The sequence below is a fragment of the Mytilus trossulus genome, unplaced genomic scaffold (genome assembly GCF_036588685.1).
Source record: "Mytilus trossulus isolate FHL-02 unplaced genomic scaffold, PNRI_Mtr1.1.1.hap1 h1tg000233l__unscaffolded, whole genome shotgun sequence".
NCBI lineage: Eukaryota > Metazoa > Mollusca > Bivalvia > Mytilida > Mytilidae > Mytilus > Mytilus trossulus.
In genome coordinates this window covers 1096344-1168432 of record NW_026963314.1, presented here as the reverse complement: position 1 = coordinate 1168432, position 72089 = coordinate 1096344, and the positions used below count along the sequence as shown (strand labels likewise).

Here is a 72089-nt window from a genome sequence, read left to right as displayed (position 1 = left end):
GTCACATATAACAAATTTAGAGCCTAAAACTTGAGTAAGTGCTATTTTTAGCTTTTCTCATCCGGACAATATGCTTTTATAAAAAAAATGTCCTAAAAATGCTAGATAATGTTATAAATCCACAGAAAGTAATTATGTGGTGTTAAACATTAAAACATAGGTTGTTTACTACCCCCAAAATTTTTTTATTATGCAGATGTAATGCAATTATTTGATTTTTACCCCTTATATCATTTGCGTCATACTATGTACTTGGAAGATAACATAGTCTTATGTAAGCACTGTAGAAACTCACAAAAGTACCATTTAGTATTCCAAATGAAATTTGCTTATCTCAAATTTTATTAACAGATGTAAATGAATCAGTTAAATGACCATGACTGCACTTTTGATCGCTATATTATGACATTCTCTCACAACTCTGTTATTAGTGTGAACATCCTTACCACACAAACGTAGATAATGTTTGATAAGGAGAACATTTATATCTATACAATATATTCGAAATCTGAGACATACTCTTGTAGATAATGGCTCCAGGAACAACATATGATAACATTACCCCTTGCATGGAATCTATGAAAAAGCTAATCTCAATTGAAAGAAAAAATTCTCGTAAAACTTTGTAGACATAGTTAACATTATAATTGATTACATTATTGTTGTATAATACCAACATTGCTTTAATTTGAAGAGTAATCTGGTAGCTATCTATAAATACCACTTTTATAAATGTTCAGGCATTACAAAGAAAGTTACAGCAAACTGGGGAATTAGAGGTGCAACATATAAATAGTTTTAGAAATAATTCATAGTTTTATAATTCTTCCCTGTTATGTATACATATTCAAAGTATCTAAATTGGTCTCATACTTTTATTTATTGAACAATGTTGTTATATTTCAGAGTATGTTGATTTTTGGTTTGATTCTATACATTGCCATCAAACAACCAACGAAAAAACTAGTAATGGACACATCGATCCTCCGATTGTATTGGTGTTCACTGGAAAGGATAAATATAAAGAGGTAATACAATAGAAAGTTGTCCCTCTCTTTGGAAATACCATAAAACATGACTAATTATCGACTATTTCTGATCGGAACGTCATCTATAATACTAAAATAACGAGGTCCAATTTGTCAGCCGTCATCACGTAAAAACGATGAATCAAAGAATCTACTTTATATATAACTAATATAGTACAATAGTGTTGATTAAAAATTACACCACTCCAGGCCCCTTTGTTTTCCACGTAATTAATATTGCCTATAATTTAGATTTTCCGGATCAAGTCCGAAACCGATACCAATAGTATATTTACCCGTTACCTATTACCTTAACTGTACGTTCCACATCTGACAGGTGCACCACCAAACGGTGTATTTGGAATTTTGCTGTATACTGTTGAGTAAAAAATACTCCGTTCCAGACCATTTTGTTTTCCAAATTATTAATATTACCAATAATTGATAGGTACCAGGTCGACGGTTTCAAACAGAAAGAATTTGGAAAGCAGAGAAAACTGTGCATCTTATAATCCGCATGACTTTATCAGATGCCAATACAATACTAAGATAGTAAGACCAAAATCGGTATCCATAATTTGAATTAGTCTTCATCTAAAAACATTAGATATTATTGTTAAACGCTTAAAATGAATGAACGAATTAAATGGGATAACTTACCTTTACACTGGGCTCAAATTCAGACTAAACTTTGGCCTTACATGCAGTTGTACGATGTAACTAAGTGACGTTCTGAATGGAACCGCACATGTCAATCATTTTTTTTTAGTTCACAGTGTCCTTATATTATATAGAATAAACGTGTTTTGTTGCAAGTAATGCTTAATAAATTGGAACACTACACATTGCATTATGAACAAATATACTCATATGTTATCTTCTTCTGCTATACTATTAAATGAGAAGACCTCATTTTGTGTGTCGCTTCTCTTCTTTCCACAATAAATTAATCATCACGCCTCTGTTTCCAGGTACAGTGCATAGTCGCATTTGTCATCCATTCATAAAATAATTCAGATTGAGTTATTTTAGGGGGAAAACAAGAATAAAGGCATCCGTATATTGTCCCGTCATTGGACGAAACTTTAAGTTAGATTATACTTCCGGTTTGCGTTTTTGTGTATACTTCGAACATGCATATATTACGAATAAAGTGTATTTTCAAAATTTCATCTGCTATCATTTTCAAGTTAACTATTATCTGCTATTATTTTCAAGTTTACTATCCATGGCAGTCACAGAGTTTATTAAATAGAGAGGCTATGTATACTATACCAATGATCACCACATATCGATTAGTAAACTTAGAATTGAAAGTAAATGCGCTTTATTTATATAGTAATGAATGCTCATAATATACGGATGAGCGCTAAAATTATTCATGTGAACTTTTGATACCTTTTCTGAAATTCTCCAGTCATTAATTTTTTTAACAAAATTCATTGATTACAAAAAAAAAAGATGTGGTATGATGACCATGTTGAGACAACTCTCCACAAGAGACCAAAATGACACAGAAATTAACAACTATAGGTCAACGTACGTCCTTCAACAAAGCCCATACCGCAATACTCAGCTTCAAAAGGCCCCGAAATTACAATATAAAACTAGCAGCCTTATTTATGTACAAAACACGAATAAAAATATGTAACACATAAACAAACGACAACCACTGGATTACAGGCTCCTTACTTAAATGTTCATAACATACTAAATGTATGTTCATATTGAAATTGATAGAAAACCAAAAAATTGGGAACTTTGGAAGTAAAGATGGAGGGTAAAAAAAAACATTTTCCGGTCCCCAATAACCTATGTATGACTTTTGATACTTTTGCTGAAATTCTCCAGTCATTCTGTATTTTACAAAATTCTTCCAACATCACTTTACATAATTTAAACTACGCTCTGAATGCCTGCAATTTCGTGGATGTGTTCCAGTATTATACATTTTTGCCAATGGGACCTTCGTCCATAGATGATACAAAAACATAGTAATGGCAAAAAACAACCTTAAAACATAGAAAAATAATTCAATATTGTAACATTTATATAAGTACGGAAAAACAACATGCATAATTACTTAAAAGAGAAAGCCAGAATGTTTATTTAATATACAACAATAATGTTAAACAATAATGTCAGACAGCAATACCGACAACAACGGGAATTCTTTTGATCAAACACATTTATAATTTGCGAACCTCAACGTGGTTGTGAGCGATCAACCAAAACTTGCTCACAAGCTGAACAAAACTAAACTCCATTGAATAAATTGATTAATTGTAGATCATCGCACCACCTCAAAACATAGAAAAATCATTCGACATTGTAACCTTTACAAAAGTGCGGAATAACATGCAAAATTACTAAAAAGAGAAAGCCAGAATGTTTATTTAATATACAACAATTACGTTAAACAATAATGTCAGACAACAATACCGACAACAACGGAAATTCTTTTGATCGAACACATTTATAATTTGCGAACCCCAACGTGGTTGTGAGCGATCAACCAAAACTTGCTCACAAGCTGAACAAAACTAAACTCCATTGAATAAATTGATTATTTGTAGATTTGTTATGGCAAATAAAGTATAAAATTAATGTTCTGTTCTATTGACATTGGAACATAAAATCTATTTTTGTTAAAACGGGATATACATTTTTCATCGTCGCAGGCCACCCAAGGACCAATTTGAGAGTTTGATATACAATAGCATGTATGTGTTATTGTTTTGGTCTTAATCATGATAATAAGATCACAGTGGGCCCTTAAAAGTTCTTAATAAAAATATTGCCATTTTTTTCTTTTCTCTATTGAATTATTTCATACTTTACTTTTTCGGTGAATTTTATAGCCGACAATACGTTATGGATAGTTGTGTCATTGGTAATAAAACATCTCCTTATTTGTATATTGAAAGCCCACACAGTTTCTGTATAATTTGCATGAGAGCTGGGAAAAAGATACAAATCATAATATATATATAGAAGTTCATACAGTAAATTCCCTGATATTTTTAGTACAAACAGTATTTTTTTAACTAGAGGCTCTCAAGAGCATGTGTCGCTCACCTTGGTTTTTCTGCATATTTAACAATGGACACATAAATAAATTCATGATAAAATTGTGTTTTGGTGATCGTAATGTGTTTGTATATCTTACTTTACTGAACATTTCTGTTGCTACATTTATCTTTATCTAAAATGAATCGGCCTAGTAATTACAGTGGAAAATATTTTCTAAAAATTTACAAAATTTTATGAAAATTGTTAAAAAAAAATGACTATACAGGACAATAACTCCTTAAGGGTAAACTGACTATTATGGTCATGTTGACTTATTTGTAGATCTTACTTTGCTGAACAGTATGCTGTTAACAGTTTATCTCAATCTATAATAATATTCAAAATAATAACAAAAAAAATGCAAAATTTATTTTAAATAACTAATTCTGGTGCAGCAACCAAACAACGGGTTGTCTGATTTGTCTTGACATTTCAGAGCAGATGGATCTTGACGTGATCAACAAATTTATCCCTTGTCAGATTTGCTCAAAATGCTTTTGTTTCCGAGTTATAAGCCAAAATCTACATTTTACTCCTATGTTCTATTTTAAGCCATGGCGGCCATCGTGGTTGGTTGGCAGGGTCGCGCCACAAATTTTAAAACTAGATACCCCAATGATAATTGTAGCTAGGTTTTATTAAATTCGTTTCAGCGGAGAAGAATTTTGTAAATGTCTACGTCCCCGAGGGTATCACCAGCCAAGTAGTCAGCACTTCGGTGTCGACATGAATATCAATTATATGGTCATTTTTATAAATTTTCTGTTTACAAAACTTTGAAAAACTACTGATTTTCTTAGCCAAGGAGTAGATTACCTTAACCATATTTGGCACAACATTTAGGAATGTTAGATCCTCATGCTCTTCAACTTTGTATTTATTTGGCTTTTTAACTATTTTGATCCGAGCGTCATTGATGAGTCTTATGTAGACGAAACGCACGCCTGGCGTAAACAATTATAATCCTGGTACTTTTGAAAACTTTTTACGGACGACGGTAGACAGACAACGGACGCCCAGTGATGCGAAAAGCGCACTTGACCTTTCAGATCAGGTGAGCTTTAAGTGACTATTTAAATGATAGTCATGTCAACACGTAAGTGCCGGCTACTGGGATGGTGAAATCCCCGGGGACGAAACGTGCACCGGCAGTGGCATCGACTTAAATTTTTAAATAAGACTAATTAGTGACGCTAAGATGAAAAAGTTATAAAACCAAACAAGTACAAAATTGAAAAGCAGTTAGGACTCATAATTTATAAAAACACAAAGTTCATGTGTATCAAAACGTTTAACCACTAGGTTAGGCAGACTAACATCAGGTCTTAATATTTTCAAAAGTTCAAGTTTATGAAAAACTATAGTGCCACGGTATTGACCAAAAGACATGTAATGTAAATCTACAGCTGCTAAAAATTGTGCTCTGGTGGTTGTACATGTAGTTAAGGATACTAGAGGGAAAGTTTAAAAGTCAAATTATTTACATCCCAAGAGGAAGGTGTCTTGCTCTTAGTCGATTCAGGTAAAAGCAACCTTTCAACATAAAAAAAAACAAATTTAGGATCACCTACAAAATGATACTGTCTGTGTCAAATTTTACCGAGTGATATTAAACACTAAATACGGAAAGTTTCTGTGTTTTGTTTTCAATCAAACAATTAGTATCATCCTTTTCTGGTGATCGAAAGCAAAATTTTGCATTTGAACACATACTTACTTCCCACTAATATGTGATTCCCGGTTGTATGTGGTATAGTTCCTATATCTTCGTGTTGAGGATATATAATTGGCAAAGAAATTAACATTGTTATTAGTTCTGAGTAGGCAACACAATGAATAATAAAAATAGCCCTTTTTATGTTGGCACTGTAAATTTTTAGTACAATTTACCCCACCTAGGAAAATGGTGGGAAAACGATATGGTCCAAGTTCAGACCATGACAAACTGAAAGTATCTACAAAAATAGCATGTGAATGAACAGTCCACAAATCAAATTTGGGATTTAAAAATCAAAACGTGAAGCAAATAAATCTATGGTTGTATGTTGTGATGGGACACTATTGTTTCAGCTAAGGACGAAGTTGGTACCTATCAAAACGTTTAACCCCACTGCAATTGTTTGCACCTGTCTAAATTCTGGAATCTGATGTGCAGTAGGTTTCGTGATATATAAGTCTTTCTCGTTCTTGTTTTTTGTATATAGATAAGACCAATGTCTCTCCCGTTAGTAGTTTTTTAGGCTAGTAATTTTTGGGGCCCTTTGTATCTTGCTGTAAAGTGTGAGCCATGGCAATATGACAAGTAATGTATATTACACAAGCGTTCTGACAGGGTCCATCCAGCTAATTTTCCTTCAAATATGAATCCCCACCCTCTATCGAGGCAACTGTTTCAATCAAAATCTGTATTTGTATGGGTCTAATCAGTTTTCCATTAATTTTGCTGATTAAATTGTTAATCATCCACACAGTTTTATCTTTGGATTCCTGTATACACGTGTGATAATATAATCCTCATGACATTAGTGCTTTTACTTTATAGCTCTCCATGTTTTTTGTAAGGTAATGATCCAAATTAAAAGCACAGTAGCATACCACTGTTCAAAAGTCATACATCGATTGAGAGAAAACAACACGAGTTACGTACAGATATTCCTTAAAAAGCATTAAAGTTCAGCCTTTTTCAACTTAATTTTATAGTTAGTTCTTATGTTGTATTGGTATACCACTGTCTCAGGTAAGGGTATGTATGTATGTGCCTGTAGTTCAGTGTTTGTCGTCGGTTTATGTGTAACATATGTGTTTTTCGTTCATTTTTATTTAAATAAGGCCATTTATTATCTCGTTTGAATTGTTTTACATTGTCATGTTGCGGCCTTTTACAGCTGACTATGCGTTATGGGCTTTGCACATTGTTGAAAGCCGTTGGTAACTTGTAGTTATAAATTTCATTTTTTTTAGAATTGTCTCATTGGCAATCAAACCCCATCTTCTCTTTTTATACATCAATGGTACAAAGCTTTTTGTTTTCTATGTTGCGTATTCGTTACTTTTATTTGTTTATTTGTCTTTTTATATTTAGCCACTGTTTTTCAGTTTATTTTCTATCTATAAGTTTGACTCTCCATCCGATATGTGTCGTCCCTCTTTTACAGTTACACACTTCTGTGCAAAAGTCATTTTCCAAAAGGATATCAGTCAGCAAAATTTGAGTGAAGAAACAATGACGGGCTTTCTATAATTTATTCGGAAACAGTTCATCAGGCTTTTGCACCATTTTTTTTAACACTACTTTCTTCTTTAGAGTGGAATCAAGAGGTTTTGCAGATGAACTACCCTTCCATATGAACTTCCTTTTCACAGGTGTTGGTGATTTTTTGACTGTTTAAGAAGAGGGTTTTATTCAAACTACCTCTTGTTTTTCAATTACATTTCTCATCTCCAACTTTATCAGGAACAAATAGATAACGAAATGCTTAGCCATCACCTCATTAGTTTCAAACCCCAAGGGTGAGTTACTGGGGATGCGACCTTTTATCACCTGGTCTTCTTTCAACAGACAGTAAAACGCTTGCCTAAGTGGGTGTCCGTTTGGATTTGCGGAATGTATCACGTTCACCGCCATATCCGATCATAATGAGGACGTTTAGTCCGATGCATCGTGTAAAGAATGTGCTACGCTTTAAGCACATCAAAATAACCCGACCTTAATCCCGGATGGCTTCTTATATTATATGACCTTCGTATTGTATTTATTGTTTACTTGTTCTTGTCCTGAACATGCATGTAATATTTGCTACTGGAAGTAAAGCAACCAACAATCAACCAATCATTAATTTCATCTTCATTTTTGTCATCTTGACAAAACAAAACATTTGTATTGTCAAAATCAGTCATCGTAATAAAACATGTGTACCTGAACAGGTAAGACACGTGCTAATTCGGAAGAATAAAAACGACCTTCAGGTAAAAAAATAACCACCTATATGTTTCTACCTGTTCAACAATCTTAAATAGAAGTAAATGACTACAGTAACAAATTTGCCGTACAGCGAACAAACTTGTCATACATCATGTACATCGTAGCCAGACATTCTTTTATAAACTTTTCATCAACACTTGTTGTACATCGTCATGATCATAGACAATATAAATATAATCTTAATAATTTTAAAAACTCTCGAATCTTAACATGAACAATCAATTAACTATAAACTTCATACTCTCAGGAACAAATACCAACTGTTTATAAACTAGGGTTAAGGTCACTGGTCATTTTTAGTTTGTTTCTGTAAACATTAATATTACTTGTTGATTTCAACCGTCACAGAAAAAATGTGTCGCTAACTCATCACTTGAGACAGGGAGTCGAAATATGAACAAGATAACGTTGATATTGAAAACGGAGAACGTGTCAAATAGACAACAACCCGACCAACGAGCAGACACTAGCCGAAGTTTATCAAAAACTAATTAGATTGTCTGCCTAAATAAAGGCAACAGTAGTATACCGCTGTCCAAAACTCATAAATCCATGGTCAAAAAACTAAATCGGGGTAACAAACCAAAACCGAGGGAAACGCATTAAATACAAGAGGAGAACAACGACACAACACCAAAACGGACCAAGCAACAGACAAAACACCACGAGAACAACAAACACAACACCAAAACCAAATACAAAAATTTGGGACAGACAAGCACCGTGCCACGTCTCATCTCAATATATTACAAAACAGTAAGTTTTATCGTTGGACAAATGTTTGCATTAGTTAACATTTCTCATTTTGTGGCCTTTTATAGCTGACTATGTACAATGTTAGAAATAGATAGATAAAAGCAATGAGCAAACCGATTTGAACCTTATCAATATGTGGTATGGGTTTTGCTCATTGTTGAGAACCGTACATATAACTATAGTTGTTAGGTTATGGGTTGTTTGGTCTCTTGAGTTGTCTCACACCTTCCTCTTATATCATCAGTATTAAACATGATAAGTGTTAATGCTTTGGTTTATTTTCTATAGGCAGATTTAAAGAAAAGAGAAAATGAACTTGATGATCAAATGAACTCTATTTTTGGATTAAAAAGCAAATATTATCACTTGCATAGCACATTTTATCTGTCAAATACGAATGACAGTGATGAAGAATTTGAGAAGTTGCGATACGCGATTTACAAGGCAGCACGGAAAATGGATAATTGGGGTAAAGAGTTTCCGTTAAAATGGATTCTTTTAGAACATTTGATTGAAATCAATAAGAACGCTGGTAAAAATTTCATAAATTTTACTGACATGTTCAAACTGGCTAAACATCCTGATGTCAATATTCTAGAAAAGGAGGATTTGTTGTTGTTTCTTCGATTTCAGCATAATGTAGGGAACATTATTTTCTTTGAAAATATACTGGACTTGATCATATTAAGACCTCAGTGGTTAGCAGATGCTTATCGATGTTTAGTTTCAGATAGAGTTGGTAGCAGAAGATTGTACAACCTTGAGGACTGGACACTATTTACACGACAAGGCAAAATAAGTGAATCATTAATAACAGAACTCTTCGAATTAAAAGGAGGACGTCAGTTTTCAGGACAGAATATCAATTTACATAAAGTTATGGAAAAGCTAGATATATTGGTAAAATTTGAGAACTCAGGTTACTCTTTGATGCCAAGCCAAATGCCGTCTACCACGTTCGAGGATGTATGTGACAAATTTGGCATTCTTAAGGAAAAATGCAAAAGAACTTCCTGGCTTTGTTTTAAATTTGAATTCCTTCCACCTTCGTTCTTCAACCATATATCTGCCTGGTTTATCAGAAAATACGACCCTAGCAAATTAGATAGTGGTATTGCTTTATACCGTGGCATCTGTATGTTTGACATTGATAGATCAGGTGGTACAAAGATTATGGTTACTATGTCTACTGATACAATTGCTCTTCAAGTTATGACATTTTCCGGACAACTTGCGGGATTAGAAAGTACATGTAGCGGTATATACAATGATGTAACACAACTATTTAAAGATATTAAAGAGAGGTATAAGGTGAAACTATCTTTTAAACTCCATTTCAAATGCAGTGACGGCTATTATTTTAAAGACACCTTTGAATATGAGATTTTGATAATTGAGAAGAAGTGTTTCTGCATTCAGCATAAACAAGTGCATCGATCTGACCAGATACTTTCGCCTTGGATGAATAATGAGGTATGTTTTTTAAAAACGGCATCATTATAAGTTGGTTATATTATCATATGGAATCCTCAGCAGTCTTTTCATAGTTCGATATAATCTGGACCCATTGTATCTAGTCTTAACTCTGTCTCGGTACCGTTATTCTCAACTGTCTAAATGTTTTCTGAAGAACACAACTCAAAATCTCAGACTTTCAAAAGTTAATTTTCAGATGTTAAGTCCAAGTAACTAAACTTTACTAGCTTGATCTGTTGTAAATAGTATTTGTAATGATAATGAAAATGATTATGGTTTTGGTAAAAATAATTTTAAAATCCATTTGTCTTAATATTCTTTTGACGGGCTCGGCTTTTATACATCCCGCCGTTGTGACATTGTGCTACGGTCATTTCTTTGTATCCCTGTCTTTCATTTTTGCTTATGTAGTCACTAGTTTGGCTTTCTAACTATTTTGATCAGAGCGTCACTGAAGAGTCTTATGTAGACGAAACGCGCGTCTGGCGTATGAAATTATAAGCCTGGTACCTTAGTTAACTATTAAGACATACGAAGAAAAATCACAATGGAAAGAATATGTCGAGACAAATTAAAAATGGTATAATTTGTTATGAAAATTCAGGATTTTAAGAATAAATTAATACTAAAGCAGAAATGGTAAGGATATATCAATACAAATTATATGAGGATTGATTCAGAATGTATTCAGGTATTTGTAGAGACAGAATTCATACTTTTAGAATAATAACACACAATTCATAAAAACTCAGATACAAATTGGTAACTTTGGATCAGGATCAGTGAATGTATAATTTATTCTCATTCATAGTTTCCTCGACAAGATTTTTTAATGGAAGATAACAATAATAACGTAATGAACTACATGTTACTTAATTTTAAATTTTATTTCTCTGCTACCATGAGTGTGTAATACTTGTTTCTTGACGTTTAATATAAACTTATCATTCTGCGAATAAAACATTACAATCAATGTATTTTCATATATGATTTAAATGTGTTTTGCAATAACATGATACAAATACCGTTCATTTACCCACAATGTTACAACATCCTTAATTTTCGGAAATATTTTGTAAACTTTTTTCAAGTATGAAGCTTTCAATATTCACAAATAATTTTTTTAATCAAACAGAATGATTCGCAAACTTACATGTCAATGATATATTGACAAAGCCATGGCATAAAACTAAAAACAACCAAAACATATACAGTAAGAAACTAAACATAGAAAACTTAAAACTGAGCAACACAATCCAAACCCATATACATGGGTGATCGCAGATGCTCTGGACGTAATAATTATTTAAATGTATATCAAAAAAAGAAGCTGTGGTACACAGGCAAAATTGCAACGCATGTTTACCAGGTGTTCTTGAAAACGTATTGTAAACATGCGTTTCACCATATGTTTACCATGTGTTTTGAGTAACAGGTGGTAAACATGTGTTTGAAACCATGCGTTTCCCATATGTTTGAAAAACATGTGGTAAACATGCGTTGATGAACGCATGTGAAACACATGTTTACAAAACACATGAGAAACATACGTTTGACCATATGTTTACCATATGTTTTAAGAAACACCTGGTAAACATGCGTTTGAAAACATGTGGTTTACATATGTTTGTAAAAACACCTGGTAAACGCATGTTTTGAGTAACACCTGGTAAACATATGTTTAAAAAACAGGTTGTTAAGGTATGTTTTGAGTAATACCCTATAAACATATTGATGTTTAAAAACATATGTTTTCAGATTTTATATGATTACTTTTTCTGTCTTGTTCAATGAGGCTCTTTAGAATTAGTGGAAAAAAGCATTTTATCATGTTAAAATCATGACAAACAATAGTCGCCCCCCCCCTCCCTAAAATTTGCAAAGCATGGGTTGACTTCAACATATTTAAGTATCAGAAGAGACCATTCCATGTTTTTTAACATTCAAAGTATATAAAACAGTCAGTTTAACAGAATCAACATGATTACTAATCAACTGACCTACGCTTTATTAAAGTTAATATTATTTCAAACGGGAAGGTGTCACACGCGTAGCTGCATTTGATGACAAATATAATAGGTTTTAGTAGTTAAAGTAAATACAAATGTTATATTGTATTTCCGGTTTTTATAATCAATTTCTTTGATAAATCGTAGTTCCAAAACATCCCTTACTCACTTTGAAAATTTCATCATGATGCGATCAAGAAAACAGTTGGCAGGTGAGATTCTTTCATAATATCCGTAATGAAAGATAGTGTTTCAAGCGGAAGCTTAGTTTATTAATTTGTATCTCTGTGTCTATATTTGTTTCTCACTTGCAAACCTAAAAATTTAGTCGAATTCTGTACCGTATTACATGCTTGGCATCCCAAGAAAATAAAGATATCTGCGTAAATGCATCTCATTCTGATTTTAATTGTTTTTAGCGAACACAGTAAAGTCTGGCACAAACTGCGAAAATCAAAAGAGTAAAAAAAAAAACAGATATTATGGAAGGACATTTAAAAAATAAAAAATCTCTGGTAAAAGTAGAAATTTTCGTTTGCAAAATATATTGGTCAGGTGAGCAATTGTGAACTGTCTCGTCTCACTTTGCGTCCGTCTATCTGTAGATTGTTGTCAGACCTGTGTGGATTATGGCCGTTTCATTTTGAAACTTTAATTTCTTGCTCATTTTACTGCACAATAGTTCGAAATATCTACATTTCACCCCTTTGGAAGAATATTTTAATAATTTTACCTAAAAAAAACTCCAAATTTTTAAAACTTTGCCCCCCCCCCCCCCCCCCCCCCCCCCCTAACTGAAAATCCTGGATCCGCCCCTGAATGTAACAAACTAATTGAATAATAATAAATACAAGGTTCTGGATGAGGGTCCTTTATATCTTTAATTTTCAGACCATTAACATTTTCTCTGTTTCTTCATTTATAATGTGTCCTTTACTTTCAATAATTTTCAATATTCAGTCTAATTATAATTTAGAAGTTGAACCCCATGATTCTCAAATGTTCTTTGTTCTATTTTTTGCATTTTTACTCTCCTCTTTCCTTTCTTTATTTTTTCTCATTATTCTGCACTTTAATTTGTCCATCATTCTTTATTCTTTCCTCCCGAAACCGTTTCCAGACCCTCACTTTAGCAAATGTACCTGAGTACGCAAACCCGGAATTCTCACCGTTACCATTTTGTATACTATGATGCAATACTATGGACGCTCACGAGCTGCGGATGGAGGTTTCAATTTTTTTAAACTAACTGCAAGAATGGACAGATTCAGAGATATATGGTATAAACAACTCTGGTTGTTCAAACTGATGGCCAAACCGATTAACAAATAAATGGAAATAGATAACTTGTAGATTCACTGGAAAAAAACAGGGAACGATTGAAATGAAAGTCAACGCAACGGAAAGTGTTTTTGTTTTGATTGGTGACTTGCCACTTGGAAAGCACAAAGAAAGGTAAAAATAAATTTATCATTCACATTTTTTAAAATGGATTTTTAAAGCAGAAAGATGTAAGCATTAAATTCTCTCTGTTTCGACCATGTACTGCCACACCGTGCACATCGCCCATAGTCCATACTCTGTAAATAATTTAAGGCATCTTCCATACTTCATGTACTTCAACTTTCAGTTCCATTGAGCATGATGAGTTTATATCATAAAACATAATAATACAACACTATCCGAGATATGAATGGTATGTTTGTATCTGGGAAAAAGGGGGGGTACTTCCTATATTACTTTTATATTACAAATATGCCAAAAATTAGGGTTGCTGTTTCATGCCCTGCTGGGAATCTGGGTCCGTCCGCCCTGATTCCGGTTCGCCCTAGTTTCTGTTCGCCCTAATACCTGTTCGCCCAGAGTCCGTTCGCCCTGATTTCAATTTTTAGTAAATAGTGTTGCGTTGTGTGTACATGTATATAATTGAATGTGTTGAAGTCAGTCTACAATTTGGCCGAATATTTGCGATTTATCATGTTGTTTATAGCTAGCTGCTACTAGGACTAGGTTATAAGTTTCTGTACATTCACTATCAAATTGAATTACTCTTAGTAAAACAAATACCAAAAACACAGTCACACTGCTGTACATTGATCACTTGTCATCGGTGTTTTTATCTATCCAAGCTGACTATTTTTTTTGAGAAAAATGTTATTTTCATTATAATTAATCCATCAAAGAAAATTCATATAACAATCAGAGATATCAAAGATTTAAAATGATACCTTATCAGCAATCAAAATTCAATCAATAGTAATAAAAAGTAATTATAAAATAAAGTGTAACAATGCAGCCAAAAATTTTATTTGATTAATATAAATTTGCCAAATATTCTGTATTTAACTTTTAATAGATATACATGAACATAAATTGAAATATATATTTATATATTTCGTTTATTAATGTAACATATACATATCATAAATGAATATAGGGTGAACGAACCCAGGGCGAACGGACTATCAGGGCGAACAAACCCAGTGCGAACGAACCTACATGTAGGGCTAACATGTAATCAGGGTGAACGATCCCGATACCCCCTGCTGGTTAGAATAGGGTACCGGTCCCTTATTTATGACCTTCTTGTGAGAGCAGGGTATTTTGTAAACAAAGTATTTGTGTTTTATGGGGGTTGAAGGGGTCCTGATTGCAAAATCTGGGGCATAAAAACATGAAATCCAGAGGGGTGGGTCTTTTCGTTACCCAAAACACCACCAAACACCCTGAAAACCATTGACCACCTTTTGTCAATCATACATGCACAGAGTTTGGGATACACACTACACAGTCACTGTTTGATTTTAGTTTATGTAAAAATTTGATCATTCCAAGTAAATAAGTAATAGGTCAACTGTTTTGTGTGTAGTGAATGCCAAGTTTCACATAACCTTTATCTCATTTTCACAGCTGGATGAATTGGTCAACAGTGGCAGATCCAGAAATGTTAATAAAAGTGGGGTGTTGCATTGACTGCCAAACTGGGGCCTCTCCAGTCATGCGTGATGATGCTTCAATAATTCCTTTAAAGGTAATTTAAATAAAAAAATAAGATTACATGTGTCTTACGCTGTTACGGACCACTCTAAAGTGGGTATTCTTTTCTGAAATGTTTTCTAATTTTAATACCCATATACATGTACTATCTGCTTGTTTGAAACATGAATTAAAACTCACTCATAATTTTATATAAGACATACCAATCAATATCCAGTACCAAATTGAAAAGAAATATCACTAAATGCATGAAGCCAGACACAAAAGATTGTTTAACAGTGTATAAAATAAATACAAGTCACTTTATAAAAGGGGGATGCTGTTATTATACTATTTTTTTTTCATGTCATTTTCATTGTGAAAAGGCAGATAATTAATCATGTGGTTGTAATTCTATAGAAATTAAAAAAATTGGGCATTAGATGGTTTGATAGACATTTAATGTATAGATATTCCCCATTTCCATTCTCAATTTTATTATCTACATAGGTGTATTAAAGTCAGAACTGACACGAATACAGCACAAAATTGTGATACTATACTTGCTGTTCGGTGTGAGCCAAGGCTCTATGCTAAAGGCCGTACCTTGACCTATAATTTACATTTATAAATTGTTATTTTGATGGAGAGTTGTCTCATTGGCACTCATACCACATCTTCATATATACATGTAACTTAAAATTTCAAATTCCTTAATCATGTTAATACATGTAAATGCATTATGTTTATTGCCCAAAGATTGACATTAATTGACAAAATCAAAGATGCAATATAACCAGTTCATTCATTAAAATGTCGTATTGATCATATTGATTTGAAATGATGCAGAAGAACATTAGAATAATTGATGAAATGCTTTTTATAAAGTCATATTTTTTAGGGCAAATCTGTTAGTCTTATTTTGAAATGTCAAAGTGAGGCAATTTTGCCAGTTACATGTATCATAACTTCCTTTTATCATGTTTATGCATTTAAACATTTTTCTTTTAGCATTTTTAAAGAAAGTACAAGCACTTAAAGAAGTAGTGGAAAATAATCAACAAAACAGAAGTCATTAGAGGCGATGATTTCTATATTTATACATGTACATTTGTATCTAGACTAGTAGTGGATTTGAAAAGTGCTGTATTGATTCATGTGCAAATAAGGAGCAGCAGCCAACATGGCCAATGAAACATTGCAAATGTATGATTAGAGGTATGTCATGAAAGTTATGTTTAAGTTGTTTAAATATTTTTTTGTTTTCAGACTTAGGGACGACATCAAAAAATCAATGTACAATGTAGGATAAAAAACTTACTTCACATAGTTTTTTCACTGACCCCCACACCCCCCTCTTAACTTAATTTGGGAAAAATTGATTTACCAATAGTGATATATATGTAAATATCGATTTTAGATTTACAAAACTTGCAGAATTTTAAACCCCCCACCCCCAAACTATTTGATGTCGTCCCTTACATGTACAATGTACGTACATGTACAAGTAAATGTTGAGGACATAGAGGTGACATTTTTTATTCTTGGGTTAGTTTGAAAATTAACCATGTTAGCAGTAACATACTATTTATTTTAATTGGAAGCTCTCTTTACAATCAAGTATAGAAATCTATGAAATTTAAACACAAGGTTAATGACCATAAAAGGAAGGTTGGGATTGATTTTGGGAGTTTTGGTCCCAACAGTTTAGGAATAAGGGGCCAAAAAGGGCCCAAATAAGCATTTTTCTTATTTTTCGCACAATAACTTTAGTATTTATAAGTCAACAGAAATCTATGAAATTTCTATGACCATAAGGTTTAGGACCACAAAAGGAAGGTTAGGATTGATTTTGGGAGTTTTGGTCCAAACAGTTTTGGAATAAGGGGCCAAAAAAAAGGTCCCAATTAAGCATTTTTAGCTCACTGGGCCAGTGAGCTTTTCCCATCACTTGGCGTCCGTCGTCGTCCTGCGTCTGTCGTCGTTAACATTTACAAAAGTCTCTTCCTCTGAAACTACAGAACCAATTCAAACCAAACTTCATCTGATTGATTCCTAGGGTATCTAGAATAAAGTTTGTGTTTTAATTCCCATTTCATCAAAAAACATGGCCGCCATGGCTAAAAATAGAACATAGGGGTAAAATGCAGTTTTTGGCTTATAACTCAAAAACCAAAAAAATTAGAGCAAATCTGACATGCAGTAAAATTGTTTATCAGGTCAAGATCTATCTGCCCTGAAATTTTCAGATGAATCGGACAACCCCTTGATGGGTTGCTGCCCCTAAACTGGTAGTTTTAAGGACATTTTACTGTTTTTGGTTATTATCTTGAATATTATAATTATAGATGGAGATAAACTGTAAACAGCAATAATGTTCAGCAAAGTAAGATTTCAAATAAGTCAACATGACCAAAATGGTCAGTTGACCCCTTTAGGAGTTATTGCCCTTTATAGTCAATTTTTAATCATTTTTCATTAATTTCCATGTTTTACAAAAATCTTCTCCTCTGAAACTATCGGGCCAAATTAATCCAAACTTAGACACAATCATCTTTAGGGTATCTAGTTTGAAAAATGCGTCCGCTGACCCAGCATCAAACCAAGATTCCCATTTCATCAAAAAACATTGCCGCCACGGCTAAAAATAGAACATGGAGGTTAAATGCAGTTTTTGGTTATAACTCAAAAACCAACGCATTTAGAGCAAATCTGACATGGGGTAAAATTGTTTATCTGGTCAAGATCTATCTGCCCTAAAATTTTAAGATGAATGGGACAACCCGTTGTTGGGATGCTGCCCCTGAATTGGTAATTTTAAAGAAATTTTGCTGTTTTTGGAAATTATCTTTAATATTATTATGGATAGAGATAAACTGTAAACAGCAAAAATGTTCAGCAAAGTAAGATTTACAAATAAGTCAACAGGACCAAAATGGTCAGTTGACCCCTGAAGTAGTTATTGCCCTTTATAGTCAATTTTTTACCATTTTTCCAATTTAAAATTTTTAAGTTTTTAAGTTTAAGTTCTTAGACCACATATTTATTCTGTGTCAGAAACCTATGTTGTGTCATCTATTTAATCACAATCCAAATTCAGAGCTGTATCAAGCTTAAATGTTGTGTCATACTTGCTCCACATGTTCAGGGTTTGACCTCAGCAATCTTATAAAGCTGTGCCTTGCAGAGCATCTGGTTTACTAAACATAGGTACATAAGATAATCCTTAAATCAGTAAATTGTAATAAAATCAATATTTTAATTGTTTTAATTTCAGAGGTCATTTTTCCACAAAAACAAGCTAATATATGTCAACATGGTCAATGGGCCTGATGAAGTTGAGTTTTTTTTACTTTTGGGAGAAATGGAACATATATAAGTGAAGAAAAGTAAAGAAAAGGGGAAAATATTAGACACAGTACATGGACACCAGCATGAGCAAGTTAAGACAAGGTATTATGTTTAAATATAGAATATATACAGTAATAGTTGTGAACAATGACAATGCAAAATAAGTTAAATAATGCGGTTAATTATATTCAATAAAAAAGTTGTATATATATATATATATATATATATGAATGTTTTATCAACTTGTGACCTCAACCAATCAAATTATATCACCACTAAATGAAGTGGGTGGTAAACAGGATTTTCCTTGACCAAATTCACATGTAAACATTTGGATGGAGAGTTGTCTCATTGGCACTCACACCACATGATGCGGCCACATCTTCCTATATCTATTAAAAAATAACATAGAAAATATGATAAACAAATTCAAATTACCACCTTAGCAATTCTGCAATTTTATCGATAAAAAAGTGTCACAATGCCATCATCGCACTTCGGCTTAATCAAAATTTGCGCTACTGTGTTAATCCATTGCACATCAGCCAATATTCGTGGTGCAGAATTAATGCTACATGTGGGATTACAATGTTACTTTTGAATTTCTTTGCCCTCAACAATAAAAAAGTAGTAAAATTTAAAACATAATTATTTTGCAATTTGGATTATTAGGAAGTTCATATTAGTTAGACAAAACACATTAAACATGTACCTTTATGCTTTAAAAATGACATGTAAAGTATATCAAACAATTTCAACTAGAGAAAGGTGACAGTTGAGGATGCAAACAGAAATTGTAGTTATTTGAGAAGAAAAAAAAAATCACTGTTTAAATAGGTATTCTGATATATGTGATTTTCAATGGTTTTAACTTTTTAGTTCCCTTTGAAGGCTTTCTGTGGTCTGTCCATCCAGTTTTCCTCACTTTTTTATGCCCCTTTTATATGTATGGGCATTTTGTTTCTCGGTTTGTGCATTGCTTTCTCTGTCTGTCTTTCTTCAGGTTAAAATTTTTGGTCAAAGTAGTTTTTGATGAAGTTGAAGTCCAATGATATGATCTGTGTAAATTTAATGCCAAATAAGAGCTTTGTTCCCAATTTCATGGTCACTGAACAAAGAAAATGATAGTGCAAGTGGGGCATTCATGAACTAGTCTATGGACACATTCTTGCAGGAATTGTTTCTTCATGCTTGAAGATATTGATATGATATTGTTTTATCATGACAAGTAACAGATCCAGTTTAATTTTTAGCTTACCTGGCCCGAAGGGCTAAGTGAGCTTTTCTCATCACTTGGCGTCCGTTGTTGTCCGTCGTCGTCGTTAACATTTTACATTTTGAACTTCTTCTAGAGAACCACTGAATGGAATGAAACCAAACATGGCATGAATGTTTCTTATGAGGTGCTGACCAAGTGTTGTTACTTTGTAGCCGATCCATCATTCAAGATGGCCGCCAGTGGGGGACTTAGTTTAACATAGGACCCTATGGGAAATGCATACAAATGACTTCTTTTAGAGAACCACTGAATGGAATGAAACCAAACATAGCATAAATGTTCCTTTCTTAATGAGGTGCTGGCCAAGTGTTGTTACTTTGTAGCCAAATTTTATCTTTTTTTTATATGATTTCAAAAACCCAGGTAGAATCAGGTGAGCGATACAGGCTCTTGAGAGCCTATATTTTTTTCTGGTGTAATGATTTTGAGCATAATAATGGTCCTTGGTCTTACAAAATTCACTTAAATAATTAGTTTTCAACACTTTGATTTGATATTTGTTATATAGTTTACACATGTTACACCATGACAAGTTATACTGTGGATTCATTTATTTTTGTGGGTACCAATTTTCGTGGATTGAGGAAAACTTACAGGTTTGTGGATATTTAATTTCGTGGTTTTGCTGAAGTCTGCATACAAGCCATAGGAAAAATTGTCATTTGTTGAACTTTTAATTTCGTGGTTCAACTGTTCACATGAAATCCACGAAAATTGGTATCCAACGAATAATAATGAATCCACAGTAGATAAAGTTAGAAATATGTTCCAATACAATGAAATTTAACTGGTAGGGGACTATATTATAAGTAATATGGTTAGCTACTGACCCCTACAGATCCATAGAGGGTTAGTGAAATCCATAGGGGGTGAGGCCAGAGGCCAAATCCCCTATTAATTTTATTCACCCTCTATGGATCTGTAGGGGGTCAGTAGTTAACCGTATAACAAATTTATCGGACACCAGACTTTTGTTCTGCGTTCTGTTGAAAAAATTAACAATGAAATACAACAACATTAATAGATGACGTCACCATTAACGTGTCATGGACCTCTTATGAAACTGACTAACCCCAAACTGTCTCATAGGGGTCACCACATGACGGTGTTTAACCAATCACAACGTGATAATTCAGCTGTGGTCCGATAAATTGTAATGCAATACTGACAGAATGCTTGTAAATATACAGATGTTCATGTATCACTGTAAGTAATAATAATATTAACCTTAATTTGATTATTTTGCTTGTTTTAAAATCAAAATATATTGATAGTTAGTTGCTGTTATTATAAAATTTGCATCTTGCATTTATTTCAGAATCAGCCATGGAAAGAAACTGTTAAAAGAAGAAAAAAAAAGATGAAGAAATAGACTTTAACTTTTGTTACATATATGTACATTTGATTATACTGTTAACAAATTTTTAAAATATATTCTGTTACCAAAGATGAGAATTTATTATCAATCATGCCATTTTAAGAAAACATAGGTATAGGAAGATGTGGTGTGAGTGCCAATGAGACAACTCTCCATCCAAATAACAATTTAAAAAGTAAACCATTATAGGTTAATTAAAGTACGGCCTTCAACACGGATGTATAGAAATGGGTTTAATTTTAAACTGATGGGATGGTTAAGGGGTTCTCATCTTAATGATATAAATTGTAAGCGCTCTTAAAAATCCTTAAAAAACTCATGTCAAAGTGCAAACTGTAAAGCTGTAGATTCTTTATTGATTAAAACATCTGCATTCAGACGAAATGCACATATGATGCAATAGAATTGATACCATGAAAGTTTTATTTCAAAAGAATAATTCACATCATGACATGTTTTGTTCATATATCCTACATGTTATTAGAACACCTTAGTTAGTCTGAAAGTGCTTGCCTTGATTGCAGGAGGATATTAAAGGTTCAAACAGGGACCGAGTCAATGCAAAGACTTGAAAACTGGTATAAGCTGCTTTTCTAGGCAAAAAGCGTTAAGAAGTAAGAGCAGACTGAATCAACACATAGTCAGAATTTTGTGTCCAGGTAGGGAGACATATCTTCCTGCAAACTATTACTTTGTGAGTTAGGGTGTCAGTCTTATACAAATTAGGGTTGGAGCTCAATTCTGATTATCATGATCTCATAGCCTGAATATGCATCTGACCTGCAACTGGAAGTAAAGCAACCATCATCCAAACATATGTTTACCATACGGTTTATGATCATCTGTTAGCCATATGTTCTCAAACATATGGTTACCATGAACATGCGTTTATCATGTGTTTTCAAACGCATGTTTCACATAAACATCCGTTTACCACGTGTTTTCAAACGCATGTTTTCCATAAACGCATGTAAACAATACGTTCTCCAAACATGCGTTTAACGTACGGTGCTCCAAACATGCGTTTCTGACATGTTTAGAAACGTACAGTAAATTCCTGGTAAACATGTGTTTACATGCGTTGCAATTTTGCCTGTGTAGGATTGACAATGAGACAACTGTCCACAAGAGACCAAAATGACACAGACATATAAAACAACTATAGGTCACCGTACGGCCTTCAACAATAAGCCAAGTCCACACCGCATAGTCAGCTATAAAAGACCCCGATAAGACAATGTAATAAGTAAAGTTCAATCCAAAAACACCGATCAGCCAGTCTTCACATTATAAGTTTGACGGCTTGGTGATATCAACTTGTCTTATCAGTGACGGCTTGGTGATATGAACTTTACCTATCTGTGACGGATTACTGACTGATCACCAAAACAGTAAAGCATACATATGCAGTAACTATATTGGCAACTAGTTTACATGTAGTTCTATAAGATACCTTACAGTTTTAATTTTGCATAACCTCCCTAATTATCATACTTGTTAGATGTTCAGTAAAACATTATGAATAGTAAAGCTATATTGTAATCATGTCGTTTTAGTATTCAATTAAACTTCTTTTTTTTTGTTTTCAGGTTAAAGAGATTCCCGACAGAGCGAAAATTAAAACTACACAGGATGACCAAAATCCAGGTAGTATGAATATCTATATATTCTCCTTTTGAACCTTTATCTTCTAATCGTTGTTGTATTGTTACTACAACGTGTATAAATGGTGTTATTACTCAAAAGTCTTGTCTTTCGAATATTCTACTTTATATCCAGGGAACAACATGGAAGGCGGGCGTTCCTTTATTCAGACTTACAAGAATTAGTTGGATAGATGACTTCAAAAGTTTTTCAAGTTAATGTGTTTTCCACAAATATATCTCTCTTTTGTTATTGTTTACACATAGGTTACTTTTTTCTGTCAGATATTTTGATGATGTTAAGTAAGGAGACACAGGAATAATCATGGCATACATTTAAATGAGGTTTGATGGATGGCGTTATTAGGCTACAGCAATAGCAAAACGTGTAAACTTATAACAATAATGTTTTTGTATATGCAAATGCCACAGCCTTACCAAATGCGAATATTTATATTAAGTAGCAACATATCTTTCTTCTATATGTTTTAACATGACTATTTTTTGACAATCTGTGTTGTTTCGCATTAAATGTAAAAATTTTCAAGCTTTGATGCGAATATAAAATTTTTTAAAGTTATTAAAACAATGATTTCTTGTATTCTTTTAATCGGCTTTAGAAATAAAGATGGAAATTTAAGGATATTATAAACATTCTCATTTAATGACTTTTGATGAATTCGGAAATTAATAACAAAATTAAGATTCCAGGCAAAGAGGAATTTGTCCTATACAATAATTAAGCTTACGGTCCAACACAGTATAACATTCCCTGTTAACTACAGCTTTAACGGTATTGTTTTATTGCACCACATGCATTTCGGCAATAAACATTTTTTTCAGTGATGCTTCTTGCCGTCAGTCCACAATCTTATACTAAGCATTAAAGAGCTGATAAAAGGATTAGTAAATAATAGTAAAGCCAAAAGTGTTATTTTTTATTTTACTTGCACTGGGCTGACACCAATACTCCATGTTAAGCCCAAGCTCAGTATGCGGTGCTTCGGAACTGTCATGATTTAAAAGTAATTATGTTTTAAATTCGACGTTGGTCAATGGTGCAACAACTAATAAACTAAGGTTCTCATTCCGTCGTGGTCACTATTGGTCCTCTTCCGACCGCAACTGCCAATAAAACCTTGGCAAAATACGGGATATCCCCTTGGTTGAGAGTGATGTACAAGTACACAGCCACGTAAGTTTAGATCTGGAATGTTGAATCCGATGTCTCATGGAGGCAATGCCATATTTTCTTTACGTTGGAACCTTTGCAATACCTCTAAAGCGGGGTGAGAAAATTGTCTATTGCACATCAATATATTCTGTCACTTTCCAATTCACAATCAATTGCAGTCAAAATATACAACACTTCTATCCCGGAATTACCCATATTTACTGTTAACTGATATCGTCAAGAACATGCAGAAATCATTTACAATTGGACGGTAAGCAACAAACAATCAATTTACGGAAATACGATTGATTCCTCAATTAGTACTAGCTTAACGTTAAGTGGCAATTATTTCATGAAATAAAAGTTTGTTGGATATAGGCAGAAAGCTGGACTCGGAGAGGTTTCCGATGTTTCTTTATCGATAACTTGATACTCTCCTTTACAGAATTGCGTAATTAAACATTCCATTCAGCCGAAAATTTGCATAGATGATATCAATTAGGTATTACTTCATGACATAAGATTTAATGACAAAGATTAATTGATTACATAAACACACATAAGGGCACAATTTTGGAACTAATGAGTTTGAAAGCCACACAACAATGACATGTTACAGAGTCAAAAGAAGTGCTTCGAATTAGAAATAGATCACCGAAACCGTTTTAATATAAAACTGCAGAAAGTGTCATTTTCCTTCAGGGGTCAATATATTTTGCGTCCAAAATCTGGTTGGACGTGGATGCGTATTTATACATCCTACAAAACCGAACATACCATTGAAGCCAAACATAGGCGCTTCAACATGTTAAACGGAGAGATTTAAACCGATTCTATCTTGAATAGACATGGAGCTCCCTTCCAAAACCTGCTCTTTTATGTAACCAACAGACATCCTGTGCTAAGCTTTAACTTGACATTATATTCATGTTTCCGATCGTTCATAAAAATAAAGCTGTGTTCATGATAAATCTTTCATTAAACAAGATTACTACAATAGGCAGAGAAACCGTTGTCTGAAGTGTAAGCTCATAAACGATAGATTGTTTCATTATTGTTTGCTTTACGTTCAGTGGCAAATATTTCATTCATTTTCAAGACGAGAAATTACTGAGAATGCATTTAAAATGTAAATACTGAAGAACGAGACAATTCAAATTTATATTGTAAAACAACATCGCTGATGTGTTTCTACTTTAGGAATTTTGACAAGTTTTCTCCAACTACCTCTACCATTTTAGAGCTGTGGGTAAACAAAAGATGAACCGAAAACATTGAATTCATATTTTCTCTGTACAAAAACACTAAATGCTTTATAAGGTTTATGACAATTAGGACCAGGTGTGCCAGGTGTTTAAACATTTGGATAACTGTACAAAAACAATAAATGCGTTATAAAGTTTATGGCAATTAGGACCAGGTGTTTAAACATTTGGATAACTGCAGCTGGGATTTCAAAAACGCCTCTATTCATATATTGAAGTTATTTATTTAAAAGCAAGCACAGCATATTTAAACATATCTAACCGAAAGATCAAAATTGTTGACCAGTTTACTTTTACCGTTTTAAAACTACAAGCCATGGATATATGAGACATACGAAACAGGAATCCAGCGACACGTCTGTGTAAACTTTATAAAGGAGGAGCCCCAAAACTCGTGATTAGTGTAATGTAGCCTATGAATAGATTTATCTTTTGTCTTGCGCATGATTTAAAGGTAGCATGAAACAGATATATATTCCCACTGTTAGACTAGATAATAGATGATGGAACTGTATTTTAATATCTTACCTTTATATCAATTTTTCATTTTTCTTAATTTATATTGTGTGCTCTGATAATTCGGAGCTTGATATAAAAGTTAAATGAGTTTTCAATCTTGTAAGTGGAAAAAAAACATAAATCGATAACATCTTAGAGAAAATTTGAGGTCATGAAATGTTACTTAAATTATATAGTTTGCAAAACATAAGAAATGTTACAACATTCAGTCACTTTTAGTGGTAAACTGAATTATAAATTAAATCCTTTTTGTAAACTGCATTATAAATAAGGTAACCGCTTGTTGAAATAACCATTTTGATACTTGATTATTTATTTCAGAAAATGAACCAAACAAAGAAGAAGCTCAGGATCAAACACCTGTCAAGGCCAACCTTCCTGTTTTGGTCAATTTGCGTCAACAGTTTAATATAAAACAGTCAACGAATGAAAATCTGTACATTTATAGCTGCATCAAAACAGGCAATACATTAGTGTTTACCGACTGTGATAATAAGCGACTTATTATTTGTAATTCAGACGGTACTAATAAACATCACATGTCTCTGTCCTATTCACCACGTTATATAACAGAGATAGATAGTAATACTGTAGCAGTATCCTGTAGATATAACAACACCATACTAATAAATATATCTACACGTTCTATCACCAGTACAATCAACACCAGTGGTGACTGCTCGGGAATATCATATAATGATAATAACCTGTACGTTGTTATGGGGAGTACAATACATGTGATGGACCTGACAGGTAAAGTAATACGTACTATACCGGTACCTTCAGACGATATCACCGACATTACAGTAGACAGAGACAGGTTGGTCTGTAAATACGGTTCATCAATATACTGCTGCTCGTTAGAAGGAAAAGTAATGTGGAAGTTTAAAAAGGATGAATATCAAGATTTCGGTCGTGTGACAACAGATAACGAGGGGAATGTCTATGTGACGGACAGGAGGACGAACACTGTTATAGTTGTATCAGATGATGGTAAACACCATAGGGAACTTCTTACTGAATCTGATGGATTGGATAAACCGCGGGGAATTTATTTTGACAGAAAAGAAAATAGTTTGCTTGTTTGTAATAGACGTGGCGGAAATGCATTTCTTTTTGAGGTGAAAAAGAAACCATGATAAATAAACATGAAAAAATCTTTCAAATTCAAAAAAAATCTTTTGTTTACTTTTGTTTTATTTACTATCTACCTTTTTACACTGATTGTCATGATCTGTACAGTTGTATTCCGTATTCAGACTAAAGACAATATTAACACATGTGTTATGTAGATGTGTGGTGTGATTAACGCTTTGTGTCTGACAACAAATCATCTTTATATGGGAATGTAAAGTAATGCTGTAAAGATGTGTTGTTCTTTGATACACATCCACTAACTGTGTGATGTTTGAAGAAGAAAACAAAATTCAAATTATAGTGCATGACATCTTTAAAAACCATTTACACATTGTTTAAGAGAACATTTTTATTTAAGTCATTTGCCTCAGCATTGTTTTTGGTATTCGAAACAAATATTCTATACGAATGTGTTGGTTTTAAATACAATCGAAACACATTCAAAATTGTATGGTGTTGTCGGTTTGCTGTCTCATACTCTTACTCCGGTTTTCATTTCTTTTTTTTTATATCCTGGAAAACTTACTTACAATATAGACTGTCCATTTGTTCTCGTTCGGAATAGGCATGACATATTTGCCACTTGACGACAAACAACAGATTAAGCTATTAGAAGTTTTATTAATATTAAACTTAATGACATGTTTACGTGTATTCGTGTGTTCATATTTAGAAAATAGGGAAGTATATATAAAGAAAAAGATGTGGTATGATTGCTAATGAGTCAACTCTCCACAAAAAACCAAAATGACACATAATTTTACAAATATAGGTCACCGTACAGCTTTCAACAATTAGCAAAGCCTATACCGCATAGTCAGCTATTAAAGGCTCCGAAATGACAGTGTAAAACAATTCAAACGAGAAAACTAATGGCCTTCTAATATAGAAAAAAATGATCGAAACACAAATATGTAACACGTAAACAAACGACAACCACTGAAGTATAAGCTCCTGACTTAGGACAGGCACATTCAAACATAATGTCACGGGGTTAAACATGTTAGCGGGATCCCAACCCTCCCCTTACCTGGGACAGCGGTATAACAGTACAAGATAAGAACTATAAAAATCAGTTGAAAAGGGGCTTAACTCGTCAGATGGACAAAAATACAAGTGGACGTGGCCAGGTACTTGTACATCCCAACAACAAAAATACACTATGAACAGATCTGAGAGTACTCGCAGTTAAGTGACAGCTAGGTCAAAGCTACTTGCAACTAATAATTTAAAAAAAAAAAAATCATGTATCTAAGACTTACTTATCAATCTGTACACATCCACCATCCAATGGATTTAGTGTAAAGACGTCATAAACAGTCAAGAGAAAAAACATGACCTTGTGCAATGCCAAGATACAGGTATCGACAGATTGTAGATCCATGAATGTGTATATGTAAACCATACCTAATAATGACTTCACGGTTCAGATTCGTTTACATAGAGTCATTCGAAATTAATTTATGGGTTTGTGTTATCATCCGAATACAAATTCAACTTGATGAATTATATTACAGAATTACTACAATAGTATCTTAAAGGTTCAAAATTTGTTTGTTTACTAAAAGCATGTAGTTGTTCATTTTTGTAATACACGATTGTCGCTTAAAGAAACAGCTATACATGTACATACTATTTGTTGAAAATTTTGCATCCGTCAAGGACGTGTTGTTAATGACTCATTTTAGTGCATCCTATAAGAACCAGCAACTATTTTATTTATGTACATATTATTAATTTGAACTTTTGAAATGTTTTTTGTTCATGTTACACAATGTGTATTTATTTTTTTATTTTAACCCACCGCGAGTGTTTTGCGTTTTCAATAAAGATTATTTATTATAGAAAGCTTAATCATATATGCGTATGTCTTTAATCTTAAAATGTCCTCAACATGCCCAATATAAAAACTTTAAAAAATTAAGTTTGTCAATATTATTCTTCAGTTCATGGTCCCTTAATAGCATTAACAACAACCAAACCAAACCTCATGTCAGTAGGTTTTGGGAGACATTTATGTACGAAGAACCTCAATGTTCTCACGTCTGGTCCTATATTTGCCACTGAACGTTGTAGAAACCACCTTCAATATTTCACGTCCTTGCGAAAACGAAGGCCAGAGAAAAAAAGCAAAAGTGGTATACGTCAATGACATTATACGCAAACGAAAAATGATATGTGAAATATACGTCAGTGATATAGTACATCATGACCACAAAACATAAGAAAAAGATGTGATATATGTGAAGGAGACAGTAACAAAACGACAAAAAAAAGGAAAAATGTTTGTCATCGATCAAATGTTTTTGTTCAGTGTATGTTCACTTGAGTTAATATGTCTTGTGATTGAGTTAAGACATGTCAATTCATATGTTATAGTGTGCAATTATTTACACCTCTCCTTAGTCAGGAACCATCTGATGTTCAGTATTTGTCGATTGTTGTCGTGGTTCATACGCGTTTCTCGTTTTTTTTCTTTATATTAGACCGTTGGTTTCGTTTAAATAGTTTTAAACAAGTAACTTCTGAGACATTTTAAAGCTTGCTGTTCTATGTGAGGCAAAGCTCCGTGATGAAGACCGTACCTTAACCTATACAGGTTTACTTTTATAAATTCTGGCTATGATGGAGATTTCTCTTATTGGCACACATACCATATCTTCAATAAGATCCTTACAACGCAGATAATAAAAAAAATGGTGAATATACGTCAATAAGACAATAACTCTACGACGTAGATACTTAAAAGAATATGTACTATCCCCTTACAACGAAGATTATAAAAAGATGTTGAATACACATCAATGAGACTATACCCTTAAGACGCAGATAATAAAAAAATATATGGAATAAACGTCAATGAGACTTTAACCTTACGACACAAATAATAAAAAGGAGATGAATATACGTCAATAAGACCATACCCTTACGATGCAGATTTTAAAAAGATGTGGAATTTATCTCCATAAGACTATAACCTTACGACGCAGATAAAAAAAAAGATGTGGAATATACGTCAATAAGACTATAACTCTACGACGTAGATACTTAAAAGAATATGTACTATCCCCTTACGACGAAGATTATAAAAAGATGTTGAATACACATCAATGAGACTATACCCTTAAGACGCAGATAATAAAAAAAATATGGAATAAACGTCAATGAGACTTTAACCTTACGACACAAATAATAAAAAGGAGATGAATATACGTCAATAAGACCATACCCTTACGATGCAGATTTTAAAAATATGTGGAATTTACCTCCATAAGACTATAACCTTGCGACGCAGATAAAAAAAAAAAGATGTGGAATATACGTCAAAGAGACTTTCCCTTTACGACACAAATAATAAAAAGAGCTGGAATATACGTCAATAAGACTACCCCTACGACGCCAATGAAAAAAAGATGTAGAATATACCTCTATGCAACTATCCCTTCCGACGCATATAATAAAAAGATGTGGAATATAAGTCAAAGAGACTATACCCTTAAGACGCAGATAATTAAACATGTGGAAAATACGTCAATCAAACTTTACCCTTACGACACAGATACAAAAAAGATATGATGGAAAATACATTTGTACGTCAATAAGATCATACCCTTACGGTGCAGATTACAAACAAATGTGGTAAATACATCAATAAGACTTTTACCTTTACGATTCAAATAATAAAGAGATGTTAAATGTACGTCAATAAGATTATAAAAAAAGATGTGGAATATACGTCAATCAGACTTTACCTTTACGATGCAAATAAAAAAACGATGTGAAATATACGTCAAAGAAACTTTTACCTTACGACGCAGATAATAAAAAGATGTGGAATATACGTCAATGAGACTATACCCTTTTGATTGATATAATAAAAAGACGTGAAATATACGTTAATGAGACTATGATCTTACGGTGTAGATAATAACAAGAGGTGGAATGAACGTCAATGAGACTATACTCTTTACGACGCAGATAATAAAAAAAATGTGTAATATACGTCAATTATACTATACCCTTAACACACAGATAATATAAAGATATGGAACATACGTCAATGAGACTTTCCTCTTAAGACACAGATAATAGGATCCTCAATGCTCTTCAACTTTGTAATTGTTTGGCTTTATACATATTTTGATTTGAGCATCACTGATGAGTCTTATGTAGACGAAACGCGCGTCTGGCGTACTAAATTATAATCCTGGTACCTTTGATAACTAAATATAATAAAAAGATGTGGAATATATGTCAATGATAAATACCCTTAACACACAGATAATATAAAGATATGGAACATACGTCAATGAGACTTTCCTCTTAAGACACAGATAATAAAACGATGCGGAATATATGTCACTGAGACTATGTCCTTACGACGCAGATAATAAACAGATTTAAATTTCTTTTCGTTGAGACTTGGGGTTTTTCCCCAGTGATACTATTTATAAGTTCAAGGTTGGTTAGTGAGAGTAGTTGTATTACAAGTCCTTGTTTTGGTTATAAATATAGATGGGTAAAATATGCTCGTGAAATACTTTGGCGGTTTAAAAGGTGGGGTCCCGTTATATTATATAAAGTAAATTTGCGAGTGTCATTTATCGAAAGTGCTCGATCACAGTAACTATGACAGTTTTTGAAGTTTATTCCTAACCATGTTATGTCAAACTCCGATCCAGATCTAGATGCGAGAGATCCTACAGAGTCCAGTGGTGTTTATACTGATTTGTCGACAGACGGTGCTGTGTCACTCTTCTCTACCGTATTGAGTAATGCGTAAGAACAACAATATTCAACATTTTGAGAGCCGTTTTGCGAACGAGAAGTCGGAGAAAGCTACTGGAGTAGATGCAACAGATTTTAAATTCAAGAAGGAAGGTTACCGCATTCAACACATTTTTAATATTGAACGTTCGGATAAATTGTCCAAAATTGAAAGTTTTGTTAAGTTTAATTCTTTGGACGCCGCATCAAGCCGTATTTCAGAAAAGAAAGAGACGGTAAGAAAACGCAATAAAATTCTTAAAATTGCCGATAAGCATGGGTGGGATACTGTTAATGAGTATTTGGATAGTCCTTTGGCTGATGATAAAGACGATGCCGCCAACTTACGGTCCGCGATCACCAGAGCTAGATCAAGGAGAAGAAATTACAAACCATATGATCGTCCGGTGGAAAAATAAACAAATGGTTATGGCCGTGCAGAAATCAACGGTACAAAATTCAACACCAAAGAATGTTTTCGTGGCTTTAGACAATTCAACGCCAATGACGGGAACCGTGGTAAACCAAACAGCAATTTCCAATCAGCAGTGTGCTATTACTGCATCCAAACGGGTCACTTCGCAAGAGCCTGTCCATTCAAAGGAGCCCAATCTGCAACAGTCAGCTCACCAAAAGACCAGTTGCCAAAATCAACATGAGGTGAATTCTTCACAGTCATCATTTATTAATGAAGTTGAGTATAGTTTTGATATTATTAACAATTATGAGACAGAATCGGGAAAAACACTTATTAATGTCAAAGGCAATTTAAGAAGAAATGTTGAGTTCTGGAAAAATGTTTTATGCGCAAATGATTTTATTATTAATACTATAAATTTAGGATATAGAATACCTTTTGTAAGTGAACCGAATTTGGCATTTTTACGAAATAATATGGCTGTTATAAAATATTCAGATTTTGTCGAAAAATCCATATTCGAGTTACTTGACTCACATTGTATTAAAGAAGTCAGATGTCCACCTTTTGTTGTGAACCCTTTAACGGTATCTGTACAAAGTTCAGGTAAAATGAGATTAGTACTCGATTTACGTCATGTTAATCAATATGTTGACAAACAAAAGGTGAAATTTGAGGGTGTAAACGAAGCGTTAAATTATGCAGTTAACGCTGAATATGGATATAAATTTGATTTTCGGTCGGGATATCACCATATTGATATACATGATGATCACCAAAAATATTAGGCTTTTCATGGAAATTTGGCAATAAAATCAGATGTTATACTGTTTCTGTTTTACCATTCGGCCTATCATCAGCTGGTCATATTTTCACTAAGACAGTTAGATTTTTAGTTAAAAGTGGAGATTTATGGGTTATCCCATCATAGTTTATTTAGACGATGGTTTTGGTTTAGCTGTCGATTTTGATGCATGTACAAAAATGGCTAATCAGATTCGTGCTGATTTTAAAAAATCTGGTTTTGTTGCTAATGAAATTAAAAGCGTGTGGACACCACAACAGAGTATTGAATGGAATTTATATAATAGTTCATCAGAAATACCAAACAAAAATTTTCAGGGTTTGAAATTGTGCATTTCTGCATTATTAGAAGGTACGATTAGACCAACTTGTAGAGATTTAGCTAAAGTATGTGGTAAAATTATATCCATGAAACCAGCATTGGGTTATATTTGTCAAATTATGACTAGACATTTGCATATGATGATTAACACTAGGATATATTGGGATTCTTTTATACATTCGAATGACGAAATTTTACAAGAACTCAGATTTTGGTATTTTCAGTGTGAAAATTACATTTTGAATGTATAACTCCGATGTTGATATTACCTGAACGAATTATATATTCAGACGCTAGTGAATATGCTGGCGCAGGTTTTACTGTAGGTGATAACCATATTTTACATTTTATGTGGGATAAAGAAAACAGAATTAAGAGTTCTACTTGGAGAGAATTAAAAGCTGTCAAAAATATATTAGAATCATTACAATTTATGTTATGCGGAAAACTTTTTAAACTTTATACAGACAACCAGAATGTTGTTAAAATTGTACAGAGAGGTAGCATGAAATTAGATTTAAAAGTTATATCATTAGATATTTTTCACATGATTATGTTTAAACAACAATTTAGTATTAGAAGTAGAATGGATACCTTGGAATGAAAATACCTGCGCAGATGTGCTTAGTAAAATGTTTGATTTTGATGACTGGGGTGTTTCACAAAATATATTTTTTTTTAATTCTGTATAGGGTCCATTTACTTGTGATACTTTTGTAGACGACAGAAATAAGAAATTAGCTGTATTCTTTTCATTTTTTTTAACTCTAGGTACATCAGGTGTAGATGCATTTGCATATGATTAGTCAAAATTTAATAATTCGGTAGTTCCTCCTGTTAATTTAATTACTCGGGCAATCAATTATATGCAGATGTGCAAAGCCAAATGTGTTTTAGTAGTACCGAAAGGAAGTCTGCCATTTTTTGGGCTAGAATTGAAGATTGAAGAACTGACACTTTACTGACAAAAATTTATAAAGGATTTTTTTTTTTTTTTTTTTTTAATAAAATAATGTCTTTATTGCACTTTTCTTTGCTGTTGTAACAAATTACTCGACCTACAGCAGTTGACCGAGTATCCCTGTGAATTAGTCACTGGATAACCAGGGAATTTATTCAGTGAATTCATATATAAGATCATAGTTTGTTAGTTTTACAGTTCATGGTTATTACATACATTTTACAAACTATATTGTTTCATGATTACGGAAAGTGTACAGTTTTGTCCGGTTTTGTTTCTAAAGATTAAAACTTTATGATCGTTGACCTTTAACCTTATTGATGAAAGCCGTTGAAGCTGGTTGATCAATTGTCCGGATTAATTTATATGTTTTATTGATACACACGAACAACTTAAACTTTAGTTAAAAATTACATGTGGTAAGTTTCGACATTGTAGTTGGAAATTCATTTGATTAGGTGATAAAGTGTGTATAAAAAGTATTTTGAGACAAAATTCTGTACATTTTCACAAAGCATGATGTTTTGGTTTATTACCAAGTGCTCAGATATATTGTCAACTTTTGCTACACAAATTCTATACATGAAAAAAATATTATATATAGCTATTCATGATCTTGTAACTTGTAACTTGTATATCGTAACTTCCTCCAATAAAGGAGCACCTCAATCATGAGTATTCCACCACCTTGTAAATGTACATGTTTATCTCTAAATGATTAAAATATAAAAGTCACACTGGTAGACATCTATCATCATTAAAAGGAATATTAAAAGTGGTTGTATATACATATGTATCGGCATAAAAACGTGAGGTAATTCAATGTCATGACATTTAAGATCTAAAATATATTTTCTCGATATTTACAGTTTATTTACATGTTGATCCACGGAAATCGGTCTTCTGTATATTTGCTGGCTTTTATCTGTATACCACAGTGTAGTGTGGCCACGTACCCACGCTTACTGCTTCAAAGGATTTTATGTATCTTTTTACATCATTTAGAAATTTTCTGTTTTTAGCATTAATATATATGTTAATTTCGTATGTGTTTAAAAATTCATTTCTGAAAATTGCATAAGCGTCTATGTCTTTTTGTATATAATTTGATATGTGAGTGCTTTTATGAATTGAATATAATAAGACAGTTAGGAAGAGATTTATATCATTATACATAGGATCATGTATTATATACAGTCAGGGGCATTACTTAAACAAGTAACAATTAAAATTACCTATACAAGTAATGTTGAAAACGAGGCTAATTTAAATATAACTTATATAAGTTATTTTTCTGAATATTATTTTTATAGGTGTCCAAGAATACAGATTTTACTAGCTTTAAATAATTTTCACAGTTATCTGGTTATTTTTCCCTTGATATATAAAAACTAATTCTTCAGAAACACTAATTAACTTTCCGACGCACTTATCTTTCATACCGACGCTTCTTGGTCAAAGATTGCTCTTGGGACTATTAAATTATCATTTTCCTCTAAAATCTTGAAGGTAGACTGATATAAATAGATAGATACTTGTGAATTAATTAAGACCTGAAGTTATTTATAATTTGTAACCTAAATCAATTACATATGTGCCTTAGATAAGTGTAATTGTTATTTTTTTTAAAAATGTTTAAAATAACTTATTCAAGTAATATTTTTGTCATTATTTTCAAAGTAACCCTTTATCTCTATACTCCTCTCAAATCTGATAAATTCTTTATTTTATGATATAAAATGTTGTTTAAAATCATGAAAACTACATTTAGTCTATGTTTCTTTTGAAATTTAAAATAACTCTATTAAGTAATTTTATTATTTTTGAAAGAAAAAAATACTTATATAAGTAATTAAAAAAAATAACTTGTTTAAGTAACGCCCCTGACTGATATAGCCCAGTACTAAAGTTTTATAATTAAAAATATGTGACCCAATTTTGATTTTGCTTACAAGTACATATATTTTCTTCCAAAATTCATGAAAGAATTGACATTTGAGAAAAAAGTGTTCGTAATCTTCAGTCACGTTACACAAGTCACACATACTTGTTTCTTGTATGTGCCATTGTAGTAATAATTGTTTATATGGTAGGATGAAATGGAGTAATTTCCATCTTAACATTTTATATTTGTTATTAATTAAATAGGTAAAAGTAAATTGAAGCACATTATTTATTGGAGTGATTGATTCTAGATTGAAGATGTTTTTCCATTTGAGAACCCTAGTGGTCTCTCCTCATTTTTGTTATTTAAATAGTTATATATGTCTTTGGATGACATATTTTCAATTAGTTCTGTTTTTTTGTTAACAATCAAGGACAAGTTTAATTTTGTTTTTACAGAAGTTTTCAAAGATTTGTCAGATTTTAATGTACTAACCCATTCTTTTGGAATACAATTTTTCCATTTTAAAAGTTCTGAGATCCAATTGGATTTTGAGGTTAGTTTTTTTCAATATAAGTTTTTGTGATATGTGCCCTTTTTGGTCAATTATATCATTAATGAAAATAATACCATCTTTTATCCAATTTGGTTAAACTAAACATTTTCCTAAATTTTATATTTTTATTACCCCACAACATTTGCTGCCTAATATTTCTAAAATTTATGATAGGTGTATTACTTGTTGGTGTATTATATGCTTCATACCAGCTCTTTAATATGTTCAAGTAAAATGAGGGTAGAACATTACTTAAATTAGGTAATGATTTTATGTTGTCAGGCATCATGTGAAATATAAGGTTGTTTTTACCAAATTTATGGAAATAATATGTTGGAATGACTTTCCAATTAGCAAATTCTTTTGCCGTTAATCGTTTAACCCATGAAATATTTAGTGCATTTAAGAAGCAATCAATGTCTGTCATTTTTTAGACCTCCATTTGTGTAATCTTTGGTTAGTGTTGAACGTTTTACCTTTTCTTGTTTTTTATTCCATATAAAGTTATAAACAATTTTTTTTAAATCTTTTATGTACATTTGGGGTATTGAAAGAACCAAAGTCAAAAAAGTAAGATTAGGTAAAATAAGCGACTTAACAACTGTTATTCGTCCTATTATGGTTAAATTTCTTTTTTCCCAATCAAGTATTATTTTTTTTTGTTTTTTCAATATTTAATTTGTCACATTCACTTTTATCTAATCCAAAGTAAACACCTAGACTTTTAATTGGTTCTTTGCTCCAGTGTATATTTTCAATGTTATCTTTACAATGTTTAAGTCTACCTAACCATATACCTTCTGTTTTAGATTTATTCAGTTTTAAACCAGAAAGTGTTCCAAATATTTCTATTAGGTTTAATGCTTGGTGTATTTCATTTTTTGAACTGAGAAAGAGTGTTGTGTCATCAGCCAATTGGGAAATTTTTAAACTATGCGTTTTTTCATCAAGTTTAATTTGAAACCCTTTAATGTTTGAATCTTGTCTTACTCTACAGTCCAGAATTTCAACTGCTATAACAAAAATAAGAGAACTTAACGGACATCCTTGTTTTATACCACGGTGAAGACTATAGGTTTCTGAGATCCAGCCGTTATTAGACAGGCATCCTTTAGTATCATTGTATAACGTTTTAACCCATTTTAAGAAGGAGTGTGGTATTCCAAATGTAAGAAGAGATTCATACATGAAGGGCCAATCTAAAGAATCAAAGGCTTTGGAAAAGTCTATGAACAATAAAACCCAATCTATATTAAATTTTTCTGAGTAGTCTATAATATCTTGAATCTGGCGAATGTTAAAACCTATGTACCGATTTTTTTATATATCCATTCTGATCGCTATGAATAATTTTGGACAACACTATCTTTAATCTTTGCGCTAAGGCATAGGCCATAAGCTTAGTGTCTACATTTAATAAAGTGATTGGCCTGTAGTTATCTAATGATAATGGATCATTTTTTTGTATATAATAAGGAGATAACACCTATTTTTTGGAGAGTTGTCATTGTTTTTCATAACATGTATTAAATACTTTCACTGCAGATTCTTTTAGGTATGACCAAAATGTTCGATAAAATTCTACACTGAGACCATCTAGTCCAGGGGATTTATTTAGTTTCATGTTAAATATAGCATTTGTACATTCTTCTAATGTTAGGTTGCCCCCCAATAGTTTACTGTTATTATTGGATAGTGAGTGATCTATCTTTGTTTGACTTATATATTTTTTTTTATTTCTGAAGGGTCCGGTTTAGTAATTTTATACAAATTTTGGTAGTAATTTTTCCCTAGAATAAGAATATCAGACGCGTCTGTATCAATATTACCATGGTCATTTCTAAGGGCGGAAATGGTTTTCTTGGTTTGTCTTGATTTTTCAAGACCCAAAAAATATTTTGTTGTATTTTTCCCCTTCCTCTGCCCATCTGACTCGGGATCTAATTTGTGCACCTCTAGTTTCTTTTACATATAAATTTTGTAAATTGTTGTCTACATTATTTATTTCTTTTTTAAGATGTTGAAAATTACATGATTTTTCATTTAAGAATTTTAACTTATTTTCTAAATGTTTAATTTCATTTTTACTTTCAGCAGCCTTTTGTTTGCAGTATGCAATGGTTGCCTCCCTTACTTCAGTTTTGAAAATGTCCCAAGTAACTCGAGGATCATTATTTTTGGTGAGTATTTTTTCTTGATGAGTATCAATTAGTTTAATTATTATTTCTTTGTATTTTGTATCATTCAGTATACTATTATTCATCTTAAAGAATCCTTTGCCTTTATTTTAAGCTTTAAGTCTTATTTGTAAAGAGATTGCTTGATGATCTGTATGTGATATTAGTGCAGGTCTTATGTCTGCTGATATTATGTGCGGTCTTATATATGGGCTTATTAGAAAAAAATCAATTCTGCTTGCAACACTTTTATTGTTTTTTTCTTCTCCGTGTAAATTGACTGCTGTTTTGATTTAGTTCTCTCCAAATATCAATAAGTTTATATTTTTTTATAAGTTGCTTTAAACTGTTAACAGGTTTATTTTGATTATTAGGGCTAATACTTTTTCTATCAAATGAAGTTAAACTTTCATTCATATCAGCCCCCATTATTAATATTCCTAAGCGGTTATTGTTAATGATATTGTTTACTTTTTTGAAAAAAAGAGTTTCTATTTTGACGAATTTTCGGAGCATATATATTTAGTAGCGTAAAAATATTACCATCAAGTTCTATGTAAATGAGTATTATTCTTCCATCATTATCTCTAGTTTCATTAATAGTTTTATTTTTTATGTTATCTTTTATAAGAATTGTTACGCCTCTTGATTGTGAATTTCAGAAACTATGGTAAAGTTTCCCTTTTATCTCATTGTTTATGAAATTTTCATGTTTTTCAATAAAGTGTGATTCTTGTATGAATAAAATATTACATTTTTGGTTTTTGCACCATAGGTTTAATCTTTCTCTCTTTTCTTTTTGCCCGAAGCCTTGACAGTTTAAGGAACATATATTTAGTTTTTCACTCATTATAGAGATTATTTATTTTTATATTACACGTCATACACGTATCTTCAGAATTATACAATAGAGACAAAAGGTTAAGCTTAAAAAGTAAATAAGTTGATATCATATTGTTAATATACACACAGAAATTGTTTACATACACATTTAAATTATACACATATAAATAATATAGATAACAGTTGAATTTTATTTCTAAATTACGTAGTGTCATGTGTTTAAACATGTTAAAACCAACATTAATCATGATGATGAATTTTATGTTGTGTGTGATAATCATATACTTGTTCACATGTTTGTTTAAGAAAAATAAAAAATAAATCATTATTACGTTTATTTTCTTTTTCAGGTTGATGTGTCTGTTGCATAGAACCTCTAGAAGAGATTTTGTATTTTGCGCAAATTTACTTTTTGGATTTTCATGATACACAAATAGGAGTATTTTTCTCACAGCGTAAAGGATTTTAGAGAATATAAAAATCAAAAAAAAAATGTTTGTGGCTGGATCACAGTCATGACAATAGTATTTTTGCAAAACAGCCATTTAACAGTCACGTGTTGGTACTGTTAGTTGATTTTAGCTAATGTTTATTTTTATGAAATATGTGAATTACCGATGAGTGTGAAATTTTATGTATGAACATTATTTGTTAAATCGCTGGGAGCGACGTATTTGGTTGCAAAGTTGCACCATGGAATGTTGTAATGTATGAATATTATTTATTATAATGTATGAACATTATGTATTAGGTCGCTGGGTCGATGCGATTGGTTGCAAAGTTCACCATGGAATGTTGTATAGTTAAATTTATGTATACAGATATCATTCAAAAATTTTGATTTTCATTTATTCTTTTGTCTATTTATAGTCTCAATGGGAACAGTTTGAAGATTATGGCAATAATCAAAGATTAGCCAGTGTGATTGAAGTGTTACCGTCTATTATCGAATCATCTAAAGCCAAGTCTACTTATAATAAATATCGTATTTATTTTGAAAAAATTCGGAAATGGTGTGTTTTGTTCGGACTACAGTATTCACAAGCTACATCTACTACTATTTCGCTTTATATTGGTGAACTTATTCAGCAAGGAATTAGTGTGTCAGTTTTGGAGTGTAATTATTATTCTATTAACTGGCATCATGATAAGAACTTTAAAGACAATCCTTGTTCAGATGAATTTCTTTCCTTGATTGTCGAGGGTGGTAAAAAAATAAATGAAAAACAACCAGTCACACCTAAAATTTTACAGATGATTATTTCTTAATATGGTATAGAGAATGATTTGTCTAGTTTGAGAATATGTGTGTTAAATTTATTAGGTTTTTCAGGTTTCCTAAGATACAGTGAATTAGCTGCTATAAAGTCAAAACATATTACTTTTTTTGTTAGTTATATGTTTAATCTTTCAGAAAAGAGTAAAACCGATATTTATAGGCGAGGTAGTACAGTTATTATTTCTAAAACCGGATGAAATCTTTGTCCCGTTAAGTGGTTATTAAGATATTTACAGTTAGCTAACATTGAGTTAGATTCTGATCAGTATATTTTCCGCGCATTGTGTTTTTTAAAACCTAGAGGCATTCATAAGTTGTGAAGTAAGAATTCTCCACTTTCTTATACCAGGGCACGAGAGATTTTGCTTGTGGCATTGGAATCTATAGGATTAGATAAGAGCAAATTTGGTTTGCATAGTTTAAGAAGTGGTGGGGCTTCTACTGCAGCTAATTTTGGTATTTCAGAGAGATTACTGAAAGCGCACGGTCGTTGGTCATTCGATAGATCTAAAGATGGTTACAATAAAGATAACATTCAATCACAAATGGCAGTTTCTTTGAATTTTGGCATTTAATTCATATTTCATTTATTCCTTTGATATGTCGAAGTTACTGCGAGCAACTAAACCTATATCTAGAGTTTTGTTTTATTCATTATACCAATGATTTAGTAAAGAAATGTTTTAAAATTGGACGAGCATGGCGAGGGAGAATTTAATTAAATTTCTTTTCGTTGAGACTTGGTGTTTGTTCCCCTTTGAGTATTTATAAGTTCAAGGTTGGTTAGTGAGAGTAGTTGTATTACACGTTCTTGTTTTGGTTATAAATATAGATGGTAAAATATGCTCGTGAAATACTTTGGCGGTTTAAAAGGTGGGGTCCCGTTATATTATTTAAAGAAAATTTGCGGGTGTCATTTATCGAAAGTGCTCGCTCACAGTTACTACGACAGTTTTTGCAGTGTATTGTGTCATAAGAATGTGAACATATATATGTTTATGAATTGTTTAATTATAGTCCATTTAAATGTATTGGACAAATGTGTTTGTATTTATAATATGTTGGTTTATAATGTAATTAAACATTGCTTCCTAGAAAAGAAAAACGTAGTTACCGCGAGCAACTAATTTAGTAAAGAAATGTTTTAAATTCGGACGAGCATGGCGAGGGAGAATTTAAGTGGAATATATGTCACTGAGACTATACCCTTGCGACGCAGATAATAAACAGATGTTGAATATACATCAATAAGACTATACGCTTACGACGCAAATAATAAAACGATGAGGAATATACGTCAATGATAATATACCCTTACATCGCAGATAATAAAAAGATGTGTTATATACGTCGATGACCCTTTCGACGCAGATAATAAAACGATGTATAGAATATGTCAATGAGACAATACTCTTACGACGCAGATAATAAAAAGATAAGGAACATAAGTCAATGACTTTTCCTTTACGACGAAGATAATAAAATGATGTGTGATATACGTCAATGAGACTATGATCAAACTATACCCTCACGACGCAGATAATAAAAAGATGAGAAACATATATCACTGAAACTATACCCTTACGATGCAGATAATCAAAAGATGTGGAATTCCCGTCACTGAGCCGATATCCATACGACTAAAATAATAAAATAGATATAGAATATGCGTCAGTGAGACTTTACCCTAACTATGCAACTCAAAAAAGATGTGGAATATTCGTCAATGAGACTATTTCCTGGAACAGTTAATAAAAAAGATTTGGAATATTCGTCTATGAGACTATACCCTAATTACACAGTTTATAAAGATATATGGAATACATGTCAATAATAATCTACTCTTACGACGCCAATATTAAAAAGATGTGGAATATACGTCTTTGAGACTATACCCTAACGATGCAGCTGATAAAAAGATGTGGAATACACGTCACTGAGCCGATATCCGTACGAATAATATAATAAAATAGATATGGAATATACGTCAGTGAGACTATACCCTAACGATGCAACTAAAAAAAGATGTGAAATATACGTCACTGCGACTTTACCCTTAAAAAGCAGATATAAAAATATATGGAATGTGCGTCACTGAGACTAAACCCTTACGACGCAGATAATAAAAAAATGTAAAATATACGTCACTGAGTCTATACTGTTGTGACACAAATAATAAAAAAAGAGTTGGAATAAATGAAAATGAGACTATATCCTTATGACATAGATACTAAGACGGATGTTGAATATGTTTATGAGACTATACCCTTATGACACAGATAGTAAAACGATGTAGAATATACGTCACTGAGACTATACCCTTACGAAGCAGATAACAAAAAATCGTGGAATATACGTCAATTAGACTACAACCTTACGACACAGATAATAAAAAGATTTGGAATATATGTAAATGAGACTATACTCTTATGACACCGATAATAAAAAAAGATGTGGAATATACGTTTATGAAACTATACCCTTATGACACAGATAATAAAAAGATATTGAATATACGTCACAGGGACTATATCCGTACGAAGCAGATAACAAAAAGTTTTGGAATGTACGTAAATAAGACTATACCCTTACGATGCAGATAATAAAACGGCAAATGAAATACAACATTGACGACACAAGTACTAGCAATGAAACAGCTACATTTTTTTAAATGTGAAAAAGGTAAACGAGACATATCATAGACTATCATGTATCATAAATCAATGACAAAGGAATCATAACACAGATGTATCATGTAACTCATTGGCACACATACAACAATGTAGCATTTAAGCCTATGGTTGATTGGTTGTTGCTTAAGGACCAGTGGCGCACTATTACATTCTCAGACGTAAACACATTTACAGTATAGATAAAAGGTATGTCATAAAAAATGAAGCAGTCGAAGTGTGCTGACTGTCTCTAAAAATAAGAGTAAACGCGGATTAGGACAGAAAAAAGTAAAAATACTGAACTCCGAGGAAAATTCAAAAAGGAAAATCAAAAATCAAAAGGCAAAATCAAAAGTCCAAACACATCAAACGAATGGATAACAACTGTCATATCCCTGACTTGGTACAGGCATTTTCTAATATAGAAAATGGTGGATTGAACCTGGTTTTATAGCTAGCTAAACCTCTCACTTGTATGACAGTCGCATCAAATTCCATTACATTGTCAACGATGTATGAACAAAACAAACATACTCAAAGAGTAAAAATGTCAAAAATAGGAGTACAACAGTCAATATTGTGTTATCATCTTAATATCACTACATAAACAACAAATGTAACAAAGAAGCAAAAAAAGGCATACATCAATTTAACATTCTCATTTTGCCTTTCTTATACGGCTGAATTTATCTATGTAAAGTCTATCCATAAATGATAGAAGGTTTTCAACTGGTGTAAAATTTAGCGTTTGAAATTCGTACAGGTAGACATAAAAATAATTTTGTCGTATGACGGCATACATAAATGCAGACTCACGTAAAGTAGATTTAACAAAAAACAGACTTAACAGTAAAAGTAATAATAATAAATAAAATAATAGTGTGGTTCAAAGTATGACGGGATACATAAGTACAGTTTCACGCCAAATACGGCTGAATTTATCTATGTAAAGTCTACCCATAAATGATAGAAGGTTTTCATTACTGGTGTAAAATTGCGCGTTTGAAATTCGCACACTTGTCAGGTAGACATAAAGATAATTGTGTCGTATGACGGCATACATAAATGTAGACTCACGTAAAGTAGATATAACAAAAACCAGACTTAACAGTAAAAGTAATAATACTAAATAAAATAATGGTGTGGTTCAAAGTATGACTTGCAACATGCCACCTACATGTACGAACGTGCAGTGAGCATGATGTTAACTGGGCATATTCGTCAATGAGACAGCAACCAAACAAGTCAATTGAAAAAAGAGGGGCGTAAGATACCAGGGGAACAGTCAAACTCATAGATTGAAACTAAACTGATAATGCCATGGATAAAAGATAAAAAGACAGACAATTAATAGAACAGAAGATAACCTAGAAAACTAAAGACCAAACAACACGAACTCCAACAGAAACTGGAGGATGATTTCATGTGTTTCGGAAGAATAAGCATATCCTGTTCCACATGTGACACCCTTCGTGTTGCATAGACTATTAAAAATCCGGTAAATAGTCTAATGTGGTACATGTAGGTCACATTTATAGTTTTAATATAATCTTAAAGCAATCCTAATTCTAGCTCACTTTTAAATTATAGTTTTTCATAGTTATCAAAAGTATCAGGATTCATGTGTGACGTCATGCTGTTTCTAAATTTTATAAATTCAAATGTAGCATAACGTTTGCCTTTTCGCCATCGTATGTGACGTCAATTTTTTTTTAATTGCGTTAACGCCTGGACTGATTCTGGTGTGTCTATGCTGTATTGAACTTGGCATAATGTATTCGGGTTTAGTTTTCTGTAATAAGTTAATACTTTAGTTCATTATGAATATATCTTTCACATTCATTTGTTAAAATTTACTGTTTGCAATAGCATGAATCGTTCTATATAATAGTGTTCTTATCCCGGGCATAATACAATGCCGTATTTAGCAAAACCTTTTCAACTTTTGATCTTCAGTGCTGTACAACTTTGTACTTTTTTCACTTTCGATCTTGTATATCTGGGCGTTATGTATTCGGGTTTAGTATTCTGTAATTAGTTTTTACTTCAGTTTCATTATGTATATCTCTTTCATATTCATTTGTTAAAATTTACTGTTTGCAATAGTGTGAATTGTTTTACATAATATGAATGTTCTTATCCTGGGCATACAAACAATGCCGTATTTGGCAAAACCTTTTCAACTTTTGATATTCAGTGCTGTACAATTTTGTATTTTTTTCGTCACTGGTGAGTCTCGTGTGGACTAGACGCGTTTTTTGGCGTATTGAATTTTAAACCTGATGCTTTTTGTTATCTATTAATCATGCTTTTCTTTGTCTAATATGTTCTGCTTTTTATTTGTATTGTAGTCCTGTAATATTTTGTTTTCATTCCAATGTTATATTTAACTGTGCCATTAAAGTGCGAGGTTTGGCATGCCTTAAAACCAGGTTCAACCCACCACTTTTATTCCCCTTCAAAAGTGTCCTGTACCAAGTCAGGAAGATGGCCATTGTTATAATATTGTTCGTTTCTGTGTGTGTTGCATTTTAACGTTGAGTCGTTTCTGTTTTCTCTTATTTTTGAGATAAGACGTGGCACGGTACTTGTCTATCCCATATTCATGTATTTGGTTTTGATGTTATATTTGTTATTCTCGTGGTGTATTGTCTGTTGCTTGGTCCGTTTCTGTGTGCTGTTGCGTTTCGGTGTTGTGTCGTTGTTCTCCTCTTATATTTAATGCGTTTCCCTCGGTTTTGGTTTGTTGCCCCGATTTTGTTTTTTGTCCATGGATTTATGAGTTTTGAACAGCGGTATACTACTGTTGCCTTTATTTATGATAATTTGAGGATGGTAACAACATAAGGAACATATCTGATATCATTTTTGAAACGGTTATTCCATAACGGTCAACCAACTCGTGATGGCGTCTGTTAAACTTACGAAGGGATGACTTAAACTTCACCATTTGGAACTCTTGGTTTGAATATTTTCATTAAGGAAATCATGATAGGAAACGCAAGCCCGGGAATATCGTATCAATTAAGAGATATATAGACGTATATAGGCGCTGCTAAAATGTTACTACATAGAAATAGAAAGTTTACAATTGAGAAGCTGAAATCATCTCTTTTGTCATAAAGTTTTGTTTTCCACCGGCCCTCATTATCAATTTCTTGATGTAAGTGAAGATATGAGGCAAACTTATCTGTGTCTGTAAAACTGCGGTATCCTTTATATCATGTTTGATGGGAAAAATTCGTTCAACATAGTAACCAAATTTTGTATTATTAAGTGAGAGAACATTATCTATATAGCGGAACGTAATGTTAAAGGATATTGCTAACTTCTTATCTTTCTTCCTAAGAAGTTCCTGTATGAAGTCAGATTCATAACCAGTCAACAAGAAGATGGGCACAATTGTTTCCCAGTGGAATTCCGTCATTTAAAAAGCAAAACCATTTTCTCCAATTGGACGTAACAAATATGTTGTCAATCAAGAAATCAAGCATCTTGATAAGTCAGTTTCAGAGATTGTTTTGTTTGAATCAGAGAGATTCTTCATTAAGCAGGATTTATCCTTTCCAAAATCAGATACGTGTACCTACATTCGCCATTTTTGTAATGGAACAAATTAATACTCTATTTATTTGTCAATGTGGCATATCCGTCATAAAAAACCAACACTAACAACACAAATAAGCAATGTTGCACTAATACGTCAACCAGACAATACTTGAACGACACAAAACAAACCAACGTGGCTTATAGTTTTTTTTAGCATTTACTTAAATAGGATATGTTGTATATATCAATGACATGGTAACCAATTCACACAAATAAAAGAAATGCGACATAAACCAGACCACACCTTATCGAAACAAATAATAAAGGAAAGATAAGGTACTGTCTCATTGTGTACTGTACCAGTGTTTCCGTTATATATGACATATTCGTCAATGACACAGCATCTTAATGTGGACAAGTTCATTTATATACATATTATTTATTTGATATTATTCCCAACTTTGTACTTAGTTTATAACTATTGTACGCTATACTATAATGCTCTATCTATATTGAACATTTTTTGGTGTTATATGGTTCAATGAATCCAAAATACTCCATTTGGGCTCTTTGATATTAACTCACCACTGTCTATTGGACAAACTTCTTTACTGAATAGTTATTTTATCTAGTTTTATCTAGTTAAACAGTTCACCGTTTGACTATTTTATATTGTACTTTTTAACTATATTGTCAATGCAGAATAAGAAACACCAGAAACAACATTAAGAGCCGTAGCCAGCATTATAATGTATTTACATTCAAGGGTTTTTCAAATTAGGTTACGGTTAAATGTTTTTGACTTAGATATGTTATTTAATTTCATTTACTTTGCTAATTGTATTTTAAACTTTATATTTTCTTATTTATCTGCAATTAACTTTCATTGTTATATAGTATTTTATATAGTAGTATGGTCAACTTACTTTAGTGAACAGTTTTCATTATCATTGATTAACAAATTGTTTACATTCAAAGTGGTCATTTAACTGTATTTTGCATTATTATTTATTTGCAATTGTGTAATTAAACATATTATACATTATATGCTACAAATTGATATATTCATATGCATTTATATGTAAAGTTCATTATCTGTATATTTCAGATATATCGTTGCCTTCTATTCTATGTTATATTTATTAAAATATATGAAAAAAGTAAAATCACAAAAATACTGAACTCAGAGGAAAGTCAATTTGGAAAGTCCATAATCACATGGCAAAATCAAAAAACAAAACGTATCAAAAACGAATGGACAAGAACTGTCATATTCCTGACTTGGTACAGGCATTTTCAAATGTAGAAAATGGTTTAAACCTGGTTCTATAGCGCTAACCCTCTCACTTTTATGAACGTTCTGCATTCAATTTATCTGAGCCTTATTCCACCTGGTCACATGAAAGACAAAAATATGATGTTGCACATTCGTCCTTGAGACAGTAATATAACGAGATGATCCGCATGGCACATCCTAATACGACCACAGATGTCGAACCTTGATCAGTTGGGGTAAGTATGGACACAAGCTTAATACAGCTCTGAATTTGAATTGTGACTAAATAGTTGACACAACATAGGTTTCTGATACAGAATGAATGTGGTCTATGAACTTAAATTTAAAAACTTGAAAATTTTAAATTGGACATTTACCTATTATGGTCCAATATCCCAATTCTTAATACATGGTAAGATTCAGCATATCATAGAACCCCAAGAATTCAATTGTTGATGAAATCAAATAATGCTCAATTTTAGACCCTTTAGACCTCAATGTGGACCAATTTAATAACCGGGCCCAACTATTAAAAATCTAAATACATTGTTAGATTCAAGTGGCATGCGCGCCTTTAAAATGGTTCCCTCATACTGTAACGCCGTACACTAGTACATACTTTATCAAAGACGAAAAACTGGGTAGCTTGCGAGATGGGCTATTTCACTTATTGATACACTTATTGATACCTTTAAATCCTTTAAACGGTCCCAGTGTTGTAGTTCGAGTTGACCCCGCCCCGGGTTTTTCGCCCCTTATGTGACGATTCATATTTTAAAGCAACTCAACATATCAATTGAAATTGGCCGTGTTAAAAATCGGAGCAAAATTCCAGTTGCCGATAATGCAATCGCTGTGCTCGAAGACGAGTTACTTCGTGAGGATCGCGATCATTCTCCTCGATCTGAAAATACACTAGTTATTGCTACTACATGTACTACGCATACACAATTGGCGATTTCTGACATGAACCTAATTGGCGCACAGCACGAGGCTCGAAATAAAAATCACGGATTTATCGAAATTTCTAAATGCAGTCGACCCGGTCGTCAGACCCTGATATTACTATAGGGGATTTGGTTTACCTTTAAACCGATAGGTCAAAGACCTAATCGCGAGATCAGTACCTTGTTGTTGCGCGTGATTGTGAACGGTTGTTCATCAAAACATTCGCAGGCAATCATCTCCGCGCCTCGTCCTACTAAGTAAAACTTTCGGAATGTTATAAAGCTTTAAACACTATTAGTGTCCAGAAAAATCCGAGATATTCTCAGAACGTGTAAAATCAGTAGTAGGAATCAGATGACCATGACGAAGATAGCCTTCCTGTGCCTATCCGTGACCTACCACCAGATCGCACGAAGCCCCCGCTTATTCCTATTTGCGAAAATATCGACGATGATGAAAATCTGGACGAGGCGACTGCGTAACCTGATAATAGTTTCGAACATGACTTGACACTTAGTTACTCGAGCACTGAACAAGATAATAAGCGCGTTCTCCGTAAAAGATTAAAAAAGGCCTTCGTGGTTTAAATATTTCATTTCCTTTTAAATGAAATGATCACTCATCACCTTGGGTTAATTGTTTACCTAGCTATACATCATATTTCTTTCTATGATTAGTTTCAGATTAATTAACCCGAAGGGCCAAGTGAGATTTTCTCATCAAATAATAAAGGAAATATAATGCCATCGCTGTGCTCGAAGACGAGTTACTTCGTGAGGATCGCGATCATTCTCCTCGATCTGAAAATACACTAGTTATTGCTACTACATGTACTACGCATACACAATTGGCGATTTCTGACATGAACCTTATTGGCGCACAGCACGAGGCTCTAAATAAAAATCACGGATTTAGCGAAATTTCTAAATGCAGTCGATCCGGTCGTCAGACCCTGATATTACTATAGGGGATTTGGTTTACCTTTAAACCGATAGGTCAAAGACCTAATCGCGAGATCAGTACCTTGTTGTTGCGCGTGATGGTGAACGGTTGTTCATCAAAACATTCGCAGGCAATCATCTCCGCGCCTCGTCCTACTAAGTAAAACTTTCGGAATGTTATAAAGCTTTAAACACTATAAGTGTCCAGAAAAATCCGAGATATTCTCCGAACGTGTAAAATCAGTAGTAGGAATCAGATGACCATGACGAAGATAGCCTTCCTGTGCCTATCCGTGACCTACCACCAGATCGCGCGAAGCCCCCGCTTATTCCTATTTGCGAAAATATCGACGATGATGAAAATCTGGACGAGCCGACTGCGTTACCTGATAATAGTTTCGAACATGACTTGACACTTAGTTACTCGAGCACTGAACAAGATAATAAGCGCGTAATTCTCCGTAAAAGATTAAAAAAGGCCTTCGTGGTTTAAATATTGCATTTCCTTTCAAATGAAATGCTCACTCATCACCTTGGGTTAATTGTTTACTTAGCGATACATCATATTTCTTTCTATGATTAGTTTCAGATAAATTAACCCGAAGGGCCAAGTGAGATTTTATCATCACTTGGCGTCCGTCGTCTGTCGTCCGTCGTCCGTCGTCGTTAACTTTTACAAACATCTTCTTCTCTGAAACTACTGGGTAAAAGTAAACCAAACTTGGCCACAATCATTATTGGGGTATCTAGTTTAAAAAAAAGTGTGGCATGACCCGCCAAATCAACCAAGATGGCCACCATGGCTAAAAATAGAACATAGGGGTAAAATGCAGTTTTTGGCTTATAACTCAAAAACCAAAGCATTTAGAGCAAATCTGACACGGGATAAAATGGTTTATCAGGTCAAGATCTATCTGCCCTAAAATTTCCAGATGAATCGGACAACACGTTGTTAGGTTGCTGCCCCTGAATTAGTAATTTTAGGGAAATTTTGCTGTTTTTGGTTATTATCTTGAATATTATTATAGATAGAGATAAACTGTAAACAGCATTAATGTTCAGCGAAGTAAGATTTACAAATAAGTCAGCATGATCAAAATGATTAGTTGACCCCTTTAGGAGTTATTGCATTTTAAAGTCAATTTTTAACCATTTTTCGTAAATTCTATATATCTTTTTAAAGATCTTCTTCTCTGAAACTACTGCGCAAATTAAACCAAACTTGGCCACAATCATCTTTGTGGTATAAAATTTTAAAAAATGTGCGGCGTGACCCGCAAAACCAACCAAGATCGCCGCCATGGCTAAAAATAGAACATAGGGGTAAAACGCAGTTTTTCGCTTATAACACAGAAACCAAAGCATTAGGAGCAAATCTGACATTAGGTAAAATTGTTTATTAGGTCAAGATCTATCTGCCCTAGAATTTTAGATGAATCAGAGAACCCGTTTTGGGTTGCTGTCCCTGAATTGGTAGTTTTAGGGAAATTTTGCTGTTTTTGGTTATTATCGTGAATATTATTATAGATAGAGATAAACTGTAAACAGCAATAGTGTCAGCAAAGTAAGATTTACACATAAGTCAACATGACCAAAATGGTCAATTGACCCCCTAAGGAGTTATTGTCCTTTATAGTCAATATTAAGCAATTATCATAAAATTTGTAAATTTTTACTACCGGTAACATTTTCCACAGAAACTACTTGGCCAAGTTCATTATAGATAGTGATAACTGAAAGCAGCAAGAATGTTCAGTAAAGTAAGATGTACAAACATATCACCATCACAAAAGCACAATTTTGTCATGAATCCATCTGCTTCCTTTCTTTAATATTCACATAGACCAAGGTGAGCGACACAGGCACTTTAGAGCCTCTAGTTTTATGTAATCATGATGTTTGGACAAGTTCTCTATTCAAGCAGCGGTTCATCGCTACTACCATTCATTACATGGAAAATTAGCTAAAAAGTTAAGAACAAACCACAAGCAAAACGAATTGATTTTTAGCATTAAACATATAAATAAAGGTTCTTCTTAAAAAAAAACTGAACTACATCATGTCGTAGTTGAAACATGTGTACTTTAGACTTATTGGATTGACACGTGATCACGGCTGACACTCGGCCAACCGAGAGATTGGCCGGTTGATCTATATTGAGTATGCGGCTATATTAGCGGTTGGTCTGTTAATCGGGTTGGCTAAAGTCTGTTAATCAAATGTTATCATGAAAAATCATCGGAAGTTCAGTTTGTTTCATTGAATAACTTTTTAAATATATTTTTATAAAAAAAAAATAGTCATGTCTGACAAAACAATTCAATATACTGAATCCAGTAATGTAATTTTTTTTTTCTAGTTTCGATAAGCGATATAAAAAATGAAAAGGCGGGTTACTCATCAATAAATTTATACACATTGTACACACACAAAATGTACACAAAATGACACGACGGTTGAATTTACTTGCATGCAATATTTTAAACATCGAAAAAAGACAGGCATTATGTTTGTTAACCATATTCATATCATTGGAGGAAATATCTACACGAAAATCTGTATTTTGGTGACATTAATCAATTTTCATTTAAAACCTGGTCTGTTAATGGGTCGGATGTATAAAACCCGGTCTGTTAATTGGTCTGTTAAGAGTTATGAATGGCAAAACAAGTATATTTTTATTGCTATATTGGGTGTTATCGGATCAAATGGATAGGCCCAAGACGAGCGGCTAAAATATACGGAAACAACACATGAACAATGAAACATACAAAAAATACGGAAACCCCACAGAAACAATGAACAATTTAGACAATGGAAATTAAAAAGTGATAAAAATGGTTTCAAAACGTGAGTCAGTAAGTAAAATATATTGGGATGCTAAAATATAAAGAATAGAGAAAGAATAATGAGTAAGATTAATTAAATGTAGAGAAAAATTACATAACAATTTAAAAAATACAGATTAAAATAAACAACACCCAAAATTCGGACCTTCATGGTATACACGAGAATCTGGATGGAGACGCAGAATATCGAATAATAGATAAGGACGGTAGAGAGTTACGCAATGCTAAAACAGAGAGAGAAAAATAATAATTGTTTAAGAATACAGACATGACACCCCTATGTGTGTTGAAGAAACAGTAACAGATTGCGATGTACTCAATTGGTGACAAATGCTAGAAGTTTACTTGCGGACAACTGCAGTTCTGCTCTGCGCTTATGTAGAAAGGAACTAAACGGAATAAAAATTAAAACTTAAGATAACCGAATGTAGTTGCATTCGCTCCTTTCCATTTGCTTCTTTATAATGATTTCTAAACAACAGTCATATGATTAAGAAATAGGAGAAAAAGAACCAATTGAATGATGCTGACGAATTAGGGTTTAACGTCCAGTGACAAATATCATGTGCATATGAGAACGACAATACGTTATATGTACTATGTATTGAATATGAAAGACACTTCCAGTCGGATTTTAGCACGTGCTACTCTGAACAGACACAAAAATTAAGGCTGATTGAAAACTTAAATTATAATAAATTCATGTATATTCTAACGGCCAATCCATATCACGCTATATTGAAGTGAAACACCCTTCAATAAAATGCAAAGAAAGTAAAAAAAAATGCTCTTACTGGAAGGATACTGTTGCACCGTATTGTCATTTTTTTTTACACAACAAAATTTCATTATTAAAGTCATATTGAACCTCAAACTAAAAAAAATATATGCATATGTTTTTTTATAACTAATGGGATAGTGTTCATTATAAACGTTATGTACATATAAGTTTTCTGAAGAAATTTTTTTAGTTTGTCCACATTTAGAAGACTTGCTTAATTGCTTGCTTTCTCGTAAAAATCCGGTCATCGCAAAAACGCAAGGATCTGTCATTAAAATTTTTTAAAAATCTGATTATACATGTAAAACACGTGCTCAATATCCATGCTTATTTGTTGATTGTTTACTATAAGGCGACAATCGGTAAACTACGGCTTTAAAACACGATAATTAAATAGCTGCCATATTTCACATAATAACAGACAAAGAGAAAAAAAAATTGACAATTATTCGATATATTTGCGTAAAAATGACAAAATCTTGCACAGAAGACTAAGTTTATGATATATACATGCATTTGGTCAAGAATTAAAATTGAGAATGGAAATGGGGAATGTGTCAAAGAGACAACAACCCGACCAAATAAAAAAAACCAACAGCAGAAGGTCACCAACAGGTTTTCAATGTAGCAAGAAATTCCCGCACCCGGAGGTGTCCTTCAGCTGGCCCCTAAACAAATATATATTGGGTCAAGAATTGAATACATTATGTTTCACCAGTCACTCGTTTCATATGACTTCAACTTTTTCAATGGGAAAATATAAAGGTAGCATAACTATTGTTGTGGCTAAAAGATTCTCAACTGACAAAATTTGAATTGTCCAACCCTTTAACAGACTTTATTTCCATTATTTTCACTAAAACGTGGTATTATTCACGTTATATTACAATTAAGAAATATTTACCAATGTCAATTTTTTTTTAGACACAAAGTACTATGTTTCGTCCTTTAAATGATATCTAGAATTGTTTGTTCGCCTTTTATTAAAACAAATTGCTATGCGTATAAGCATAAATACTACATACTTGCGCGACGCTTTTAAGTTTTACTGAAAATTGCTCAGACTACGAAATGTTTTTACAGGTGGAAAATGTTCTATGCTATATATCATTTTGTCAGACACTTTTCTTTTTTGATTTGGTTCTTATAAAATGGCAAACATGTGTATATTTAACAGAGTTTAACGTAAAATTGAGCGATTCTTAACAGACGTATAACCAACCCGATTAACAGATTAACCGCCCATATAGCCGCATACTCAATATAGATTAACCGACTAATCTCTCGGTTTGCCGAGTGTCGGCCGTGGTGATCGACAAAAACTTGATCAGCATAATAATGTTAATAAAAATTGATGTTTTTCCCTGAGTTACATGTGAACATACAGTCATGTTCCAGTATTACAATATGTCTGCATGGAAATTTGTTGGTATAATTTTCATCATATTTGCTGTGGCGATAGAGGCTAGATACTATAAAAGACGTCGTTATTCCTGTAAGTTTATTTCTTATCTTATTTCAGTTTTCAATATAAATTGAAACATAGCTGCATGTATACAGTCCGCCAAAAGTTAAGCATCATCTACATATGATACCTTATAATTTTTATAAAAGGATTGCTAAATCTTAATGTTTGTTTTTAAATGATAACAATATACATACACAATATTGTGTATGAATTTGACGCAATAATAAGTTCATATAAACCTGTAAACCGGCTTTTTATTAACCCTATCGTGGTCAGTGTAGAAAACAGGTTTGAGTACATCCAAACTTTACACCTAAAGTTACCTGCACATGTAAAATTAACCCTTTTAAGCCATTTTATCTGTGATGTCAAGACGTAAGTTATCTGAAGTTGAAAGATGGCAACCTGTTGGAATGTCAACTGCAGGTATTAGCACAAGAACCATTGGTAAAAATTTTAACGTCAATCATACAGTCATCCTTCGACTTTACCACGTGAGAGAATCGCAGGAAGTATAAATGACAGACCCCGATCCAGGATACCTCGAAAAACGTCAATTCGAAGTAACAGATTGTTAATTCGCACCGCTAGGGCTCATCCATTTACACCTGCAACTCAGTTACGACAGCAATGGCCAAAAGGGGGAAGGATAAGCGTTCGATGTGTTATCCGGAGGCTCCGTAGCGCTAACCTGCGAGAACGTAGAGTTGTACGACGTCCTCATTTGTTATCAAGGCATCGCCAAATTCGTATGCAGTGGGCCTATGGCCATCTTCATTGGAACATCCGAAATTGGCGGAAAATTCATTGGTCTGATGAAAGTCGATTTCTTTTACGGCCCGTAGACGGGCGTATGCGCGTTTCGCGAGAACGCAATATAGCCTATAACCAAAGGAACATTTTTTTCCAACTCATGCTTTTGGTGCAGGTGGTGTCATGGTGTGGGGATGTTTTTCGTTAAGTTGTAAACTGGATATGCATGTCTTACATGTACAAGGGAATATGAATAGTCAGATTTACAGGGACTAACTGTTACGTGACATTAATGTTCCACATTTTGATGGCCATCCACTTGCTGATCGTCCCCTGTACATGGACGATAACACAAGACCGCACAGAGCGAGAATTGTGACAGCTTACAAGCAACAAGAGTCAATTGACAGTATCTTTTGGCCGGCCATGTTTCCGGATATGAACCCAATCGAGCATGTGTAGGATGCAATTGGACGAAATCCTAACCGCCGGAACCCAACTTGTCAAAATCTCCAAGAGTTACGAGCAGCAATAGTTTTGGAGTGGCAGAGATTTCCACTTGCAAATTTGAGACGCCTTGTCCACAGTATGTGACGCCGTGTAAGAGAACTTTACCGAAAGCGGGGCGGATACACATCATATTGATGCAAAATTTCATGTAGACATTATCAGGTCCTTTGACTTTATGCTTTGCTTATTGTGCGCATATTAAATGTTGTTTAACAATACAATTTGTTTGTCCAAGTTTAACTTTTGTGTTGCTCTAACAAGTTGCAATTTTGATAGTATTTTAAACATAATTTTAGAGTACCAAAAGTTTAAAAAGACCGTTTTAAAATTTAACTTAAATTTAGTTTTCGATTTATAATTTAACAAAAGTGTAACACTTTTTAGCTAACTTTTGAGTTTTTCAGATTAAAACTAAAAGGTATTGTAAAATATCATAGATATTTCATCATAGATATATCATATATCGATATAGATAAAAATTATAATCCTGGTACTTTTGATAAATATTTTCACCACTGGGTCGATGCCACTGCTGGTGGACGTTTCGTCCCCGAGGGTATCACCAGTCCAGTAGTCAGCACTTCGGTGTTGACATGAATATCAATTACATGGACATTTTTATAAATTTTCTGTTTACAAAACTTTGAACTTTACGAAATACTAAGGATTTTCTTACCCTAGGAGTAGATTACCTTAGACGTATTTGGCACAACTTTTTGGAATTTTGGGTCCTCAATGCTCTCCAACTTTGTATTTGTTTGGCTTTTGAACTTTTTTTATCTGAGCGTCACTGGTGAGTCTTATGTAGACGAAACGCGCGTCTGGCGTATTAAAAAAATTATAATCCTGGTATTTTTGATAAATTCTACACCACTGGGTCGATGCCACTGCTGGTGGACGTTTCGTCCCCGAGGGTATCACCAGCCCAGTAGTCAGCACTTCGGTGTTGACATGAATATCAATTACATGGACATTTTTATAAATTTTCTGTTTACAAAACTTTGAACTTTACGAAACACTAAGGATTTTCTTACCCCAGGAGTAGATTACCTTAGACGTATTTGGCACAACTTTTTGGAATTTTGGGTCCTCAATGCTCTCCAACTTTGTATTTGTTTGGCTTTTGAACTTTTTTGATCTGAGCGTCACTGGTGAGTCTTATGTAGACGAAACGCGCGTCTGGCGTATAAAAAAAATTATAATCCTGGTACTTTTGATAAACAATTAAATATAGGGTGGTGCTTACTTTTTGGCGGACTGTATATTTAAAAAAAAGAATATTCTATATTTTATTTACAAAGACAAAATCATATAAGAACAGTAACTGGTTCATTCATTTTATAATTATTTGTTTGTATAACATTAAATAATAAAAAAAAAAAAATGCGCAAACGTGCGTAGCAAAATGATAGCAAGGATCTTGTAAAAAGAGGAATCACAAACATACTGAAATTCGCATACAATAAAAAAAAACGGAAAGTTCCTTATCGAATGGCAAAATCAAAAGCTCAAACACATCACACAAATGGAAAACAACTGTCATATTCCTGACTTGGAACTGGCATTATCTTATGTAAGAATGGTTGATTAGATCTGGTTTTATAGCTAGCTAAATCCCCCTTTGTATGCAGTTATGCAGTGTTTGTTGTTGGTTGCAGTTTATAGCATCTCTGCTTTGGCTTTTTTTTGTTCACTTAAGATCTTTGGTTTCTCGTTTGAATGATTTAACATTTTGTCACGCTGGTGCTTTTTGTCGCTTGCTATACACAAAACGAATGGTTCTGACTATTGAAGGCCTCAATCTACATCATTCGGTCTCTGGAAAATATTTGAATGATAAGCCACTATTCATTATCTTCTTCTCTTTTTAACATGAGAACTTTTGTAAGTACTGGTTATGAGGTAGTCAGCTTGTTGACGATGTAGAAATCAGCTATGAGTCACAAAAGGAAGAGTCTTGTAAAGTGAGTGCAGCGAATAAGATCAAAAAGCCTTCGTATTGTGTCGAACAGCTAATATTATATAATACCAAAATGCAGATAACCTAATATAAGACTTATCCAACTGTATTTGCATCTCTTGGAAGTGTTTTCTTAGTATAACCAGCAACCAGAAGATGACTTGATAAGTTTTGGTCAAACTTATCAACGTCGGTTCAAACATTCTGACATCCAGGTCAATGTTATGACGGCCCGGTCAGCGTATCCCACGTCACAAAGCCGTGAGGGGCATTTATTAAAAGCCGAGCAGAATGATATACACAGTGGGATGACCGATAATTCTCACAAAACTGTGTTTGTACATAAAGTTCAATATAATCTAACAGGTCCAAATATAACGTGTTGACTGATTTAAAGTCCTTATTTTTTTATATTACATATGAAGATCATAGTGTAAATTTGTTTCTTCTTAGATTATGTGTTTCTGTTGTGTCGTAGTTCTCCTCTTATATTTGATGCGTCTCCCTCAGTTTTAGTTTTTAAACTGTATTTTGTTCTTTTTTAATCGATTGATAAATTTCAAACAGCAGAATACTACTGTTGCCTTTATTTGATAAAAAAATTGACTCTCTCTTACTTTCTTTTTTTAATAAATTATATTGACGCTATGTTGATATTTTTAGTATCATGGCGTCAATATCATTTCTTAATATAATAAGGTCGAGTCAATTTGACATAATACTGAAAAAATATAAAATATAAACTGGAAAACACGTGACCAAATAAACCAATGAGAATCAAGAAAAAATCAAACCATATGTAACATTGAACACTATTTTTGCTTCAGAAATAGTGACAATGCAAAAGTAGCTGTGTATGTAAACATATATATATAAAATCTATGATATAAATATCATGATATATGTAATACAACATCAATTTATACTTATACAATATTAACAAATTACATAATACAGAAATATATTGATAATTCATACATGTTACACTCCTTTTTAACAATATGTTACATAATGATTATTCCAGTAAGACACAATTCATGTTAACAAGCGATGAAATTGACATCGGAGTTACAAGTTCTTTTTACAAAAATGACGTGACATTTTAATCACACACTCCTTCTGTGTATATCTACTACTGGCTACTTAACATATGGTATCTAACATATCTAATGACGGCTATACTAACTGCAATTTTCATAAAGTTTCAAATTTATCAGAAAGACTTGTGAAGTCAGTATTATTAAATCCTCAAAAGGTCAAAATTTTTGGGAGATAACTCGTGTTTTATTAACAATAGTGCTGTTCGGCTATAAAAAATTAAAGTACTTAAGTCAAAAAGTCATTCAAATTGTGTCGAACAGCTTATATTTCATAAAACAAATATGCAGGTAACCGGATAAAAGACTTATCGGAATATATTTAAAAATTTTGGAAGTGTTTTCTTGGTTTAACCAGCAACCGAAGATGAATTGATGAGTTCGGGTCAAGTTTATCAATGTCGGAAATATACACAAAGAAAATGTTAAGCACCCCTTGATATATTGCATGATGATGGTATGGGGTTGCATCTCTCATGACTGCACATTGGACTTGGTCACTATACGATGAAACCTTAATGTGATCAATACATCAGAGACGTTCCTCGCCAGTAGTTGTGCCTCATTTTGATAACCATCCATTACGTGTGTTTATGAATGACAACGCTAGGTCGCAGCGTTCAAGGTGGTTACTGCATTTCTGCAAAGCGAAGCAGTAACTGCTCTGATATGGCCTGCCATGAGCCCGGTTTTAAAGCCGATAGAGCATATTTGGGACACGTTAGGCCGTCAGGTACAGGCAACCGAACTACCTATACAAAATTTACGTCACTTGGAAGTAGCGTTGCACCTGGAATGGCGACAAATACCACAGTAGGAAATCCGACGACTAACTGGAGGGATGGGACGCAGGGTTGAGGCCTGCATCCAATCACCTGGTTGTTTCACCCGATATTGAATACTGAACTATGGAGAACGCAGACTTGTAATGGAGGTTTTCTAAGTGAAATGACAACAGCATCATGCATAACGAGCTCAGAAGATCCATACTTATAATAGACACGTTTTAGTATAAAAACTGGACTCGTGGTTTTGTGACAATCTATTTATTAAATTATCATTTGTGTCGCAATTTGTTGTGTATTTCTTAAAGTTAATGATATGTCCTTATAGTGTGCATTACTAATTATAGCACCAATTGTCGCAGGACCCAATGTCCGAAAGATACTTAACATATGGTATCTAATACGGGCTATACTAACTGCATTCTTCATACGGTTGCAAATATATCAGAAAGACTTGTGAAGTCAATATTATTATATCCTCAAAAGTTCAAAATCTTCGGGAGATAGCTCGTGTTTAATTAACAATAGTGTTGGTCGGCTATAAAAATCAAAGTGCTTAAGTAAAAAAGGCCTTCAGATTTTGTCAAACAGCTAATATTTAATGATACAAGTATACAGATAACCGGACAAAAGACTTATCAGGTTGTATCTGCAAGTTTTGGGGGAATGATTTCTTAGTTTAACCAGCAACCGGGAGATGATTCGATGAATTCGGGTAAAGTTTATCAATATCGCTTCAAGTATTATGTCGCTGAAATACTGAATATCAAAAGTGGACTTCCAGTACTTCTGATTTTTGGTACAGAAATAGTTCCTATGCAAACGAAGCTGAAATAAGAGGAGTATATACTTTCACTAAATTTCACAATACAAAATACAGAAATATATTGATAATTTATACATGTTACACTCCTTTTCAACAAGGTGTTACATAATTATATATTATAATTATTCCAGTGCATGTTTATAAGCGATGAAATTGAAACATGGAACGTGTTCTTTACAAAAAAGTAAATACTATTAATTCTTTAAATTATGATTGTGTATGGAAAAAAAACGCAATTTTTATTCGTGTGCGTGTAAAACAAATTTCGTTGTAGAGGAGTAAAAATACAGCACAAACAACATTTTCCAAAAGGCCAAAAAAGTGCAAAAGTATATTTAAACAAAACGCATTTGACTTACAGGTCAAACAACTGGTGTTCGTTTAAAAAACCATGGTGACTGCCATTGACAATCGCCAAACAAATTGATCACAAGTTTAAAAGGGTACAATATTACCAACAAATAACAATTAAACGAACAAATGTAAAATATTTCGGTTAACAGATATCCTTCATCAGTATAAACACGAGCCCAGTACTAAATGAGAGTTCATTAAGTGCTGACAGACTTGCTTGGGAAAGGTCATTTAAGAAAAGTCCCTCATTTTCCATACCATCACTTATTTTTCGGCCATCACTTGAATCCAGTAACTTTGTTTGAGCTTTTGATTTTGACATTTGATCAAGGAATTTTCGTTATGAATATTTTTATGAGTTCAGTGTGTTACTGCTAAATCTTTTGGCTCAATTTAATGTGAAAACTACAAAAAAATTGATTTGAAAAAAAGCAATCGGGTTTATGCACAAGTTATCAATTAAAATAACGAGAATAAACTGTACATATCTAATGCTCACTACACATTATGTAAACTCAAAATATATGGCTGAACATTGTATTAACCTTTAAAACAGGGGAAATGCATCCAATTTAAATAAAAAAGTTTTAAAAAATATTTTGGTATTTTTTTTTCAAGAATCCAAGCATATTTGATAATATTCATTGCAAATCCTTCGACATACGATAAGATTATGATTACAATTAATGGCACACAAGTGAGAGGTTTTTCTATTCATAAACGGTTTATAATGCAATATTTTCTGACTAACGAAATGCCTGTACCAAGTAAGAATTGTGACAATTATTTTCCATTCGTTAGATGGATTTTACAATTTTATAAAGAACTTTCCGTTTTTTAAATCCGCTTGGAGTTCGGATTTTTTGTTATTTTACTTTTTTTAATTACAATACCTGAATAACTGCAAAAAATTACAGTTGTTTAAAAACATCCTGTCAAACCTGTCCTTAAATTATTTCTTCAAAATATGAAATCAATCATTTAAGTGCCTCTTTAAATATATGTTGTGTATCATTTGCATACATTAAATTAGTCACGTCATTTGTATTTTTTTAGTTGTTATGTTAATGTGTTTCAGTTGAGATCTTTTAAATTGACACGTGATCGAAAAGAAACTTGATCAGCATATAATGTTAATATAAATTGATGTTTTTCCCTTAGTTACATGTGAACATACAGTCATGTTCCAGTATTACAATATGTCTGCATGGAAATCTGTTGGTATAATTTTCATGATATTTGTTGTGGCTATAGAGGCTAGACACCATAAAAGACGTCGTTATTCCTGTAAGTCATTTCTTATCTTATTTCAGTTTTCAATATCAACTGCAGTTTTCAATACAAATTGAAACATAAGTATTAAAAAAAAACATATTTTATATTTTATTTACAAAGATAAAATCATATAAGGAGAGTCACTGGTTCATTTCTTTTATAACAATTTGTATGTATAACATTTAAAAGAAAATGCACCAACGAGAGTCGCAAAATGATAGCAAGGAGTCTGTAAAAAGTAGAATCACAAACGCACTGAACTTCGCATAAAATAAAAAAAAAGGAAAGTTCCTAATCAAATGACAAACTCAAAAGCTTAAACACATGTTTTATAGCTAGCTAAATCCCTCACTTGTATACAGTGATGTAGTGTGTGTCTTTGGTTGCAGTTTATAGCATCTCTGCTTTTGTTTTTCCACTTGAAACCTTTGGTTCTAGTTTGAACGATTTAACATTTTGTCACGCTGGTGCTTGTTGTCGCTAACTATTTACAGAATGAATTTTTCTGACTATTGAAGGCCTAAATCTACTTCATTCGGTCTTTGGTGAATATTTGAACGATGACAATCCTACAATATCTTCTTTTATGAAGCTTTTTGGCATAATAACTTTTGTAAGTATCGATTATCAGGTTGTCAGTATGTTGACGATGTTAATATCAGCTGTGAGTCATAAAATGACGTGTTTTGTAGAGTGATCGCAGCGAACGAGACACAAAAGCAATCATATTGTGTCGAACAGCTAATATTATATATATAATATAGTATTTATAATACCAATATGCAGATAACCTGATATAAGACTTATTTGACTGTATTTGCATCTGTTGGGAGTTTTTCCTTATTTCAACCAGCAACCACAAGATGACTAGATAAGTTCGGGTCAAACTTATCAACGTCGGTTCAAATATTATTTCGCTGATATACTGAATATCAAAAGTAGAATTCCAGTACTACTAACTTTTGGTACAGAAATAGCTCCTATGCAAAAGTAGCTGTGTATTAAAACATAGATATAATATTTATGGTATAAGTTACTTTTTATGTCATATAAGATATATATATACTTATACGAAATTTCACAAAACATAATACAGAAATATATTGATAGTTTATTCATGTTACACTCCTTTTCAACAAGGTGTTACATAATGATTATTCCAGTAAGACATGTTGCATGTTAACAAGCGTTAAAATTGAAATCGGCGTAACGCGTACTTTAAGACAACAATGGCTTGCCATTTTAATCACACACTCCTTCGATTTATATCTGTGAGACTCAAATCCATGATGGGTTCCAAATCTATGGCAGATTCCTAATCTATGGCAAATAAGATGTCATGCCATTCCAATTCTATGGCAGATTTTTAAAAATCCTAATCTATGTCAAGTTTTTTAATTTCCTAATCTTTTGCGATATCTTATTGTGTCCACGTCTATGGAAAATAAATTGCAACAAGTGAACATGTACGACAACGGAAGCATGTCTATAAACATTTGTGAAATAAACAGTAAATACTAGTCAACAAAATAATGGCGGCAAAAACACGTAAATGATAAATTCATAACATAAATACAGACTTCAAGATTGAAATGATGTGCCTTGTAAAAATAAACATTTTCTAATCTGTGCATTTATTTAACCAACTAGTAATGAAGGTCAATGAACGTTATGTCCCTTAACAAACAAGAAGGTGGATTTTTAATAAATAAAAAAGGGAAAAAAATAAAAATGAACAGTTTGAACGTTCAAATAATATGTTATTCATCGTGTTATTTTTATTTTATGACAATCTAAATAAAATTGGTATCCGTTAATTGCATGTTTCACTTTATAAACTTTGCCAACCGTATACAGTTAAATGTTTACTTTAATAACTCCTTTTCTGAAATATCCGCTAGTGAAAAAGCTCGGCGTCCTTGTTCATAGCGGACTTCGACCGGTACCACACATTGTGTCCCTTTTCTGGCGTATGGGTCGCATCTTCATGTAAACAATCGTCAAATTGTTGTCATCTAGAATGGTGTTCAAATCTATGGGTTCTGCCATCGTTTGCGGAGGTGACGATGTAATATGGCATTATTGAATTGTGACGTTATATGTTAGATCTGCCATAGATTTGGAGAAAACAAAAATCTGCCATATATAGATTTGAGTTGTTTGGCGTTTGTAACGTCATATATGCCATATATTAGGAATCTGCCATAGATTTGGAACCCGCCATAGATTTGAGTCCTACATATCTACTATTGGCTACTTTCCATACGGTATATTATAAAGACTATAACTGCACTTGTCATAAAATTGTAATTATCCAAAAAGCCTTGTGTAGTAAATATGATTAATTCTTTAAATTATAATTGCGTTTGATAAAAACCGCCATCTTTATACGTATGTGTGTAACACATATTTCATTGTATCGGGGTCTAAAAACAGCACAAACAACATTTTTCAAAAGGCAAAAAAAGTGCAAAAGTAAATTGTAACAAAACGCATTTGACTAACAGATCGAACAACTGGTGTTCTTTTTAATAAACCATGTTCACTACAATTGACGATCGCCAAATAAATTGGTCACAAGTCTAACAGAGTACAACATTACCAAAACATAACAAAAAACGAACAAATGTATATTCTTCATCTGTATAATTACGATTTGAAATGAATCATGTCAATCTATTTGGTTATAAAAACTATCACAATCTTGAAATGTATACCAAAAATCCAGTTTAAGACAACATAAGAGACGCTGGTACAATTCAATAATTTCAAACACGATAAAGAGACTGCAAAGATATGCACAAATTTATATAGTAATTTGCTATATGAACTAGTACCATTCTAACACTCCAAATTTGACGACAGATAAAATGTTAAGACTGCGTGGAAATACAGTCCTCTATAAACAGCCCTGACCGATCTAAGCTGGTATAATATTTTAAATTTTACAACTCCGTGGAAATACAGTCCCAATAAACAGCCCTGACCGATCTAAGCTGGTATAATATTTTAAATTTTACAACTCCGTGGAAAATATAGTCCCAATAAACAGCCCTGACCGATCTTAGCAGGTATAATATTTTAAATTTGACAACAGTAGAGCAGATACAACAGGTACTGTGTATTCAAACATCCAAAATAAGTAGCAGTTTGATAATGATTACAAAAAAAAGTAGCAGTTTGATAATGATTACAAAAATAAGTAGCAGTTTGATAATGATTACAAAAATAAGTAGCTGTTTGATAATGATTACAAAAATGAGTAATATATACTGCATTCTTATACATCCCCGCCAATCCTTTTATTAAACTCGTATGATTAAAAAAATCAGAAATGTGTAAGAGTCCAGTACAAAACGAGGGTTGGTCGACTTGTTTGGAAAAGGGCATTTATGAAAAAATCATAGAACGAGTCGCTCATTTTCCCTACCATCACATATTTTTCGGCTATCAATTGTATCAAGTAAAAAGTAAAATCACAAAAATACTGAACTTAAGAGGAAAATCAATTCTGAAAGTCCATAATCACATGGCAAAATGATAAGTTCGGGTAAATCTTATCAACGTCGGTTCAAATATTATGTCGCTGATATACTGAATATCAAAAATGGAATTCTAGTACTACTGTTTTTTGGTACAGAAATAGTGCCTATGCAAAAGTAGCAGTGTAAAGAAACAAAGATATAATATCTATGGTATAAGTAACTTAACTTATATAAGAAAAGTATATACTTATACGAAATTTCACAATACATAATACAGAAATATATTGCTAATTTATACATGCTACACTCCTTTGAAACAAGGTGTTAATCATAATTATACCAGTAAAACATTTTTCATGTTTACAAGCGATGGCTACTTTGCATATGGTATATTATAAGGACGATATCTGCATTTGTCATAAAGTTGTACTTGTATTTAATGAATAATATTGTTGGTCGGCTTTAAAAAAGACTTTTTGAACTTAACCATTAATGCCACATGCATATGTTTCAAAAAGTTTGTTCATTGTTCGTTTATGTATGTTTCTAGTGAAAGGAGGATTTCTACAAACCATACATACCAATAGGGAAAATAGTTATTTCATGAAAACCTAGGAGTAAAATTAACGGACAAAAAAGGACATCGAGAGGATAGGGTCGGACAAGCAAAAGAAGATATAAAAAAGGACAAACAATACTTTCGCCTTCCTTTTATTCATTTGTACCAGAACTCACAAATGTTCTAGAATAACGAAATTCTTTGAAGCAAACATTGATATATGACGTTCAATCCATATTATAAAAATAACTATTGATAATATATAGAGTCACGACACCTTAAACATAATCTTAAAATAACATAAATTACATGATTATTCTTCAGACAGAAAGTTGTATCCTGGAACTAGTACGCACAATCTAATGGGGCACGTTTCATATTGGGGCAATCAAGTAATATAAAGATGTCATATTTAAATGTTAACTAAACTCAGTATTTTCTGATGTATATTTTAAAGCGAGGTCATGTGATGATGTAGCTATAATAGGAGCCGGTATAGCTGGAACATACGCTGGATGGAGACTCAGAAACCTTAATAAACAAATAACTGTGTACGAATACTCTAACAGAGTAGGGGGAAGATGTTACACGATGAAATTTCCAGATATTCCTGACATCAATATTGAGCTCGGCGCTATGCGATTCTTTGCAACACGTACGTTTAAAAAAAGTATAAAGTCAATTTAAAAAAAAATCATCAACTAAAATTATAGTTCTAAATTTCAGCTTCTTTATTTTCGGAAAGAACAATTCATTTTTTTCTAATATTTCATCGGTATATGTTTTCCCGAACAACATTTTCTTATACTTTGCCAAAATGAAAATTTACACTGCTGTTTACAATTATATAATAAAAAGGATGATTCACCTTGTTATTGTTCGTTAGTCGTTGAAAAGTTTTTTATTTTTTTTATTGAGTAGGAAATAACAAAAGTAAAATAGAACATTTTTGATCTGCAAGGGGAGATTAACTGTTGTTACATTTGAATGAATCATCACTATAACATTGCATTATCTAATTAAATATTGAAATTTAGTGATTAAAATAATGCATTGATATGATTTAAACTGATCTAACTACTTATTACAAATTTTTAAATACTATATATATTTCCAGCACACAAATTACTGTATGATACAATACGAGAACTAGGACTTCCGGTCCAAAAATTCGTTTTAGGCAGTGTAGCATCAGCTGATACTACTGTACACGTACGTGGAGCACATCTACGATACAAAGATTTAGGGGGTATCAGTACTCCTTACAAACTACTTCCGAATGAGCAGAAACCAGTTAGTCAACTTCAATGGTACATTTTACCTAAGTTGTTGCTTACATTTATTAGATCTGTATCCCTGAATAAGTTTTAACTATCAAATGTAATCATAAACAATTGAAATAGTTCACTTGTCCGATCTTTGCAGAAATACGCCGTTAATTAGAAAACTTAAAGAAATGTCATAGATTAGAAAACAACACGAACTCCACTAAAATCAGGTCGTGGAATCAAGTGCTCCGGATGGGGTAAGCATTTCCCGTACTGTATACGGCACCCTTCGTGGTACTTTTTTGTTCAGTTCGGTAATGATGGAAAGTTATTATAGTGCGGTGACTGAAGGCAGATTTTTTCGAATTTAATCTCCCCACCGAACACACACCTATATAATATATCGGTTGAAAGAGGAAATCGTGATCAATAATAATATGCCTGTCGTCAGGACCTGATACAGTGCACAGATATCGGGTACTAGCACCATTGTGTCATGCTAAATCACTGAAATCTTCACAATTCTAGCATTTTAGTATAATTTTAGACAGTTTTCGTGTAAAACGAAAGTGGCCGCATTCGTGTTCATCCTTAATATTAAAATGTAAGTTGTATTTGATGATAATACATAACATATATAAAGGTTGAGGATGAACACGGATGCGGCCACTTTCATTTTTGACAAAAAACGTCTGAAAAGGGACATATTTAGGCATATTTTGTAGATTTTTCATATTTGAGCTTGAATCGGATCGTTTTTAATGACAAAGTCAGTTAAAAACTTTCACATAAACCAATAGAATCAAATAAAATAGACATTTAAGTGCTTAAAAAGTGGTAAAAATCTTTCGTCCGATGAACCTGAAATTTTAGGCCAAAATCGGTCCTTACCGGACCTACTCCTTTGCTCTAAATGCTTTGGTTTCAGAGTTATAAGCCCAAATCTACATTTTACCCCTATGTTCTTTTTTTTAGCAATGGCAGCCATTGTGGTTGGTTGGCTAGGTCACCACACACATTTTTAAAACTACATATCCTCCTAATAAAGATTGTGCCTAAGTTTGGCATAATAGTTTCATGGGAGAAGAAGATAACAAAACATTACACAAAATGATAAAAAATGACTAGGCATCTTTATTTCATTTATATGTTGTTTTAATATTATAATTGTCTGTATTTGGATCTCGCCTCTATTGTGCTCTTTCCAATAAAATGTTGAAATTGAAATTGAAATAATAGTATTCAAGATAATAACTGAAAACGACAAAAAGTCCTTAAAATTACCAATTCAGGGGCAGCCCAACAACCAGATGTCTGATTCATCTAAAGGGCAGATATAATATCTTGACTTGCTGAACTATTTTACCCCATGTCAGATTTGCTCTAAATGCTTTGGTTTAATAGTAATAAGCCAAAATATACATTTTACCCCTATGTTCTATTTTCAGCAATGGCAGCCATCTTGGTTGGTTGGCCAGGTCTCGCCACACACTTTTTAAACACGATCCCTCAATGATGATTGTGGCCAATTATGGTTAAATTTGGCTTAGTAGTTTCAGAGGAGAAGATTTTTGTAAAATTTAACAACAGACGAAGTATACCAAGTGATGAGAAAACCTCACAAAGGGCCATGTGAGCTAAAAATCAATTCATTCTTCAAATTCTACTTCTCCTTACCTGATGGTACCATCCAGTTGGGATAATTAACATTTCTCCGGCAGTAACTGTAACCTCTAGATACTGGGCTTTATCAAAATGTGGGTACTTGGTTGAATCTGGCACAAAAGCATCAATTGGGCTGAAAATAGAATACAGTGAATGATAGCTACTTTAGGATAATATGACAAATAAAAAAGTTTTATGGAAATCTGCAAAAGCAAACAAATCTTGTTCAGAAGGCATCATTGTGAACAGCTAAATGTTACTGTAAACTCATTTGTTTTCTGCATAACAATTTTTTACCATTGAACAAAAAATTAAGGTGACTTAATATCATCATGTTCATATTGTTTTCTAAAATATTAAGACTGAAAACAAGTGTGTCCACTTCTATTTGAGCCAAGAAACATATAACGTTAGCAGAGATACTAAAATTGTGAAGATTTCAGTATTTTTATATGAATTACTGATACTAGTTCCTGATGCAGGTGAAGTGCCATGTCAAATATTTTCCTCTACATAATATCTTTTGATGGTAAGAAGCTTCCTACATAATATCTTTTGATTTTAAGAAGCTTCTGTTCTAATTAGGTACAAATCCAAGAAACTTAATAATAATTCAATAAGGTTGTTTATAGTCCATGTACAAATGTATCTACATTTATCTATGATCTAACATGTCTAATGTTAAATATAATTTAAAAGTAACAAAAGTTTAATAATAATTTAAAAGTTGCAAAAGATCAATAATTTTAAAAAGTAAATTAAATGCATGTATCAAGACAACTCTGAAAAAAATAATTTTACACTAAATAACACACAAATGGTAAACTTATACAAACAAAATAAAATTGATTGTGAGAAGGTTCTGTCTAAGTTTGGTACAAATCCAAGATACTTTAAGAAAGTTGTTTTGATGGGTCTTTGCTTATACTTAAAAAAAATAACAAAAAAAAAAACGAGAAACAAGAAACACGTATATATTATATAAACAAACGACAACTTCTGTACATCAGATTCCTAATTTAGGACAGGTGCAAACATAAACTCCATGTATCAATGATCTATGGTTAATAATTATTTTAAAGGTGCAAAACATAAACTATTTAAAAAAGTAAACTAAATGTGTCAAGACAACTCAACAAAATACAAATTTTACTGTAACAATTACAAACAAAATAAAATTATATTACATTAGTTAATAAATACAAGCTCTTAAGCCATACCCGTAGCCAGGGGGGGTTCTGGGGGTTCCAATGAACCCTCCTTGAAAACAAATAAGCACTGTTAAAGTCAACGTTCTGTTTGAATGTTACTGTTAAAGTAAAGTTCATAAGTCCAAATAACCCAAATACCCCCTTGAAAATTCCTGGCTATGGGCCTGAAAGCAGTGATTAAACACCAATAACATCTTTAAAGTTTGTGTTAGAGGTGTAACGTTACACTAAATTAATTATGTACTTTTGCAAGACTTCAGGAAAATTACATAAAATTGAAAATGGAAATGGGGAATGTGTCAAAGAGACAACAACCCGACTAAAGAGTACATTTGTGCCAATTTAGATAGAACGTAAGTGTTTAATTGTTCATGTGTAAGACTTTGATTTCTTTTGGACTTAAGAATTTCAAATTTCTATCCCCAGTGAATTGTTACACCACTAATGTGTCTGGAGTACGCATATCACAACCACAAGTGTATAGAATTACAATGTTTTACTCGTAACAAAACGTTACACCACTAATGTGTCTGTAAATGTATACAACAACAATATGTGTATTTATACCTATCACAACGGACACAATCCAGTGGAAAATGACATTTCCTGTTTGGATATATATATAATAACTCAGCCTGTCCTGGTGGAAAAAGCTTGTAAACAAAAATATAAAAATAATTGTCCTTTATTTATTTCAACAGTTTACACATTAGACTATTTCTTGATGAAAACTGACATTTAAATACTGAATAGACCCGAAAGGATAATTATCCTAAATAAGAATATAATTTTCTCCCTTA

General features: G+C 32.7%; 1 protein-coding gene and 2 long non-coding RNA genes across 4 annotated transcripts; all 3 read left to right on the top strand.

The window, feature by feature from the left end:
• The first annotated feature begins 13529 nt into the window (after positions 1-13529).
• LOC134701195 (uncharacterized) lies at positions 13530-21362 on the top strand. Of its 2 annotated transcripts, XR_010104061.1 has the most exons (5): positions 13530-13778; positions 15234-15354; positions 16311-16517; positions 18577-18752; positions 21248-21362. It is a non-coding gene; the product is annotated as an uncharacterized LOC134701195 (long non-coding RNA). The 2 variants fall into 2 exon arrangements; XR_010104062.1 differs by lacking the exon at positions 15234-15354.
• Positions 21363-32145: 10783 nt separating this feature from the next.
• Positions 32146-33018, top strand: LOC134701167 (uncharacterized). Its single transcript, XM_063562308.1, has one exon. It carries the CDS (start codon positions 32146-32148, stop codon positions 33016-33018), a length of 873 nt encoding a protein of 290 aa, XP_063418378.1.
• Positions 33019-34442: 1424 nt separating this feature from the next.
• On the top strand, positions 34443-40193 carry LOC134701192 (uncharacterized). Its single transcript, XR_010104059.1, has 3 exons — positions 34443-34736; positions 38853-38938; positions 40129-40193. It is a non-coding gene; the product is annotated as an uncharacterized LOC134701192 (long non-coding RNA).
• Positions 40194-72089: the final 31896 nt, after the last annotated feature.

Bases quoted from the DNA above. Each gene is read 5' to 3' on its own strand.
- LOC134701167 (XM_063562308.1), top strand. From the start codon at position 32,146: ATGCCGCCAACTTACGGTCCGCGATCACCAGAGCTAGATCAAGGAGAA.